The 66530-nt window shown below is 34.9% G+C and overlaps 1 non-coding gene and 77 pseudogenes across 1 annotated transcript; all 78 read right to left on the reverse strand.

The window, feature by feature from the left end:
• Positions 1 to 12439: 12439 nt before the first annotated feature.
• Positions 12440 to 12558, reverse strand: LOC149650327 (5S ribosomal RNA; annotated as a pseudogene).
• A 137-nt stretch (positions 12559 to 12695) lies between these two features.
• LOC149650328 (5S ribosomal RNA) lies at positions 12696 to 12814 on the reverse strand (annotated as a pseudogene).
• A 139-nt stretch (positions 12815 to 12953) lies between these two features.
• Positions 12954 to 13072, reverse strand: LOC149650329 (5S ribosomal RNA; annotated as a pseudogene).
• Positions 13073 to 13210: 138 nt separating this feature from the next.
• Positions 13211 to 13329, reverse strand: LOC149650330 (5S ribosomal RNA; annotated as a pseudogene).
• A 361-nt stretch (positions 13330 to 13690) lies between these two features.
• LOC149650331 (5S ribosomal RNA) lies at positions 13691 to 13809 on the reverse strand (annotated as a pseudogene).
• Positions 13810 to 14167: 358 nt separating this feature from the next.
• Positions 14168 to 14286, reverse strand: LOC149650332 (5S ribosomal RNA; annotated as a pseudogene).
• A 137-nt stretch (positions 14287 to 14423) lies between these two features.
• LOC149650333 (5S ribosomal RNA) lies at positions 14424 to 14542 on the reverse strand (annotated as a pseudogene).
• Positions 14543 to 14680: 138 nt separating this feature from the next.
• Positions 14681 to 14799, reverse strand: LOC149650334 (5S ribosomal RNA; annotated as a pseudogene).
• Positions 14800 to 15159: 360 nt separating this feature from the next.
• On the reverse strand, positions 15160 to 15278 carry LOC149650335 (5S ribosomal RNA; annotated as a pseudogene).
• A 137-nt stretch (positions 15279 to 15415) lies between these two features.
• LOC149650336 (5S ribosomal RNA) lies at positions 15416 to 15534 on the reverse strand (annotated as a pseudogene).
• A 137-nt stretch (positions 15535 to 15671) lies between these two features.
• On the reverse strand, positions 15672 to 15790 carry LOC149650337 (5S ribosomal RNA; annotated as a pseudogene).
• A 138-nt stretch (positions 15791 to 15928) lies between these two features.
• Positions 15929 to 16047, reverse strand: LOC149650338 (5S ribosomal RNA; annotated as a pseudogene).
• Positions 16048 to 16407: 360 nt separating this feature from the next.
• On the reverse strand, positions 16408 to 16526 carry LOC149650339 (5S ribosomal RNA; annotated as a pseudogene).
• A 359-nt stretch (positions 16527 to 16885) lies between these two features.
• Positions 16886 to 17004, reverse strand: LOC149650340 (5S ribosomal RNA; annotated as a pseudogene).
• A 137-nt stretch (positions 17005 to 17141) lies between these two features.
• On the reverse strand, positions 17142 to 17260 carry LOC149650341 (5S ribosomal RNA; annotated as a pseudogene).
• A 359-nt stretch (positions 17261 to 17619) lies between these two features.
• LOC149650342 (5S ribosomal RNA) lies at positions 17620 to 17738 on the reverse strand (annotated as a pseudogene).
• Positions 17739 to 17875: 137 nt separating this feature from the next.
• LOC149650343 (5S ribosomal RNA) lies at positions 17876 to 17994 on the reverse strand (annotated as a pseudogene).
• Positions 17995 to 18131: 137 nt separating this feature from the next.
• On the reverse strand, positions 18132 to 18250 carry LOC149650344 (5S ribosomal RNA; annotated as a pseudogene).
• Positions 18251 to 18388: 138 nt separating this feature from the next.
• LOC149650345 (5S ribosomal RNA) lies at positions 18389 to 18507 on the reverse strand (annotated as a pseudogene).
• A 361-nt stretch (positions 18508 to 18868) lies between these two features.
• On the reverse strand, positions 18869 to 18987 carry LOC149650346 (5S ribosomal RNA; annotated as a pseudogene).
• Positions 18988 to 19346: 359 nt separating this feature from the next.
• LOC149650347 (5S ribosomal RNA) lies at positions 19347 to 19465 on the reverse strand (annotated as a pseudogene).
• Positions 19466 to 19827: 362 nt separating this feature from the next.
• Positions 19828 to 19946, reverse strand: LOC149650348 (5S ribosomal RNA; annotated as a pseudogene).
• A 137-nt stretch (positions 19947 to 20083) lies between these two features.
• LOC149650349 (5S ribosomal RNA) lies at positions 20084 to 20202 on the reverse strand (annotated as a pseudogene).
• Positions 20203 to 20324: 122 nt separating this feature from the next.
• Positions 20325 to 20427, reverse strand: LOC149650350 (5S ribosomal RNA; annotated as a pseudogene).
• A 137-nt stretch (positions 20428 to 20564) lies between these two features.
• LOC149650351 (5S ribosomal RNA) lies at positions 20565 to 20683 on the reverse strand (annotated as a pseudogene).
• A 122-nt stretch (positions 20684 to 20805) lies between these two features.
• Positions 20806 to 20908, reverse strand: LOC149650352 (5S ribosomal RNA; annotated as a pseudogene).
• A 137-nt stretch (positions 20909 to 21045) lies between these two features.
• LOC149650353 (5S ribosomal RNA) lies at positions 21046 to 21164 on the reverse strand (annotated as a pseudogene).
• A 361-nt stretch (positions 21165 to 21525) lies between these two features.
• Positions 21526 to 21644, reverse strand: LOC149650354 (5S ribosomal RNA; annotated as a pseudogene).
• A 137-nt stretch (positions 21645 to 21781) lies between these two features.
• Positions 21782 to 21900, reverse strand: LOC149650355 (5S ribosomal RNA; annotated as a pseudogene).
• Positions 21901 to 22022: 122 nt separating this feature from the next.
• Positions 22023 to 22125, reverse strand: LOC149650356 (5S ribosomal RNA; annotated as a pseudogene).
• Positions 22126 to 22262: 137 nt separating this feature from the next.
• On the reverse strand, positions 22263 to 22381 carry LOC149650357 (5S ribosomal RNA; annotated as a pseudogene).
• A 122-nt stretch (positions 22382 to 22503) lies between these two features.
• LOC149650358 (5S ribosomal RNA) lies at positions 22504 to 22606 on the reverse strand (annotated as a pseudogene).
• Positions 22607 to 22743: 137 nt separating this feature from the next.
• LOC149650359 (5S ribosomal RNA) lies at positions 22744 to 22862 on the reverse strand (annotated as a pseudogene).
• A 361-nt stretch (positions 22863 to 23223) lies between these two features.
• Positions 23224 to 23342, reverse strand: LOC149650360 (5S ribosomal RNA; annotated as a pseudogene).
• Positions 23343 to 23479: 137 nt separating this feature from the next.
• Positions 23480 to 23598, reverse strand: LOC149650361 (5S ribosomal RNA; annotated as a pseudogene).
• A 122-nt stretch (positions 23599 to 23720) lies between these two features.
• LOC149650362 (5S ribosomal RNA) lies at positions 23721 to 23823 on the reverse strand (annotated as a pseudogene).
• Positions 23824 to 23960: 137 nt separating this feature from the next.
• Positions 23961 to 24079, reverse strand: LOC149650363 (5S ribosomal RNA; annotated as a pseudogene).
• Positions 24080 to 24201: 122 nt separating this feature from the next.
• LOC149650364 (5S ribosomal RNA) lies at positions 24202 to 24304 on the reverse strand (annotated as a pseudogene).
• Positions 24305 to 24441: 137 nt separating this feature from the next.
• On the reverse strand, positions 24442 to 24560 carry LOC149650365 (5S ribosomal RNA; annotated as a pseudogene).
• A 361-nt stretch (positions 24561 to 24921) lies between these two features.
• Positions 24922 to 25040, reverse strand: LOC149650366 (5S ribosomal RNA; annotated as a pseudogene).
• A 137-nt stretch (positions 25041 to 25177) lies between these two features.
• On the reverse strand, positions 25178 to 25296 carry LOC149650367 (5S ribosomal RNA; annotated as a pseudogene).
• A 122-nt stretch (positions 25297 to 25418) lies between these two features.
• LOC149650368 (5S ribosomal RNA) lies at positions 25419 to 25521 on the reverse strand (annotated as a pseudogene).
• A 137-nt stretch (positions 25522 to 25658) lies between these two features.
• LOC149650369 (5S ribosomal RNA) lies at positions 25659 to 25777 on the reverse strand (annotated as a pseudogene).
• Positions 25778 to 25899: 122 nt separating this feature from the next.
• LOC149650370 (5S ribosomal RNA) lies at positions 25900 to 26002 on the reverse strand (annotated as a pseudogene).
• Positions 26003 to 26139: 137 nt separating this feature from the next.
• LOC149650371 (5S ribosomal RNA) lies at positions 26140 to 26258 on the reverse strand (annotated as a pseudogene).
• A 361-nt stretch (positions 26259 to 26619) lies between these two features.
• Positions 26620 to 26738, reverse strand: LOC149650372 (5S ribosomal RNA; annotated as a pseudogene).
• Positions 26739 to 26876: 138 nt separating this feature from the next.
• Positions 26877 to 26995, reverse strand: LOC149650373 (5S ribosomal RNA; annotated as a pseudogene).
• A 136-nt stretch (positions 26996 to 27131) lies between these two features.
• LOC149650374 (5S ribosomal RNA) lies at positions 27132 to 27250 on the reverse strand (annotated as a pseudogene).
• A 360-nt stretch (positions 27251 to 27610) lies between these two features.
• LOC149650375 (5S ribosomal RNA) lies at positions 27611 to 27729 on the reverse strand (annotated as a pseudogene).
• A 137-nt stretch (positions 27730 to 27866) lies between these two features.
• LOC149650376 (5S ribosomal RNA) lies at positions 27867 to 27985 on the reverse strand (annotated as a pseudogene).
• A 137-nt stretch (positions 27986 to 28122) lies between these two features.
• LOC149650377 (5S ribosomal RNA) lies at positions 28123 to 28241 on the reverse strand (annotated as a pseudogene).
• Positions 28242 to 28601: 360 nt separating this feature from the next.
• On the reverse strand, positions 28602 to 28720 carry LOC149650378 (5S ribosomal RNA; annotated as a pseudogene).
• A 137-nt stretch (positions 28721 to 28857) lies between these two features.
• On the reverse strand, positions 28858 to 28976 carry LOC149650379 (5S ribosomal RNA; annotated as a pseudogene).
• A 137-nt stretch (positions 28977 to 29113) lies between these two features.
• On the reverse strand, positions 29114 to 29232 carry LOC149650380 (5S ribosomal RNA; annotated as a pseudogene).
• Positions 29233 to 29592: 360 nt separating this feature from the next.
• Positions 29593 to 29711, reverse strand: LOC149650381 (5S ribosomal RNA; annotated as a pseudogene).
• A 138-nt stretch (positions 29712 to 29849) lies between these two features.
• On the reverse strand, positions 29850 to 29968 carry LOC149650382 (5S ribosomal RNA; annotated as a pseudogene).
• A 136-nt stretch (positions 29969 to 30104) lies between these two features.
• On the reverse strand, positions 30105 to 30223 carry LOC149650383 (5S ribosomal RNA; annotated as a pseudogene).
• A 360-nt stretch (positions 30224 to 30583) lies between these two features.
• LOC149650384 (5S ribosomal RNA) lies at positions 30584 to 30702 on the reverse strand (annotated as a pseudogene).
• A 137-nt stretch (positions 30703 to 30839) lies between these two features.
• LOC149650385 (5S ribosomal RNA) lies at positions 30840 to 30958 on the reverse strand (annotated as a pseudogene).
• Positions 30959 to 31095: 137 nt separating this feature from the next.
• Positions 31096 to 31214, reverse strand: LOC149650386 (5S ribosomal RNA; annotated as a pseudogene).
• Positions 31215 to 31575: 361 nt separating this feature from the next.
• LOC149650387 (5S ribosomal RNA) lies at positions 31576 to 31694 on the reverse strand (annotated as a pseudogene).
• A 137-nt stretch (positions 31695 to 31831) lies between these two features.
• LOC149650388 (5S ribosomal RNA) lies at positions 31832 to 31950 on the reverse strand (annotated as a pseudogene).
• A 137-nt stretch (positions 31951 to 32087) lies between these two features.
• LOC149650389 (5S ribosomal RNA) lies at positions 32088 to 32206 on the reverse strand (annotated as a pseudogene).
• Positions 32207 to 32343: 137 nt separating this feature from the next.
• Positions 32344 to 32462, reverse strand: LOC149650390 (5S ribosomal RNA; annotated as a pseudogene).
• Positions 32463 to 32823: 361 nt separating this feature from the next.
• On the reverse strand, positions 32824 to 32942 carry LOC149650391 (5S ribosomal RNA; annotated as a pseudogene).
• A 138-nt stretch (positions 32943 to 33080) lies between these two features.
• LOC149650392 (5S ribosomal RNA) lies at positions 33081 to 33199 on the reverse strand (annotated as a pseudogene).
• Positions 33200 to 33336: 137 nt separating this feature from the next.
• On the reverse strand, positions 33337 to 33455 carry LOC149650393 (5S ribosomal RNA; annotated as a pseudogene).
• A 361-nt stretch (positions 33456 to 33816) lies between these two features.
• LOC149650394 (5S ribosomal RNA) lies at positions 33817 to 33935 on the reverse strand (annotated as a pseudogene).
• A 138-nt stretch (positions 33936 to 34073) lies between these two features.
• LOC149650395 (5S ribosomal RNA) lies at positions 34074 to 34192 on the reverse strand (annotated as a pseudogene).
• A 138-nt stretch (positions 34193 to 34330) lies between these two features.
• LOC149650396 (5S ribosomal RNA) lies at positions 34331 to 34449 on the reverse strand (annotated as a pseudogene).
• A 361-nt stretch (positions 34450 to 34810) lies between these two features.
• LOC149650397 (5S ribosomal RNA) lies at positions 34811 to 34929 on the reverse strand (annotated as a pseudogene).
• A 361-nt stretch (positions 34930 to 35290) lies between these two features.
• On the reverse strand, positions 35291 to 35409 carry LOC149650398 (5S ribosomal RNA; annotated as a pseudogene).
• Positions 35410 to 35546: 137 nt separating this feature from the next.
• Positions 35547 to 35665, reverse strand: LOC149650399 (5S ribosomal RNA; annotated as a pseudogene).
• Positions 35666 to 36027: 362 nt separating this feature from the next.
• On the reverse strand, positions 36028 to 36146 carry LOC149650400 (5S ribosomal RNA; annotated as a pseudogene).
• A 361-nt stretch (positions 36147 to 36507) lies between these two features.
• On the reverse strand, positions 36508 to 36626 carry LOC149650401 (5S ribosomal RNA; annotated as a pseudogene).
• A 362-nt stretch (positions 36627 to 36988) lies between these two features.
• LOC149650402 (5S ribosomal RNA) lies at positions 36989 to 37107 on the reverse strand (annotated as a pseudogene).
• A 361-nt stretch (positions 37108 to 37468) lies between these two features.
• LOC149650403 (5S ribosomal RNA) lies at positions 37469 to 37587 on the reverse strand (annotated as a pseudogene).
• A 27765-nt stretch (positions 37588 to 65352) lies between these two features.
• TRNAD-GUC (transfer RNA aspartic acid (anticodon GUC)) lies at positions 65353 to 65425 on the reverse strand. The gene has a single exon. It is a non-coding gene; the product is annotated as a tRNA-Asp (tRNA).
• Positions 65426 to 66530: the final 1105 nt, after the last annotated feature.

The raw sequence follows: 66530 nt of genomic DNA on the forward strand, positions 1-66530 counted from the left end.
GGAGGGGTTTGTTTGTTTACGATTAGCTTAATTACTCGACTACTGTTTGTCGTAGCCCTAATTCTTAGTATGGCTAGATGGGGGACAAATTGGTCTATAACATACTCAAAGGACATCCCCGTATCTACAGTAGAAACAGAGTTACGAGCCTGCAAAGTTTTTTTTCAAAAATCAAAAGTAACCTTCTAACAATAAGTGAGACAAAAAATAAGTTGACGACGATATTGAGGTAGCCTCAAGTTTAAAGTATCCTTGTATGGGGAGCAAAGAGTACTATAACATATCCAAAGGAGATCCCAGTATCTCTTGTAGAACAAGAGTTATGAGCCTCCAAAGTTTAGTGCAAAAATCATAAGTAACATAATAAAATAAGTGAGACGATACCAAAGTTGACGAACATTTTGCTTAATATCTCGGCCCCTGTTTGTCGTAGCTCAATGTTTTTAGTATGGTTAGATGGGGGACAATTTGGTCTATAACATATCCTAGGGACATCCCCGTATCTCTAGTAGGCACAGAGTTATGGGCCTGCAAAGTATAGTCTAATGCATTTCCTATGGACGGCATGTTTGTTTACGTTTAGCTTAAATACTCGGCCCCTGTTTGTCGTAGCTCAATGTTTTAGTATGGTTAGATGGGGGACAAATTGGACTATAACATACTCAAAGGACATCCCCGTATCTCCAGTACAAACAGAGTTACGAGCCTGCAAAGTAGAGTCTAATGCATTTTCTATGGAGGGGTTTGTTTGTTCACGTATTGCTTAACTACTTGACCCTGTTCTTTCGATTAAAAATAATAACATATCTTTAGTGTAGAGGTTATCGCATCCGCCTCACTCCCGGAAGGCCACAGGTTCGAAACCGCGAAGTTTTTTTTTTTGCTTGGAACATGCAAAGACCTTTATAATTATCCGAACATTTGTGTCAAGGTCACATTATTTACATCCCCGTATCTCTGGTAGAACCAGAGTTACGAGCCTCCAGAATTTAGTCTAATGTATTTCCTATGGAGGGGTTTGTTTGTTTACGATTAGCTTAATTACTCGACTACTGTTTGTCGTAGCCCTTATTCTTAGTATGGCTAGATGTTGGACAAATTGGTCTATAACATACTCAAAGGACATCCCCGTATCTCCAGTAGAAACAGAGTTACGAGCCTGCAAAGTATAGTCTAATGCATTTTCTATGGAGGGGTTTGTTTGTTCACGTATTGCATAATTACTTGACCCTGTTCCTTCGATTAAAAATAATAACATATCTTTAGTGTAGCGGTTATCGCATCCGCCTCACTCCCGGAAGGCCACAGGTTTGAAACCGCGAAGTTTTTTTTTTTGCTTGGAACATGCAAAGACCTTTATAATTATCCGAACATTTGTGTCAAGGTCACATTATTTACATCCCCGTATCTCTGGTAGAACCAGAGTTACAAGCCTCCAGAATTTAGTCTAATGTATTTCCTATGGAGGGGTTTGTTTGTTTACGATTAGCTTAATTACTCGACTACTGTTTGTCGTAGCCCTAATTCTTAGTATGGCTAGATGGGGGACAAATTGGTCTATAACATACTCAAAGGACATCCCCGTATCTCCAGTAGAAACAGAGTTACGAGCCTGCAAAGTTTATTTTCAAAAATCAAAAGTAACCTTCTAACAATAAGTGAGACAAAAAGTAAGTTGACGACGATATTGCGGTAGCCTCAAGTTTAAAGTATCCTTGTATGGGGAGCAAAGAGTACTATAACATATCCAAAGGAGATCCCAGTATCTCTTGTAGAACAAGAGTTATGAGCCTCCAAAGTTTAGTGCAAAAATCATAAGTAACATAATAAAATAAGTGAGACGATACCAAAGTTGACGAACATTTTGTTTAATATCTCGGCCCCTGTTTGTCGTAGCTCAATGTTTTTAGTATGGTTAGATGGGGGACAATTTGGTCTATAACATATCCTAGGGACATCCCCGTATCTCTAGTAGACACAGAGTTATGGGCCTGCAAAGTATAGTCTAATGCATTTCCTATGGACGGCATGTTTGTTTACGTTTAGCTTAAATACTCGGCCCCTGTTTGTCGTAGCTCAATGTTTTTAGTATGGTTAGATGGGGGACAAATTGGCCTATAACATACTCAAAGGACATCCCCGTATCTCCAGTAGAAACAGAGTTACGAGCCTGCAAAGTAGAGTCTAATGCATTTTCTATGGAGGGGTTTGTTTGTTCACGTATTGCTTAACTACTTGACCCTGTTCTTTCGATTAAAAATAATAACATATCTTTGGTGTAGAGGTTATCGCATCCGCCTCACTCCCGGAAGGCCACAGGCTCGAAACCGCGAAGTTTTTTTTTTTGCTTGGAACATGCAAAGACCTTTATAATTATCCGAACATTTGTGTCAAGGTCACATTATTTACATCCCCGTACCTCTGGTAGAACCAGAGTTACAAGCCTCCAGAATTTAGTCTAATGTATTTCCTATGGAGGGGTTTGTTTGTTTACGATTAGCTTAATTACTCGACTACTGTTTGTCGAAGCCCTAATTCTTAGTATGGCTAGATGGGGGACAAATTGGTCTATAACATACTCAAAGGACATCCCCGTATCTCCAGTAGAAACAGAGTTACGAGCCTGCAAAGTTTATTTTCAAAAATCAAAAGTAACCTTCTAACAATAAGTGAGACAAAAAGTAAGTTGACGACGATATTGCGGTAGCCTCAAGTTTAAAGTATCCTTGTATGGGGAGCAAAGAGTACTATAACATATCCAAAGGAGATCCCAGTATCTCTTGTAGAACAAGAGTTATGAGCCTCCAAAGTTTAGTGCAAAAATCATAAGTAACATAATAAAATAAGTGAGACGATACCAAAGTTGACGAACATTTTGTTTAATATCTCGGCCCCTGTTTGTCGTAGCTCAATGTTTTTAGTATGGTTAGATGGGGGACAATTTGGTCTATAACATATCCTAGGGACATCCCCGTATCTCTAGTAGACACAGAGTTATGGGCCTGCAAAGTATAGTCTAATGCATTTCCTATGGACGGCATGTTTGTTTACGTTTAGCTTAAATACTCGGCCCCTGTTTGTCGTAGCTCAATGTTTTTAGTATGGTTAGATGGGGGACAAATTGGCCTATAACATACTCAAAGGACATCCCCGTATCTCCAGTAGAAACAGAGTTACGAGCCTGCAAAGTAGAGTCTAATGCATTTTCTATGGAGGGGTTTGTTTGTTCACGTATTGCTTAACTACTTGACCCTGTTCTTTCGATTAAAAATAATAACATATCTTTGGTGTAGAGGTTATCGCATCCGCCTCACTCCCGGAAGGCCACAGGCTCGAAACCGCGAAGTTTTTTTTTTTGCTTGGAACATGCAAAGACCTTTATAATTATCCGAACATTTGTGTCAAGGTCACATTATTTACATCCCCGTACCTCTGGTAGAACCAGAGTTACAAGCCTCCAGAATTTAGTCTAATGTATTTCCTATGGAGGGGTTTGTTTGTTTACGATTAGCTTAATTACTCGACTACTGTTTGTCGAAGCCCTAATTCTTAGTATGGCTAGATGGGGGACAAATTGGTCTATAACATACTCAAAGGACATCCCCGTATCTCCAGTAGAAACAGAGTTACGAGCCTGCAAAGTTTATTTTCAAAAATCAAAAGTAACCTTCTAACAATAAGTGAGACAAAAAGTAAGTTGACGACGATATTGCGGTAGCCTCAAGTTTAAAGTATCCTTGTATGGGGAGCAAAGAGTACTATAACATATCCAAAGGAGATCCCAGTATCTCTTGTAGAACAAGAGTTATGAGCCTCCAAAGTTTAGTGCAAAAATCATAAGTACCATAATAAAAATAAGTGAGACGATACCAAAGTTGACGAACATTTTGCTTAATATCTCGGCCCCTGTTTGTCGTAGCTCAATGTTTTTAGTATGGTTAGATGGGGGACAAATTGGACTATAACATACTCAAAGGACATCCCCGTATCTCCAGGAGAAACTGAGTTACGAGCCTGCAAAGTAGAGTCTAATGCATTTTCTATGGAGGGGTTTGTTTGTTTACGATTAGCTTAATTACTCGACTACTGTTTGTCGTAGCCCTTATTCTTAGTATGGCTAGATGTTGGACAAATTGGTCTATAACATACTCAAAGGACATCCCCGTATCTCCAGTAGAAACAGAGTTACGAGCCTGCAAAGTATAGTCTAATGCATTTTCTATGGAGGGGTTTGTTTGTTCACGTATTGCTTAATTACTTGACCCTGTTCCTTCGATTAAAAATAATAACATATCTTTAGTGTAGCGGTTATCGCATCCGCCTCACTCCCGGAAGGCCACAGGTTTGAAACCGCGAAGTTTTTTTTTTTTGCTTGGAACATGCAAAGACCTTTATAATTATCCGAACATTTGTGTCAAGGTCACATTATTTACATCCCCGTATCTCTGGTAGAACCAGAGTTACAAGCCTCCAGAATTTAGTCTAATGTATTTCCTATGGAGGAATTTGTTTGTTTACGATTAGCTTAATTACTCGACTACTGTTTGTCGTAGCCCTAATTCTTAGTATGGCTAGATGGGGGACAAATTGGTCTATAACATACTCAAAGGACATCCCCGTATCTCCAGTAGAAACAGAGTTACGAGCCTACAAAGTTTATTTTCAAAAATCAAAAGTAACCTTCTAACAATAAGTGAGACAAAAAGTAAATTGACGACGATATTGCGGTAGCCTCAAGTTTAAAGTATCCTCGTATGGGGAGCAAAGAGTACTATAACATATCCAAAGGAGATCCCAGTATCTCTTGTAGAACAAGAGTTATGAGCCTCCAAAGTTTAGTGCAAAAATCATAAGTAACATAATAAAATAAGTGAGACGATACCAAAGTTGACGAACATTTTGCTTAATATCTCGGCCCCTGTTTGTCGTAGCTCAATGTTTTTAGTATGGTTAGATGGGGGACAAATTGGAATAAAACATACTCAAAGGACATCCCCGTATTTCCAGTAGAAACAGAGTTACGAGCCTGCAAAGTATAGTCTAATGCATTTCCTATGGAGGGGTTGTTTGTTTACGTTTAGCTTAATTACTCGGCCCCTGTTTCTCGTAGCCCAAAGTTTTTAGTATGGTTAGATGGGAAACAAATTGGACTATAACATATCCTAAGGACATCCCCGTATCTCAAGTAGACACAGAGTAATGGGCCTGCAAATTATAGTCTAATGCATTTCCTATGGAGGGGTTTGTTTGTTTACGATTAGCTTAATTACTCGACTACTGTTTGTCGTAGCCCTAATTCTTAGTATGGCTAGAAGGGGGACAAATTGGTCTATAACATACTCAAAGGACATCCCCGTATCTCCAGTAGAAACAGAGTTACGAGCCTGCAAAGTTTTTTTTCAAAAATCAAAAGTAACCTTCTAACAATAAGTGAGACAAAAAATAAGTTGACGACGATATTGAGGTAGCCTCAAGTTTAAAGTATCCTTGTATGGGGAGCAAAGAGTACTATAACATATACAAAGGAGATCCCAGTATCTCTTGTAGAACAAGAGTTATGAGCCTCCAAAGTTTAGTGCAAAAATCATAAGTAACATAATAAAATAAGTGAGACGATACCAAAGTTGACGAACATTTTGCTTAATATCTCGGCCCCTGTTTGTCGTAGCTCAATGTTTTTAGTATGGTTAGATGGGGGACAATTTGGTCTATAACATATCCTAGGGACATCCCCGTATCTCTAGTAGGCACAGAGTTATGGGCCTGCAAAGTATAGTCTAATGCATTTCCTATGGACGGCATGTTTGTTTACGTTTAGCTTAAATACTCGGCCCCTGTTTGTCGTAGCTCAATGTTTTTAGTATGGTTAGATGGAGGACAAATTGGAATAAAACATACTCAAAGGACATCCCCGTATCTCCAGTAAAAACAGAGTTACGAGCCTGCAAAGTATAGTCTAATGCATTTTCTATGGAGGGGTTTGTTTGTTCACGTATTGCTTAACTACTTGACCCTGTTCTTTCGATTAAAAATAATAACATATCTTTAGTGTAGAGGTTATCGCATCCGCCTCACTCCCGGAAGGCCACAGGTTCGAAACCGCGAAGTTTTTTTTTTTGCTTGGAACATGCAAAGACCTTTATAATTATCCGAACATTTGTGTCAAGGTCACATTATTTACATCCCCGTATCTCTGGTAGAACCAGAGTTACGAGCCTCCAGAATTTAGTCTAATGTATTTCCTATGGAGGGGTTTGTTTGTTTACGATTAGCTTAATTACTCGACTACTGTTTGTCGTAGCCCTTATTCTTAGTATGGCTAGATGTTGGACAAATTGGTCTATAACATACTCAAAGGACATCCCCGTATCTCCAGTAGAAACAGAGTTACGAGCCTGCAAAGTATAGTCTAATGCATTTTCTATGGAGGGGTTTGTTTGTTCACGTATTGCTTAATTACTTGACCCTGTTCCTTCGATTAAAAATAATAACATATCTTTAGTGTAGCGGTTATCGCATCCGCCTCACTCCCGGAAGGCCACAGGTTTGAAACCGCGAAGTTTTTTTTTTTTGCTTGGAACATGCAAAGACCTTTATAATTATCCGAACATTTGTGTCAAGGTCACATTATTTACATCCCCGTATCTCTGGTAGAACCAGAGTTACAAGCCTCCAGAATTTAGTCTAATGTATTTCCTATGGAGGGGTTTGTTTGTTTACGATTAGCTTAATTACTCGACTACTGTTTGTCGTAGCCCTAATTCTTAGTATGGCTAGATGGGGGACAAATTGGTCTATAACATACTCAAAGGACATCCCCGTATCTCCAGTAAAAACAGAGTTACGAGCCTGCAAAGTTTATTTTCAAAAATCAAAAGTAACCTTCTAACAATAAGTGAGACAAAAAGTAAGTTGACGACGTTATTGCGGTAGCCTCAAGTTTAAAGTATCCTTGTATGGGGAGCAAAGAGTACTATAACATATCCAAAGGAGATCCTAGTATCTCTTGTAGGACAAGAGTTATGAGCCTCCAAAGTTTAGTGCAAAAATCATAAGTAACATAATAAAAATAAGTGAGACGATACCAAAGTTGACGAACATTTTGCTTAATATCTCGGCCCCTGTTTGTCGTAGCTCAATGTTTTTAGTATGGTTAGATGGGGGACAAATTGGACTATAGCATACTCAAAGGACATCCCCGTATCTCCAGTACAAACAGAGTTACGAGCCTGCAAAGTAGAGTCTAATGCATTTTCTATGGAGGGGTTTGTTTGTTCACGTATTGCTTAACTACTTGACCCTGTTCTTTCGATTAAAAATAATAACATATCTTTAGTGTAGAGGTTATCGCATCCGCCTCACTCCCGGAAGGCCACAGGTTCGAAACCGCGAAGTTTTTTTTTTGCTTGGAACATGCAAAGACCTTCATAATTATCCGAACATTTGTGTCAAGGTCACATTATTTACATCCCCGTATCTCTGGTAGAACCAGAGTTACGAGCCTCCAGAATTTAGTCTAATGTATTTCCTATGGAGGGGTTTGTTTGTTTACGATTAGCTTAATTACTCGACTACTGTTTGTCGTAGCCCTTATTCTTAGTATGGCTAGATGTTGGACAAATTGGTCTATAACATACTCAAAGGACATCCCCGTATCTCCAGTAGAAACAGAGTTACGAGCCTGCAAAGTATAGTCTAATGCATTTTCTATGGAGGGGTTTGTTTGTTCACGTATTGCTTAATTACTTGACCCTGTTCCTTCGATTAAAAATAATAACATATCTTTAGTGTAGCGGTTATCGCATCCGCCTCACTCCCGGAAGGCCACAGGTTTGAAACCGCGAAGTTTTTTTTTTTTGCTTGGAACATGCAAAGACCTTTATAATTATCCGAACATTTGTGTCAAGGTCACATTATTTACATCCCCGTATCTCTGGTAGAACCAGAGTTACAAGCCTCCAGAATTTAGTCTAATGTATTTCCTATGGAGGGGTTTGTTTGTTTACGATTAGCTTAATTACTCGACTACTGTTTGTCGTAGCCCTAATTCTTAGTATGGCTAGATGGGGGACAAATTGGTCTATAACATACTCAAAGGACATCCCCGTATCTCCAGTAGAAACAGAGTTACGAGCCTGCAAAGTTTATTTTCAAAAATCAAAAGTAACCTTCTAACAATAAGTGAGACAAAAAGTAAGTTGACGACGATATTGCGGTAGCCTCAAGTTTAAAGTATCCTTGTATGGGGAGCAAAGAGTACTATAACATATCCAAAGGAGATCCCAGTATCTCTTGTAGAACAAGAGTTATGAGCCTCCAAAGTTTAGTGCAAAAATCATAAGTAACATAATAAAAATAAGTGAGACGATACCAAAGTTGACGAACATTTTGCTTAATATCTTGGCCCCTGTTTGTCGTAGCTCAATGTTTTTAGTATGGTTAGATGGGGGACAAATTGGAATAAAACATACTCAAAGGACATCCCCGTATTTCCAGTAGAAACAGAGTTACGAGCCTGCAAAGTATAGTCTAATGCATTTCCTATGGAGGGGTTGTTTGTTTACGTTTAGCTTAATTACTCGGCCCCTGTTTCTCGTAGCCCAAAGTTTTTAGTATGGTTAGATGGGAAACAAATTGGACTATAACATATCCTAAGGACATCCCCGTATCTCAAGTAGACACAGAGTAATGGGCCTGCAAAGTATAGTCTAATGCATTTCCTATGGAGGGGTTTGTTTGTTTACGATTAGCTTAATTACTCGACTACTGTTTGTCGTAGCCCTAATTCTTAGTATGGCTAGAAGGGGGACAAATTGGTCTATAACATACTCAAAGGACATCCCCGTATCTCCAGTAGAAACAGAGTTACGAGCCTGCAAAGTTTTTTTTCAAAAATCAAAAGTAACCTTCTAACAATAAGTGAGACAAAAAATAAGTTGACGACGATATTGAGGTAGCCTCAAGTTTAAAGTATCCTTGTATGGGGAGCAAAGAGTACTATAACATATCCAAAGGAGATCCCAGTATCTCTTGTAGAACAAGAGTTATGAGCCTCCAAAGTTTAGTGCAAAAATCATAAGTAACATAATAAAATAAGTGAGACGATACCAAAGTTGACGAACATTTTGTTTAATATCTCGGCCCCTGTTTGTCGTAGCTCAATGTTTTTAGTATGGTTAGATGGGGGACAATTTGGTCTATAACATATCCTAGGGACATCCCCGTATCTCTAGTAGACACAGAGTTATGGGCCTGCAAAGTATAGTCTAATGCATTTCCTATGGACGGCATGTTTGTTTACGTTTAGCTTAAATACTCGGCCCCTGTTTGTCGTAGCTCAATGTTTTTAGTATGGTTAGATGGGGGACAAATTGGCCTATAACATACTCAAAGGACATCCCCGTATCTCCAGTAGAAACAGAGTTACGAGCCTGCAAAGTAGAGTCTAATGCATTTTCTATGGAGGGGTTTGTTTGTTCACGTATTGCTTAACTACTTGACCCTGTTCTTTCGATTAAAAATAATAACATATCTTTGGTGTAGAGGTTATCGCATCCGCCTCACTCCCGGAAGGCCACAGGCTCGAAACCGCGAAGTTTTTTTTTTGCTTGGAACATGCAAAGACCTTTATAATTATCCGAACATTTGTGTCAAGGTCACATTATTTACATCCCCGTACCTCTGGTAGAACCAGAGTTACAAGCCTCCAGAATTTAGTCTAATGTATTTCCTATGGAGGGGTTTGTTTGTTTACGATTAGCTTAATTACTCGACTACTGTTTGTCGAAGCCCTAATTCTTAGTATGGCTAGATGGGGGACAAATTGGTCTATAACATACTCAAAGGACATCCCCGTATCTCCAGTAGAAACAGAGTTACGAGCCTGCAAAGTTTATTTTCAAAAATCAAAAGTAACCTTCTAACAATAAGTGAGACAAAAAGTAAGTTGACGACGATATTGCGGTAGCCTCAAGTTTAAAGTATCCTTGTATGGGGAGCAAAGAGTACTATAACATATCCAAAGGAGATCCCAGTATCTCTTGTAGAACAAGAGTTATGAGCCTCCAAAGTTTAGTGCAAAAATCATAAGTACCATAATAAAAATAAGTGAGACGATACCAAAGTTGACGAACATTTTGCTTAATATCTCGGCCCCTGTTTGTCGTAGCTCAATGTTTTTAGTATGGTTAGATGGGGGACAAATTGGACTATAACATACTCAAAGGACATCCCCGTATCTCCAGGAGAAACTGAGTTACGAGCCTGCAAAGTAGAGTCTAATGCATTTTCTATGGAGGGGTTTGTTTGTTTACGATTAGCTTAATTACTCGACTACTGTTTGTCGTAGCCCTTATTCTTAGTATGGCTAGATGTTGGACAAATTGGTCTATAACATACTCAAAGGACATCCCCGTATCTCCAGTAGAAACAGAGTTACGAGCCTGCAAAGTATAGTCTAATGCATTTTCTATGGAGGGGTTTGTTTGTTCACGTATTGCTTAATTACTTGACCCTGTTCCTTCGATTAAAAATAATAACATATCTTTAGTGTAGCGGTTATCGCATCCGCCTCACTCCCGGAAGGCCACAGGTTTGAAACCGCGAAGTTTTTTTTTTTTGCTTGGAACATGCAAAGACCTTTATAATTATCCGAACATTTGTGTCAAGGTCACATTATTTACATCCCCGTATCTCTGGTAGAACCAGAGTTACAAGCCTCCAGAATTTAGTCTAATGTATTTCCTATGGAGGAATTTGTTTGTTTACGATTAGCTTAATTACTCGACTACTGTTTGTCGTAGCCCTAATTCTTAGTATGGCTAGATGGGGGACAAATTGGTCTATAACATACTCAAAGGACATCCCCGTATCTCCAGTAGAAACAGAGTTACGAGCCTACAAAGTTTATTTTCAAAAATCAAAAGTAACCTTCTAACAATAAGTGAGACAAAAAGTAAATTGACGACGATATTGCGGTAGCCTCAAGTTTAAAGTATCCTCGTATGGGGAGCAAAGAGTACTATAACATATCCAAAGGAGATCCAGTATCTCTTGTAGAACAAGAGTTATGAGCCTCCAAAGTTTAGTGCAAAAATCATAAGTAACATAATAAAAATAAGTGAGACGATACCAAAGTTGACGAACATTTTGCTTAATATCTCGGCCCCTGTTTGTCGTAGCTCAATGTTTTTAGTATGGTTAGATGGGGGACAAATTGGAATAAAACATACTCAAAGGACATCCCCGTATTTCCAGTAGAAACAGAGTTACGAGCCTGCAAAGTATAGTCTAATGCATTTCCTATGGAGGGGTTGTTTGTTTACGTTTAGCTTAATTACTCGGCCCCTGTTTCTCGTAGCCCAAAGTTTTTAGTATGGTTAGATGGGAAACAAATTGGACTATAACATATCCTAAGGACATCCCCGTATCTCAAGTAGACACAGAGTAATGGGCCTGCAAATTATAGTCTAATGCATTTCCTATGGAGGGGTTTGTTTGTTTACGATTAGCTTAATTACTCGACTACTGTTTGTCGTAGCCCTAATTCTTAGTATGGCTAGAAGGGGGACAAATTGGTCTATAACATACTCAAAGGACATCCCCGTATCTCCAGTAGAAACAGAGTTACGAGCCTGCAAAGTTTTTTTTCAAAAATCAAAAGTAACCTTCTAACAATAAGTGAGACAAAAAATAAATTGACGACGATATTGAGGTAGCCTCAAGTTTAAAGTATCCTTGTATGGGGAGCAAAGAGTACTATAACATATACAAAGGAGATCCCAGTATCTCTTGTAGAACAAGAGTTATGAGCCTCCAAAGTTTAGTGCAAAAATCATAAGTAACATAATAAAATAAGTGAGACGATACCAAAGTTGACGAACATTTTGCTTAATATCTCGGCCCCTGTTTGTCGTAGCTCAATGTTTTTAGTATGGTTAGATGGGGGACAATTTGGTCTATAACATATCCTAGGGACATCCCCGTATCTCTAGTAGGCACAGAGTTATGGGCCTGCAAAGTATAGTCTAATGCATTTCCTATGGACGGCATGTTTGTTTACGTTTAGCTTAAATACTCGGCCCCTGTTTGTCGTAGCTCAATGTTTTTAGTATGGTTAGATGGGGGACAAATTGGAATAAAACATACTCAAAGGACATCCCCGTATCTCCAGTAAAAACAGAGTTACGAGCCTGCAAAGTATAGTCTAAGGCATTTTCTATGGAGGGGTTTGTTTGTTCACGTATTGCTTAACTTCGGTGATCGGACGTGAACCGGTGTATTCAGCGTGATATGGCCGTTGCCGAGAGTGCTAGTTAATAATTCGAATTTAAATTAAGTGAGACAAATTAACCTTCATCATTTAAAAACAATAACAAAAAGAAAACCTGTTTGCTTTTTACATATCTATTAAAATTTAAAAGAGGAAAAAAAAGTGAAAAACCAACGGCACGCAGTGTTCCTAAGTGGTCTCCCTCCCAAGTAATGACTGCACTCGACGCTGCTTAACTTCGGTTATCGGACGAGAACCGGTGTATTCAGCGTGATATGGCCGTTGCCGAGAGTGCTAGATAATAATTCGAATTTAAATTAAGTGAGACAAATTAACCTTCATCTTTTTCAAACAATAACAAAAAGAAAATATGTTTGCTTTTTTCATATCTATTGGAATTTAAAAGAGAAAAAAAAAGTGAAAAAGCTAACGGCACGCAGTGTTCCTAAGTGGTCGCCCTCCCAAGTACTGACTGCGCTCGACGCTGCTTAACTTCGGTTATCGGACGAGAACCGGTGTATTCAGCGTGATATGGCCGTTTCCGAAAGAGTGCTAGTTAATAATTCGAATTTAAATTAAGTGAGACAAATTAACCTTCATCATTTTAAAACAATAACAAAAAGAAAACATGTTTGCTTTTTTCATATCTATTAAAATTTAAAAGAGGAAAAAAAAGTGAAAAAGCCAACGGCACGCAGTGTTCCTAAGTGGTCTCCCTCCCAAGTAGTGACTGCGCTCGACGCTGCTTAACTTCGGTTATCGGACGAGAACCGGTGTATTCAGCGTGATATGGCCGTTGCCGAGAGTGCTAGATAATAATTCGAATTTAAATTAAGTGAGACAAATTAACCTTCATCTTTTTCAAACAATAACAAAAAAGAAAATATATTTGCTTTTTTCATATCTATTAAAATTTAAAAGAGGAAAAAAAAGTGAAAAAGCCAACGGCACGCAGTGTTCCTAAGTGGTCTCCCTCCCAAGTAATGACTGCGCTCGACGCTGCTTAACTTCGGTTATCGGACGAGAACCGGTGTATTCAGCGTGATATGGCCGTTGCCGAGAGAGCTAGTTAATAATTTGAATTTAATTAGCCTTCATCTTTATAAAACAATAACAAAAAGAAGATATGTTTGCTTTTTTCATATCTGGTGGAATTTAAAAGAGGAAACAAAAGTTAAAAATCAAACGGCACGCAGTATTCCCAAGCACTGTATGCGCTCGACGCTGCTTTACTTCGGTGATCGGACGTGAACCGGTGTTTTCAGCGTGATATGGCCTTTGCCGAGAGTGCTAGTTAATAATTCGAATTTAAATTAAGTGAGACAAATTAACCTTCATCATTTTAAAACAATAACAAAAAGAAAACGTGTTTGCTTTTTTCATGTCTATTTAAATTTAAAAGAGGAAAAAAAGTGAAAAAGCCAACGGCACGCAGTGTTCCTAAGTGGTCTCCCTCCCAAGTAATGACTGCGCTCGACGCTGCTTAACTTCGGTTATCGGACGAGAATCGGTGTATTCAGCGTGATATGGCCGTTGCCAAGAGCGCTAGTTAATAAATGAATTTAATTAACTTTCATCTTTATAAAACAATAACAAAAAGAAGATATGTTTGCTTTTTTCATATCTGGTGGAATTTGAAAGAGGAAACAAAAGTGAAAAAGCAAACGGCACGCTGTATTCCCAAGTACTGACTGCGCTCGACGCTGCTAACGTCGGCGATCGGACGAGAACCGGTGTTCTCAGCGTGATATGGCCGTTGCCGAGAGTGCTAGATAATAATTCGAATTTAAATTAAGTGAGACAAATTAACCTTCATCTTTTTCAAACAATAACAAAAAGAAAATATGTTTGCTTTTTTCATATCTATTGGAATTTAAAAGAGAAAAAAAAGTGAAAAGATAACGGCACGCAGTGTTCCTAAGTGGTCGCCCTCCCAAGTACTGACTGCGCTCGACGCTGCTTAACTTCGGTTATCGGACGAGAACCGGTGTATTCAGCGTGATATGGCCGTTGCCGAGAGTGCTAGTTAACAATTCGAATTTAAATTAAGTGAGACAAATTAACCTTCATCATTTTAAAACAATAACAAAAAGAAAACATGTTTGCTTTTTTCATATCTATTAAAATTTAAAAGAGGAAAAAAAAGTGAAAAAGCCAACGGCACGCAGTGTTCCTAAGTGGTCTCCCTCCCAAGTAATGACTGCGCTCGACGCTGCTTAACTTCGGTTATCGGACGAGAACCGGTGTATTCAGCGTGATATGGCCGTTGCCGAGAGTGCTAGATAATAATTCGAATTTAAATTAAGTGAGACAAATTTACCTTCATCTTTTTCAAACAATAACAAAAAAGAAAATATGTTTGCTTTTTTCATATCTATTGGAATTTAAAAGAGGAAAAAAAAGTGAAAAAGTTAACGGCACGCAGTGTTCCTAAGTGGTCGCCCTCCCAAGTACTGACTGCGCTCGACGCTGCTTAACTTCGGTTATCGGACGAGAACCGGTGTATTCAGCGTTATATGGCCGTTGCCGAGAGAGCTAGTTAATAATTTGAATTTAATTAACCTTCATCTTTATAAAACAATAACAAAAAGAAGATATGTTTGCTTTTTTCATATCTGGTGGAATTTAAAAGAGGAACAAAAGTGAAAAAGCAAACGGCACGCAGTATTCCCAAGTACTGTATGCGCTCGACGCTGCTTTACTTCGGTGATCGGACGTGAACCGGTGTTTTCAGCGTGATATGGCCGTTGCCGAGAGTGCTAGTTAATAATTCGAATTTAAATTAAGTGAGACAAATTAACCTTCATCATTTTAAAACAATAACAAAAAGAAAACGTGTTTGCTTTTTTCATATCTATTTAAATTTAAAAGAGGAAAAAAAGTGAAAAAGCCAACGGCACGCAGTGTTCCTAAGTGGTCGCCCTCCCAAGTACTGACTGCGCTCGACGCTGCTTAACTTCGGTTATCGGACGAGAACCGGTGTATTCAGCGTGATATGGCCGTTGCCGAGAGTGCTAGTTAATAATTCGAATTTAAATTAAGTGAGACAAATTAACCTTCATCATTTTAAAACAATAACAAAAAGAAAACATGTTTGCTTTTTTCATATCTATTAAAATTTAAAAGAGGAAAAAAAAGTGAAAAAGCCAACGGCACGCAGTGTTCCTAAGTGGTCTCCCTCCCAAGTAGTGACTGCGCTCGGCGCTGCTTAACTTCGGTTATCTGACGAGAATCGGTGTATTCAGCGTGATATGGCCGTTGCCGAGAGTGATAGTTAACAATTCGAATTTAAATTAAGTGAGACAAATTAACCTTCATCATTTTAAAACAATAACAAAAAGAAAACATGTTTGCTTTTTTCATATCTATTAAAATTTAAAAGAGGAAAAAAAAGTGAAAAAGCCAACGGCACGCAGTGTTCCTAAGTGGTCTCCCTCCCAAGTAATGACTGCGCTCGACGCTGCTTAACTTCGGTTATCGGACGAGAACCGGTGTATTCAGCGTGATATGGCCGTTGCCGAGAGTGCTAGATAATAATTCGAATTTAAATTAAGTGAGACAAATTTACCTTCATCTTTTTCAAACAATAACAAAAAAGAAAATATGTTTGCTTTTTTCATATGTATTGGAATTTAAAAGAGGAAAAAAAAGTGAAAAAGTTAACGGCACGCAGTGTTCCTAAGTGGTCGCCCTCCCAAGTACTGACTGCGCTCGACGCTGCTTAACTTCGGTTATCGGACGAGAACCGGTGTATTCAGCGTGATATGGCCGTTGCCGAGAGAGCTAGTTAATAATTTGAATTTAATTAACCTTCATCTTTATAAAACAATAACAAAAAGAAGATATGTTTGCTTTTTTCATATCTGGTGGAATTTAAAAGAGGAACAAAAGTGAAAAAGCAAACGGCACGCAGTATTCCCAAGTACTGTATGCGCTCGACGCTGCTTTACTTCGGTGATCGGACGTGAACCGGTGTTTTCAGCGTGATATGGCCGTTGCCGAGAGTGCTAGATAATAATTCGAATTTAAATTAAGTGAGACAAATTAACCTTCATCATTTTAAAACAATAACAAAAAGAAAACGTGTTTGCTTTTTTCATATCTATTTAAATTTAAAAGAGGAAAAAAAGTGAAAAAGCCAACGGCACGCAGTGTTCCTAAGTGGTCTCCCTCCCAAGTAACGACTGCGCTCGACGCTGCTTAACTTCGGTTATCGGACGAGAATCGGTGTATTCAGCGTGATATGGCCGTTGCCGAGAGTGCTAGTTAATAATAGAATTTAATTAACTTTCATCTTTATAAAACAATAACAAAAAGAAGATATGTTTGCTTTTTTCATATCTGGTGGAATTTGAAAGAGGAAACAAAAGTGAAAAAGCAAACGGCACGCAGTATTCCCAAGTACTGACTGCGCTCGACGCTGCTAACCTCGGCGATCGGACGAGAACCGGTGTTCTCAGCGTGATATGGCCGTTGCCGAGAGTGCTAGATAATAATTCGAATTTAAATTAAGTGAGACAAATTAACCTTCATCTTTTTCAAACAATAACAAAAAGAAAATATGTTTGCTTTTTTCATATCTATTGGAATTTAAAAGAGAAAAAAAAGTGAAAAAGCTAACGGCATGCAGTGTTCCTAAGTGGTCGCCCTCCCAAGTACTGACTGCGCTCGACGCTGCTTAACTTCGGTTATCGGACGAGAACCGGTGTATTCAGCGTGATATGGCCGTTGCCGAGAGTGCTAGTTAATAATTCGAATTTAAATTAAGTGAGACAAATTAACCTTCATCATTTTAAAACAATAACAAAAAGAAAACATGTTTGCTTTTTTCATATCTATTAAAATTTAAAAGAGGAAAAAAAAGTGAAAAAGCCAACGGCACGCAGTGTTCCTAAGTGGTCTCCCTCCCAAGTAGTGACTGCGCTCGACGCTGCTTAACTTCGGTTATCGGACGAGAATCGGTGTATTCAGCGTGATATGGCCGTTGCCGAGAGTGATAGTTAATAATAGAATTTAATTAACTTTCATCTTTATAAAACAATAACAAAAAGAAGATATGTTTGCTTTTTTCATATCTGGTGGAATTTGAAAGAGGAAACAAAAGTGAAAAAGCAAACGGCACGCAGTATTCCCAAGTACTGACTGCGCTCGACGCTGCTAACGTCGGCGATCGGACGAGAACCGGTGTTCTCAGCGTGATATGGCCGTTGCCGAGAGTGCTAGATAATAATTCGAATTTAAATTAAGTGAGACAAATTAACCTTCATCTTTTTCAAACAATAACAAAAAGAAAATATGTTTGCTTTTTTCATATCTATTGGAATTTAAAAGAGAAAAAAAAGTGAAAAAGCTAACGGCACGCAGTGTTCCTAAGTGGTCGCCCTCCCAAGTACTGACTGCGCTCGACGCTGCTTAACTTCGGTTATCGGACGAGAACCGGTGTATTCAGCGTGATATGGCCGTTGCCGAGAGTGCTAGTTAATAATTCGAATTTAAATTAAGTGAGACAAATTAACCTTCATCATTTTAAAACAATAACAAAAAGAAAACATGTTTGCTTTTTTCATATCTATTAAAATTTAAAAGAGGAAAAAAAAGTGAAAAAGCCAACGGCACGCAGTGTTCCTAAGTGGTCTCCCTCCCAAGTAGTGACTGCGCTCGACGCTGCTTAACTTCGGTTATCGGACGAGAATCGGTTTATTCAGCGTGATATGGCCGTTGCCGAGAGTGATAGTTAACAATTCGAATTTAAATTAAGTGAGACAAATTAACCTTCATCATTTTAAAACAATAACAAAAAGAAAACATGTTTGCTTTTTTCATATCTATTAAAATTTAAAAGAGGAAAAAAAAGTGAAAAAGCCAACGGCACGCAGTGTTCCTAAGTGGTCTCCCTCCCAAGTAATGACTGCGCTCGACGCTGCTTAACTTCGGTTATCGGACGAGAACCGGTGTATTCAGCGTGATATGGCCGTTGCCGAGAGTGCTAGATAATAATTCGAATTTAAATTAAGTGAGACAAATTTACCTTCATCTTTTTCAAACAATAACAAAAAAGAAAATATGTTTGCTTTTTTCATATCTATTGGAATTTAAAAGAGGAAAAAAAAGTGAAAAAGTTAACGGCACGCAGTGTTCCTAAGTGGTCGCCCTCCCAAGTACTGACTGCGCTCGACGCTGCTTAACTTCGGTTATCGGACGAGAACCGGTGTATTCAGCGTGATATGGCCGTTGCCGAGAGAGCTAGTTAATAATTTGAATTTAATTAACCTTCATCTTTATAAAACAATAACAAAAAGAAGATATGTTTGCTTTTTTCATATCTGGTGGAATTTAAAAGAGGAACAAAAGTGAAAAAGCAAACGGCACGCAGTATTCCCAAGTACTGTATGCGCTCGACGCTGCTTTACTTCGGTGATCGGACGTGAACCGGTGTTTTCAGCGTGATGTGGCCGTTGCCGAGAGTGCTAGTTAATAATTCGAATTTAAATTAAGTGAGACAAATTAACCTTCATCATTTTAAAACAATAACAAAAAGAAAACATGTTTGCTTTTTTCATATCTATTAAAATTTAAAAGAGGAAAAAAAAGTGAAAAAGCCAACGGCACGCAGTGTTCCTAAGTGGTCTCCCTCCCAAGTAGTGACTGCGCTCGACGCTGCTTAACTTCGGTTATCGGACGAGAATCGGTATATTCAGCGTGATATGGCCGTTGCCGAGAGTGATAGTTAATAATAGAATTTAATTAACTTTCATCTTTATAAAACAATAACAAAAAGAAGATATGTTTGCTTTTTTCATATCTGGTGGAATTTGAAAGAGGAAACAAAAGTGAAAAAGCAAACGGCACGCAGTATTCCCAAGTACTGACTGCGCTCGACGCTGCTAACGTCGGCGATCGGACGAGAACCGGTGTTCTCAGCGTGATATGGCCGTTGCCGAGAGTGCTAGATAATAATTCGAATTTAAATTAAGTGAGACAAATTAACCTTCATCTTTTTCAAACAATAACAAAAAGAAAATATGTTTGCTTTTTTCATATCTATTGGAATTTAAAAGAGAAAAAAAAGTGAAAAAGCTAACGGCACGCAGTGTTCCTAAGTGGTCGCCCTCCCAAGTACTGACTGCGCTCGACGCTGCTTAACTTCGGTTATCGGACGAGAACCGGTGTATTCAGCGTGATATGGCCGTTGCCGAGAGTGCTAGTTAATAATTTGAACTTAATTAACTTTCATCTTTATAAAACAATAACTAAAAGAAGATTTGTTTGCTTTTTTCATATCTGGTGGAATTTGAAAGAGGAAACAAAAGTGAAAAAAGCAAACGGCACGCAGTATTCCCAAGTACTGACTGCGCTCGACGCTGCTAACGTCGGCGATCGGACGAGATCCGGTGTTCTCAGCGTGATATGGCCGTTGCCGAGAGTGCTAGATAATAATTCGAATTTAAATTAAGTGAGACAAATTAACCTTCATCTTTTTCAAACAATAACAAAAAGAAAATATGTTTGCTTTTTTCATATCTATTGGAATTTAAAAGAGGAAAAAAAAGTGAAAAAGCTAACGGCAATTAGTGTTCGTAAGTGGTCGCCCTCCCAAGTACTGACTGCGCTCGACGCTGCTTAACTTCGGTTATCGGACGAGAACCGGTGTATTCAGCGTGATATGGCCGTTACCGAGAGTGCTAGTTAATAATTCGAATTTAAATTAAGTGAGACAAATTAACCTTCATCATTTTAAAACAATAACAAAAAGAAAACATGTTTGCTTTTTTCATATCTATTAAAATTTAAAAGAGGAAAAATAAGTGAAAAAGCCAACGGCACGCAGTGTTCCTAAGTGGTCTCCCTCCCAAGTAGTGACTGCGCTCGACGCTGCTTAACTTCGGTTATCGAACGAGAAACGGTGTATTCAGCGTGATATGGCCGTTGCCGAGAGTGCTAGTTAATAATTTGAATTTAATTAACTTTCATCACAATAAAACAATAACAAAAAAGAAGATATGTTTGCTTTTTTCATATCTGGTGGAATTTGAAAGAGGAAACAAAAGTGAAAAGCCAACGGCACGCAGTATTCCCAAGTACTGTATGCGCTCGACGCTGCTTAACTTCGGTGATCGGACGTGAACAGGTGTTTTCAGCGTGATATGGCCGTTGCCGAGAATGCTAGTTAATAATTCGGATTTAAATTAAGTGAGACAAATTAACTTTCATCATTTTAAAACAATAACAAAAAGAAAACCTGTTTGCTTTTTACATATCTATTAAAATTTAAAAGAGGAAAAAAAAGTGAAAAAGCCAACGGCACGCAGTGTTCCTAAGTGGTCTCCCTCCCAAGTAATGACTGCGCTCGACGCTGCTTAACTTCGGTTATCGGACGAGAACCGGTGTATTCAGCGTAATATGGCCGTTGCCGAGAATGCTAATTAATAATTTGAATTTACTTAACTTTCTTCTTTGTAAAACAATAACAAAAAGAAGATAAGTTTGCTTTTTTCATATCTGGTGGAATTTGAAAGAGGAAACAAAAGTAAAAACGCCAACGGCACGCAGTATTCCCAAGTACTGTATGCGCTCGACGCTGCTTAACTTCGGTGATCGGACGTGAACCGGTGTTTTCAGCGTGATATGGCCGTTGCCGATAGTGCTAGTTAATAATTCGAACTTAAATTAAGTGAGACAAATTAACCTTCATCATTTTAAAACAATAACAAAAAGAAAACCTGTTTGCTTTTTACATATCTATTAAAATTTAAAAGAGGAAAAAAAAGTGAAAAAGCCATCGGCACGCAGTGTTCCTAAGTGGTCTCCCTCCCAAGTAATGACCGCGCTCGACGCTGCTTAACTTCGGTTATCGGACGAGAATCGGTGTATTCAGCGTGATATGGCCGTTGCCGAGAGTGCTAGTTAATAATTTGAATTTAATTAACTTTCATCTTTATAAAACAATAACAAAAAGAAGATATGTTTGCTTTTTTCATATCTGGTGGAAATTGAAAGAGGAAACAAAAGTGAAAAAGCAAACGGCACGCAGTATTCCCAAGTACTGACTGCGCTCGACGCTGCTAACGTCGGCGATCGGACGAGAACCGGTGTTCTCAGCGTGATATGGCCGTTGCCGAGAGTGCTATTTAATAATTCGGATTTAAATTAAGTGAGACAAATTAACCTTCATCATTTTAAAACAATAACAAAAAGAAAACCTGTTTGCTTTTTACATATCTATTAAAATTTAAAAGAGGAAAAAAAAGTGAAAAAGCCAACGGCACGCAGTGTTCCTAAGTGGTCTCCCTCCCAAGTAATGACTGCGCTCGACGCTGCTTAACTTCGGTTATCGGACGAGAACCGGTGTATTCAGCGTGATATGGCCGTTACCGAGAGTGCTAGTTAATAATTCGAATTTAAATTAAGTGAGACAAATTAACCTTCATCATTTTAAAACAATAACAAAAAGAAAACATGTTTGCTTTTTTCATATCTATTAAAATTTAAAAGAGGAAAAATAAGTGAAAAAGCCAACGGCACGCAGTGTTCCTAAGTGGTCTCCCTCCCAAGTAGTGACTGCGCTCGACGCTGCTTAACTTCGGTTATCGAACGAGAAACGGTGTATTCAGCGTGATATGGCCGTTGCCGAGAGTGCTAGTTAATAATTTGAATTTAATTAACTTTCATCACAATAAAACAATAACAAAAAAGAAGATATGTTTGCTTTTTTCATATCTGGTGGAATTTGAAAGAGGAAACAAAAGTGAAAAGCCAACGGCACGCAGTATTCCCAAGTACTGTATGCGCTCGACGCTGCTTAACTTCGGTGATCGGACGTGAACAGGTGTTTTCAGCGTGATATGGCCGTTGCCGAGAATGCTAGTTAATAATTCGGATTTAAATTAAGTGAGACAAATTAACCTTCATCATTTTAAAACAATAACAAAAAGAAAACCTGTTTGCTTTTTACATATCTATTAAAATTTAAAAGAGGAAAAAAAAGTGAAAAAGCCAACGGCACGCAGTGTTCCTAAGTGGTCTCCCTCCCAAGTAATGACTGCGCTCGACGCTGCTTAACTTCGGTTATCGGACGAGAACCGGTGTATTCAGCGTAATATGGCCGTTGCCGAGAATGCTAATTAATAATTTGAATTTAATTAACTTTCTTCTTTGTAAAACAATAACAAAAAGAAGATAAGTTTGCTTTTTTCATATCTGGTGGAATTTGAAAGAGGAAACAAAAGTAAAAACGCCAACGGCACGCAGTATTCCCAAGTACTGTATGCGCTCGACGCTGCTTAACTTCGGTGATCGGACGTGAACCGGTGTTTTCAGCGTGATATGGCCGTTGCCGATAGTGCTAGTTAATAATTCGAACTTAAATTAAGTGAGACAAATTAACCTTCATCATTTTAAAACAATAACAAAAAGAAAACCTGTTTGCTTTTTACATATCTATTAAAATTTAAAAGAGGAAAAAAAAGTGAAAAAGCCATCGGCACGCAGTGTTCCTAAGTGGTCTCCCTCCCAAGTAATGACCGTGCTCGACGCTGCTTAACTTCGGTTATCGGACGAGAATCGGTGTATTCAGCGTGATATGGCCGTTGCCGAGAGTGCTAGTTAATAATTTGAATTTAATTAACTTTCATCTTTATAAAACAATAACAAAAAGAAGATATGTTTGCTTTTTTCATATCTGGTGGAAATTGAAAGAGGAAACAAAAGTGAAAAAGCAAACGGCACGCAGTATTCCCAAGTACTGACTGCGCTCGACGCTGCTAACGTCGGCGATCGGACGAGAACCGGTGTTCTCAGCGTGATATGGCCGTTGCCGAGAGTGCTATTTAATAATTCGGATTTAAATTAAGTGAGACAAATTAACCTTCATCATTTTAAAACAATAACAAAAAGAAAACCTGTTTGCTTTTTACATATCTATTAAAATTTAAAAGAGGAAAAAAAAGTGAAAAAGCCAACGGCACGCAGTGTTCCTAAGTGGTCTCCCTCCCAAGTAATGACTGCGCTCGACGCTGCTTAACTTCGGTTATCGGACGAGAACCGGTGTATTCAGCGTGATATGGCCGTTACCGAGAGTGCTAGTTAATAATTCGAATTTAAATTAAGTGAGACAAATTAACCTTCATCATTTTAAAACAATAACAAAAAGAAAACATGTTTGCTTTTTTCATATCTATTAAAATTTAAAAGAGGAAAAATAAGTGAAAAAGCCAACGGCACGCAGTGTTCCTAAGTGGTCTCCCTCCCAAGTAGTGACTGCGCTCGACGCTGCTTAACTTCGGTTATCGAACGAGAAACGGTGTTTTCAGCGTGATATGGCCGTTGCCGAGAGTGCTAGTTAATAATTTGAATTTAATTAACTTTCATCACAATAAAACAATAACAAAAAAGAAGATATGTTTGCTTTTTTCATATCTGGTGGAATTTGAAAGAGGAAACAAAAGTGAAAAGCCAACGGCACGCAGTATTCCCAAGTACTGTATGCGCTCGACGCTGCTTAACTTCGGTGATCGGACGTGAACAGGTGTTTTCAGCGTGATATGGCCGTTGCCGAGAATGCTAGTTAATAATTCGGATTTAAATTAAGTGAGACAAATTAACCTTCATCATTTTAAAACAATAACAAAAAGAAAACCTGTTTGCTTTTTACATATCTATTAAAATTTAAAAGAGGAAAAAAAAGTGAAAAAGCCAACGGCACGCAGTGTTCCTAAGTGGTCTCCCTCCCAAGTAATGACTGCGCTCGACGCTGCTTAACTTCGGTTATCGGACGAGAACCGGTGTATTCAGCGTAATATGGCCGTTGCCGAGAATGCTAATTAATAAATTGAATTTAATTAACTTTCTTCTTTGTAAAACAATAACAAAAAGAAGATAAGTTTGCTTTTTTCATATCTGGTGGAATTTGAAAGAGGAAACAAAAGTAAAAACGCCAACGGCACGCAGTATTCCCAAGTACTGTATGCGCTCGACGCTGCTTAACTTCGGTGATCGGACGTGAACCGGTGTTTTCAGCGTGATATGGCCGTTGCCGATAGTGCTAGTTAATAATTCGAACTTAAATTAAGTGAGACAAATTAACCTTCATCATTTTAAAACAATAACAAAAAGAAAACCTGTTTGCTTTTTACATATCTATTAAAATTGAAAAGAGGAAAAAAAAGTGAAAAAGCCATCGGCACGCAGTGTTCCTAAGTGGTCTCCCTCCCAAGTAATGACCGCGCTCGACGCTGCTTAACTTCGGTTATCGGACGAGAATCGGTGTATTCAGCGTGATATGGCCGTTGCCGAGAGTGCTAGTTAATAATTTGAATTTAATTAACTTTCATCTTTATAAAACAATAACAAAAAGAAGATATGTTTGCTTTTTTCATATCTGGTGGAAATTGAAAGAGGAAACAAAAGTGAAAAAGCAAACGGCACGCAGTATTCCCAAGTACTGACTGCGCTCGACGCTGCTAACGTCGGCGATCGGACGAGAACCGGTGTTCTCAGCGTGATATGGCCGTTGCCGAGAGTGCTATTTAATAATTCGGATTTAAATTAAGTGAGACAAATTAACCTTCATCATTTTAAAACAATAACAAAAAGAAAACCTGTTTGCTTTTTACATATCTATTAAAATTTAAAAGAGGAAAAAAAAGTGAAAAAGCCAACGGCACGCAGTGTTCCTAAGTGGTCTCCCTCCCAAGTAATGACTGCGCTCGACGCTGCTTAACTTCGGTTATCGGACGAGAACCGGTGTATTCAGCGTGATATGGCCGTTACCGAGAGTGCTAGTTAATAATTCGAATTTAAATTAAGTGAGACAAATTAACCTTCATCATTTTAAAACAATAACAAAAAGAAAACATGTTTGCTTTTTTCATATCTATTAAAATTTAAAAGAGGAAAAATAAGTGAAAAAGCCAACGGCACGCAGTGTTCCTAAGTGGTCTCCCTCCCAAGTAGTGACTGCGCTCGACGCTGCTTAACTTCGGTTATCGAACGAGAAACGGTGTATTCAGCGTGATATGGCCGTTGCCGAGAGTGCTAGTTAATAATTTGAATTTAATTAACTTTCATCACAATAAAACAATAACAAAAAAGAAGATATGTTTGCTTTTTTCATATCTGGTGGAATTTGAAAGAGGAAACAAAAGTGAAAAGCCAACGGCACGCAGTATTCCCAAGTACTGTATGCGCTCGACGCTGCTTAACTTCGGTGATCGGACGTGAACAGGTGTTTTCAGCGTGATATGGCCGTTGCCGAGAATGCTAGTTAATAATTCGGATTTAAATTAAGTGAGACAAATTAACCTTCATCATTTTAAAACAATAACAAAAAGAAAACCTGTTTGCTTTTTACATATCTATTAAAATTTAAAAGAGGAAAAAAAAGTGAAAAAGCCAACGGCACGCAGTGTTCCTAAGTGGTCTCCCTCCCAAGTAATGACTGCGCTCGACGCTGCTTAACTTCGGTTATCGGACGAGAACCGGTGTATTCAGCGTAATATGGCCGTTGCCGAGAATGCTAATTAATAATTTGAATTTAATTAACTTTCTTCTTTGTAAAACAATAACAAAAAGAAGATAAGTTTGCTTTTTTCATATCTGGTGGAATTTGAAAGAGGAAACAAAAGTGAAAACGCCAACGGCACGCAGTATTCCCAAGTACTGTATGCGCTCGACGCTGCTTAACATCGGTGATCGGACGTGAACCGGTGTTTTCAGCGTGATATGGCCGTTGCCGAGAGTGCTAGTTAATAATTCGAACTTAAATTAAGTGAGACAAATTAACCTTCATCATTTTAAAACAATAACAAAAAGAAAACCTGTTTGCATTTTACATATCTATTAAAATTTAAAAGAGGAAAAAAAAGTGAAAAAGCCATCGGCACGCAGTGTTCCTAAGTGGTCTCCCTCCCAAGTAATGACCGCGCTCGACGCTGCTTAACTTCGGTTATCGGACGAGAATCGGGGTATTCAGCGTGATATGGCCGTTGCCGAGAGTGCTAGTTAATAATTTGAATTTAATTAACTTTCATCTTTATAAAACAATAACAAAAAGAAGATATGTTTGCTTTTTTCATATCTGGTGGAATTTGAAAGAGGAAACAAAAGTGAAAAAGCAAACGGCACGCAGTATTCCCAAGTACTGACTGCGCTCGACGCTGCTAACGTCGGCGATCGGACGAGAACCGGTGTTCTCAGCGTGATATGGCCGTTGCCGAGAGTGCTATTTAATAATTCGGATTTAAATTAAGTGAGACAAATTAACATTCATCATTTTAAAACAATAACAAAAAGAAAACCTGTTTGCTTTTTATATATCTATTAAAATTTAAAAGAGGAAAAAAAAGTGAAAAAGCCAACGGCACGCAGTGTTCCTAAGTGGTCTCCCTCCCAAGTAATGACTGCGCTCGACGCTGCTTAACTTCGGTTATCGGACGAGAACCGGTGTATTCAGCGTGATATGGCCGTTGCCGAGAGTGCTAGATAATAATTCGAATTTAAATTAAGTGAGACAAATTAACCTTCATCTTTTTAAAACAATAACAAAAAAGAAAATATGTTTGCTTTTTTCATATCTATTGGAATTTAAAAGAGGAAAAAAAAGTGAAAAAGTTAACGGCACGCAGTGTTCCTAAGTGGTCGCCCTCCCAAGTACTGACTGCGCTCGACGCTGCTTAACTTCGGTTATCGGACGAGAACCGGTGTATTCAGCGTGATATGGCCGTTGCCGAGAGTGCTAGTTAATAATTCGAATTTAAATTAAGTGAGACAAATTAACCTTCATCATTGTAAAACAATAACAAAAAGAAAACATGTTTGCTTTTTTCATATCTATTAAAATTTAAAAGAGGAAAAAAAGTGAAAAAGCCAACGGCACGCAGTGTTCCTAAGTGGTCTCCCTCCCAAGTAATGACTGCGCTCGACGCTGCTTAACTTCGGATATCGGACGAGAATCGGTGTATTCAGCGTGATATGGCCGTTGCCGAGAGTGCTAGTTAATAATTGAATTTAATTAACTTTCATCTTTATAAAACAATAACAAAAAGAAGATATGTTTGCTTTTTTCATATCTGGTGGAATTTGAAAGAGGAAACAAAAGTGAAAAAGCAAACGGCACGCAGTATTCCCAAGTACTGACTGCGCTCGACGCTGCTAACGTCGGCGATCGGACGAGAACCGGTGTTCTCAGCGTGATATGGCCGTTGCCGAGAGTGCTAGATAATAATTCGAATTTAAATTAAGTGAGACAAATTAACCTTCATCTTTTTCAAACAATAACAAAAAGAAAATATGTTTGCTTTTTTCATATCTATTGGAATTTAAAAGAGAAAAAAAAAGTGAAAAAGCTAACGGCATGCAGTGTTCCTAAGTGGTCGCCCTCCCAAGTACTGACTGCGCTCGACGCTGCTTAACTTCGGTTATCGGACGAGAACCGGTGTATTCAGCGTGATATGGCCGTTGCCGAGAGTGCTAGTTAATAATTCGAATTTAAATTAAGTGAGACAAATTAACCTTCATCATTTTAAAACAATAACAAAAAGAAAACATGTTTGCTTTTTTCATATCTATTAAAATTTAAAAGAGGAAAAAAAAGTGAAAAAGCCAACGGCACGCAGTGTTCCTAAGTGGTCTCCCTCCCAAGTAGTGACTGCGCTCGACGCTGCTTAACTTCGGTGATCGGACGTGAACCGGTGTTTTCAGCGTGATATGGCCGTTGCCGAGAGTGCTAGTTAATAATTCGAACTTAAATTAAGTGAGACAAATTAACCTTCATCATTTTAAAACAATAACAAAAAGAAAACCTGTTTGCTTTTTACATATCTATTAAAATTTAAAAGAGGAAAAAAAAGTGAAAAAGCCATCGGCACGCAGTGTTCCTAAGTGGTCTCCCTCCCAAGTAATGACCGCGCTCGACGCTGCTTAACTTCGGTTATCGGACGAGAATCGGTGTATTCAGCGTGATATGGCCGTTGCCGAGAGTGCTAGTTAATAATTTGAATTTAATTAACTTTCATCTTTATAAAACAATAACAAAAAGAAGATATGTTTGCTTTTTTCATATCTGGTGGAATTTGAAAGAGGAAACAAAAGTGAAAAAGCAAACGGCACGCAGTATTCCCAAGTACTGACTGCGCTCGACGCTGCTAACGTCGGCGATCGGACGAGAACCGGTGTTCCCAGCGTGATATGGCCGTTGCCGAGAGTGCTATTTAATAATTCGGATTTAAATTAAGTGAGACAAATTAACCTTCATCATTTTAAAACAATAACAAAAAGAAAACCTGTTTGCTTTTTACATATCTATTAAAATTTAAAAGAGGAAAAAAAGTGAAAAAGCCAACGGCACGCAGTGTTCCTAAGTGGTCTCCCTCCCAAGTAATGACTGCGCTCGACGCTGCTTAACTTCGGTTATCGGACGAGAACCGGTGTATTCAGCGTGATATGGCCGTTGCCGAGAGTGCTAGATAATAATTCGAATTTAAATTAAGTGAGACAAATTAACCTTCATCATTTTAAAACAATAACAAAAAGAAAACATGTTTGCTTTTTTCATATCTATTAAAATTTAAAAGAGGAAAAAAAAGTGAAAAAGCCAACGGCACGCAGTGTTCCTAAGTGGTCTCCCTCCCAAGTAGTGACTGCGCTCGACGCTGCTTAACTTCGGTGATCGGACGTGAACCGGTGTTTTCAGCGTGATATGGCCGTTGCCGAGAGTGCTAGTTAATAATTCGAACTTAAATTAAGTGAGACAAATTAACCTTCATCATTTTAAAACAATAACAAAAAGAAAACCTGTTTGCTTTTTACATATCTATTAAAATTTAAAAGAGGAAAAAAAAGTGAAAAAGCCATCGGCACGCAGTGTTCCTAAGTGGTCTCCCTCCGAAGTAATGACCGCACTCGACGCTGCTTAACTTCGGTTATCGGACGAGAATCGGTGTATTCAGCGTGATATGGCCGTTGCCGAGAGTGCTAGTTAATAATTTGAATTTAATTAACTTTCATCTTTATAAAACAATAACAAAAAGAAGATATGTTTGCTTTTTTCATATCTGGTGGAATTTGAAAGAGGAAACAAAAGTGAAAAAGCAAACGGCACGCAGTATTCCCAAGTACTGACTGCGCTCGACGCTGCTAACGTCGGCGATCGGACGAGAACCGGTGTTCCCAGCGTGATATGGCCGTTGCCGAGAGTGCTATTTAATAATTCGGATTTAAATTAAGTGAGACAAATTAACCTTCATCATTTTAAAACAATAACAAAAAGAAAACCTGTTTGCTTTTTACATATCTATTAAAATTTAAAAGAGGAAAAAAAGTGAAAAAGCCAACGGCACGCAGTGTTCCTAAGTGGTCTCCCTCCCAAGTAATGACTGCGCTCGACGCTGCTTAACTTCGGTTATCGGACGAGAACCGGTGTATTCAGCGTGATATGGCCGTTGCCGAGAGTGCTAGATAATAATTCGAATTTAAATTAAGTGAGACAAATTAACCTTCATCTTTTTCAAACAATAACAAAAAAGAAAATATATTTGCTTTTTTCATATCTATTAAAATTTAAAAGAGGAAAAAAAAGTGAAAAAGCCAACGGTACGCAGTGTTCCTAAGTGGTCTCCCTCCCAAGTAATGACTGCGCTCGACGCTGCTTAACTTCGGTTATCGGACGAGAACCGGTGTATTCAGCGTGATATGGCCGTTGCCGAGAGTGCTAGATAATAATTCGAATTTAAATTAAGTGAGACAAATTAACCTTCATCTTTTTAAAACAATAACAAAAAGAAAACATGTTTGCTTTTTTCATATCTATTAAAATTTAAAAGAGGAAAAAAAGTGAAAAAGCCAACGGCACGCAGTGTTCCTAAGTGGTCTCCCTCCCAAGTAATGACTGCGCTCGACGCTGCTTAACTTCGGTTATCGGACGAGAATCGGTGTATTCAGCGTGATATGGCCGTTGCCGAGAGTGCTAGTTAATAATTGAATTTAATTAACTTTCATCTTTATAAAACAATAACAAAAAGAAGATATGTTTGCTTTTTTCATATCTGGTGGAATTTGAAAGAGGAAACAAAAGTGAAAAAGCAAACGGCACGCAGTATTCCCAAGTACTGACTGCGCTCGACGCTGCTAACGTCGGCGATCGGACGAGAACCGGTGTTCTCAGCGTGATATGGCCGTTGCCGAGAGTGCTAGATAATAATTCGAATTTAAATTAAGTGAGACAAATTAACCTTCATCTTTTTCAAACAATAACAAAAAGAAAATATGTTTGCTTTTTTCATATCTATTGGAATTTAAAAGAGAAAAAAAAAGTGAAAAAGCTAACGGCATGCAGTGTTCCTAAGTGGTCGCCCTCCCAAGTACTGACTGCGCTCGACGCTGCTTAACTTCGGTTATCGGACGAGAACCGGTGTATTCAGCGTGATATGGCCGTTGCCGAGAGTGCTAGTTAATAATTCGAATTTAAATTAAGTGAGACAAATTAACCTTCATCATTTTAAAACAATAACAAAAAGAAAACATGTTTGCTTTTTTCATATCTATTAAAATTTAAAAGAGGAAAAAAAAGTGAAAAAGCCAACGGCACGCAGTGTTCCTAAGTGGTCTCCCTCCCAAGTAGTGACTGCGCTCGACGCTGCTTAACTTCGGTGATCGGACGTGAACCGGTGTTTTCAGCGTGATATGGCCGTTGCCGAGAGTGCTAGTTAATAATTCGAACTTAAATTAAGTGAGACAAATTAACCTTCATCATTTTAAAACAATAATAAAAAGAAAACCTGTTTGCTTTTTACATATCTATTAAAATTTAAAAGAGGAAAAAAAAGTGAAAAAGCCATCGGCACGCAGTGTTCCTAAGTGGTCTCCCTCCCAAGTAATGACCGCGCTCGACGCTGCTTAACTTCGGTTATCGGACGAGAATCGGTGTATTCAGCGTGATATGGCCGTTGCCGAGAGTGCTAGTTAATAATTTGAATTTAATTAACTTTCATCTTTATAAAACAATAACAAAAAGAAGATATGTTTGCTTTTTTCATATCTGGTGGAATTTGAAAGAGGAAACAAAAGTGAAAAAGCAAACGGCACGCAGTATTCCCAAGTACTGACTGCGCTCGACGCTGCTAACGTCGGCGATCGGACGAGAACCGGTGTTCTCAGCGTGATATGGCCGTTGCCGAGAGTGCTATTTAATAATTCGGATTTAAATTAAGTGAGACAAATTAACCTTCATCATTTTAAAACAATAACAAAAAGAAAACCTGTTTGCTTTTTACATATCTATTAAAATTTATAAGAGGAAAAAAAAGTGAAAAAGCCAACGGCACGCAGTGTTCCTCAGTGGTCTCCCTCCCAAGTAATGACTGCGCTCGACGCTGCTTAACTTCGGTTATCGGACGAGAACCGGTGTATTCAGCGTGATATGGCCGTTGCCGAGAGTGCTAGATAATAATTCGAATTTAAATTAAGTGAGACAAATTAACCTTCATCTTTTTCAAACAATAACAAAAAGAAAATATATTTGCTTTTTTCATATCTATTAAAATTTAAAAGAGGAAAAAAAAGTGAAAAAGCCAACGGCACGCAGTGTTCCTAAGTGGTCTCCCTCCCAAGTAATGACTGCGCTCGACGCTGCTTAACTTCGGTTATCGGACGAGAACCGGTGTATTCAGCGTGATATGGCAGTTGCCGAGAGTGCTAGATAATAATTCGAATTTAAATTAAGTGAGACAAATTAACCTTCATCTTTTTAAAACAATAACAAAAAGAAAACATGTTTGCTTTTTTCATATCTATTAAAATTTAAAAGAGGAAAAAAAAGTGAAAAAGCCAACGGCACGCAGTTTTCCTAAGTGGTCTCCCTCCCAAGTAGTGACTGCGCTCGACGCTGCTTAACTTCGGTGATCGGACGTGAACCGGTGTTTTCAGCGTGATATGGCCGTTGCCGAGAGTGCTAGTTAATAATTCGAACTTAAATTAAGTGAGACAAATTAACCTTCATCATTTTAAAACAATAACAAAAAGAAAACCTGTTTGCTTTTTACATATCTATTAAAATTTAAAAGAGGAAAAAAAAGTGAAAAAGCCATCGGCACGCAGTGTTCCTAAGTGGTCTCCCTCCCAAGTAATGACCGCGCTCGACGCTGCTTAACTTCGGTTATCGGACGAGAATCGGTGTATTCAGCGTGATATGGCCGTTGCCGAGAGTGCTAGTTAATAATTTGAATTTAATTAACTTTCATCTTTATAAAACAATAACAAAAAGAAGATATGTTTGCTTTTTTCATATCTGGTGGAATTTGAAAGAGGAAACAAAAGTGAAAAAGCAAACGGCACGCAGTATTCCCAAGTACTGACTGCGCTCGACGCTGCTAACGTCGGCGATCGGACGAGAACCGGTGTTCTCAGCGTGATATGGCCGTTGCCGAGAGTGCTATTTAATAATTCGGATTTAAATTAAGTGAGACAAATTAACCTTCATCATTTTAAAACAATAACAAAAAGAAAACCTGTTTGCTTTTTACATATCTATTAAAATTTAAAAGAGGAAAAAAAAGTGAAAAAGCCAACGGCACGCAGTGTTCCTAAGTGGTCTCCCTCCCAAGTAATGACTGCGCTCGACGCTGCTTAACTTCGGTTATCGGACGAGAACCGGTGTATTCAGCGTGATATGGCCGTTGCCGAGAGTGCTAGATAATAATTCGAATTTAAATTAAGTGAGACAAATTAACCTTCATCTTTTTCAAACAATAACAAAAAAGAAAATATATTTGCTTTTTTCATATCTATTAAAATTTAAAAGAGGAAAAAAAAGTGAAAAAGCCAACGGCACGCAGTGTTCCTAAGTGGTCTCCCTCCCAAGTAATGACTGCGCTCGACGCTGCTTAACTTCGGTGATCGGACGTGAACCGGTGTTTTCAGCGTGATATGGCCGTTGCCGAGAGTGCTAGTTAATAATTCGAACTTAAATTAAGTGAGACAAATTAATCTTCATCATTTTAAAACAATAACAAAAAGAAAACCTGTTTGCTTTTTACATATCTATTAAAATTTAAAAGAGGAAAAAAAAGTGAAAAAGCCATCGGCACGCAGTGTTCCTAAGTGGTCTCCCTCCCAAGTAATGACCGCGCTCGACGCTGCTTAACTTCGGTTATCGGACGAGAATCGGTGTATTCAGCGTGATATGGCCGTTGCCGAGAGTGCTAGTTAATAATTTGAATTTAATTAACTTTCATCTTTATAAAACAATAACAAAAAGAAGATATGTTTGCTTTTTTCATATCTGGTGGAATTTGAAAGAGGAAACAAAAGTGAAAAAGCAAACGGCACGCAGTATTCCCAAGTACTGACTGCGCTCGACGCTGCTAACGTCGGCGATCGGACGAGAACCGGTGTTCTCAGCGTGATATGGCCGTTGCCGAGAGTGCTATTTAATAATTCGGATTTAAATTAAGTGAGACAAATTAACCTTCATCATTTTAAAACAATAACAAAAAGAAAACCTGTTTGCTTTTTACATATCTATTAAAATTTAAAAGAGGAAAAAAAAGTGAAAAAGCCAACGGCACGCAGTGTTCCTAAGTGGTCTCCCTCCCAAGTAATGACTGCGCTCGACGCTGCTTAACTTCGGTTATCGGACGAGAACCGGTGTATTCAGCGTGATATGGCCGTTGCCGAGAGTGCTAGATAATAATTCGAATTTAAATTAAGTGAGACAAATTAACCTTCATCTTTTTCAAACAATAACAAAAAAGAAAATATATTTGCTTTTTTCATATCTATTAAAATTTAAAAGAGGAAAAAAAAGTGAAAAAGCCAACGGCACGCAGTGTTCCTAAGTGGTCTCCCTCCCAAGTAATGACTGCGCTCGACGCTGCTTAACTTCGGTTATCGGACGAGAACCGGTGTATTCAGCGTGATATGGCCGTTGCCGAGAGTGCTAGATAATAATTCGAATTTAAATTAAGTGAGACAAATTAACCTCCATCTTTTTAAAACAATAACAAAAAAGAAAATATGTTTGCTTTTTTCATATCTATTGGAATTTAAAAGAGGAAAAAAAAGTGAAAAAGTTAACGGCACGCAGTGTTCCTAAGTGGTCGCCCTCCCAAGTACTGACTGCGCTCGACGCTGCTTAACTTCGGTTATCGGACGAGAACCGGTGTATTCAGCGTGATATGGCCGTTGCCGAGAGAGCTAGTTAATAATTTGAATTTAATTAACCTTCATCTTTAGAAAACAATAACAAAAAGAAGATATGTTTGCTTTTTTCATATCTGGTGGAATTTAAAAGAGGAAACAAAAGTGAAAAAGCAAACGGCACGCAGTATTCCCAAGTACTGTATGCGCTCGACGCTGCTTTACTTCGGTGATCGGACGTGAACCGGTGTTTTCAGCGTGATATGGCCGTTGCCGAGAGTGCTAGTTAATAATTCGAATTTAAATTAAGTGAGACAAATTAACCTTCATCATTTTAAAACAATAACAAAAAGAAAACGTGTTTCCTTTTTTCATATCTATTAAAATTTAAAAGAGGAAAAAAAGTGAAAAAGCCAACGGCACGCAGTGTTCCTAAGTGGTCTCCCTCCCAAGTAATGACTGCGCTCGACGCTGCTTAACTTCGGTTATCGGACGAGAATCGGTGTATTCAGCGTGATATGGCCGTTGCCGAGAGTGCTAGTTAATAATTGAATTTAATTAACTTTCATCTTTATAAAACAATAACAAAAAGAAGATATGTTTGCTTTTTTCATATCTGGTGGAATTTGAAAGAGGAAACAAAAGTGAAAAAGCAAACGGCACGCAGTATTCCCAAGTACTGACTGCGTTCGACGCTGCTAACGTCGGCGATCGGACGAGAACCGGTGTTCTCAGCGTGATATGGCCGTTGCCGAGAGTGCTAGATAATAATTCGAATTTAAATTAAGTGAGACAAATTAACCTTCATCTTTTTCAAACAATAACAAAAAGAAAATATGTTTGCTTTTTTCATATCTATTGGAATTTAAAAGAGAAAAAAAAAAGTGGAAAAGCTAACGGCACGCAGTGTTCCTAAGTGGTCGCCCTCCCAAGTACTGACTGCGCTCGACGCTGCTTAACTTCGGTTATCGGACGAGAACCGGTGTATTCAGCGTGATATGCCCGTTGCCGAGAGTGCTAGTTAATAATTCGAATTTAAATTAAGTGAGACAAATTAACCTTCATCATTTTAAAACAATAACAAAAAGAAAACATGTTTGCTTTTTTCATATCTATTAAAATTTAAAAGAGGAAAAAAAAGTGAAAAAGCCAACGGCACGCAGTGTTCCTAAGTGGTCTCCCTCCCAAGTGGTGACTGCGCTCGACGCTGCTTAACTTCGGTTATCTGACGAGAACCGGTGTATTCAGCGTGATATGGCCGTTGCCGAGAGTGCTAGTTAATAATTTGAATTTAATTAACTTTCTTCTCTATAAAACAATAACTAAAAGAAGATTTGTTTGCTTTTTTCATATCTGGTGGAATTTGAAAGAGGAAACAAAAGTGAAAAAAGCAAACGGCACGCAGTATTCCCAAGTACTGACTGCGCTCGACGCTGCTAACGTCGGCGATCGGACGAGATCCGGTGTTCTCAGCGTGATATGGCCGTTGCCGAGAGTGCTAGATAATAATTCGAATTTAAATTAAGTGAGACAAATTAACCTTCATCTTTTTCAAACAATAACAAAAAGAAAATATGTTTGCTTTTTTCATATCTATTGGAATTTAAAAGAGGAAAAAAAAGTGAAAAAGCTAACGGCAAGCAGTGTTCCTAAGTGGTCGCCCTCCCAAGTACTGACTGCGCTCGACGCTGCTTAACTTCGGTTATCGGACGAGAACCGGTGTATTTAGCGTGATATGGCCGTTGCCGAGAGTGCAAGTTAATAATTTGAATTTAATTAACCTTCATCTTTATAAAACAATGACAAAAAGAAGATATGTTTGCTTTTTTCATATCTGGTGGAATTTAAAAGAGGAAACAAAAGTGAAAAAACAAACGGCACGCAGTATTCCCAAGTACTGTATGCGCTCGACGCTGCTTAACTTCGGTGATCGGACGGGATCCGGTGTTTTCAGCGTGATATGGCCGTTGCCGAGAGTGCTAGTTAATAATTCGAATTTAAATTAAGTGAGACAAATTAACCTTCATCATTTTAAAACAATAACAAAAAGAAAACCTGTTGCTTTTTATATATCTATTAAAATTTAAAAGAGGAAAAAAAAGTGAAAAAGCCAACGGCACGCAGTGTTCCTAAGTGGTCTCCCTCCCAAGTAATGACTGCGCTCGACGCTGCTTAACTTCGGTTATCGGACGAGAATCGGTGTATTCAGCGTGATATGGCCGTTGCCGAGAGTGCTAGTTAATAATTTGAATTTAATTAACTTTCATCTTTATAAAACAATAACTAAAAGAAGATTTGTTTGCTTTTTTCATATCTGGTGGAATTTGAAAGAGGAAACTAAAGTGAAAAAAGCAAACGGCACGCAGTATTCCCAAGTACTGACTGCGCTCGACGCTGCTAACGTCGGCGATCGGACGAGAACCGGTGTTCTCAGCGTGATATGGCCGTTGCCGAGAGTGCTAGATAATAATTCGAATTTAAATTAAGTGAGACAAATTAACCTTCATCTTTTTCAAACAATAACAAAAAGAAAATATGTTTGCTTTTTTCATATCTATTGGAATTTAAAAGAGGAAAAAAAAGTGAAAAAGCTAATGGCAAGCAGTGTTCCTAAGTGGTCGCCCTCCCAAGTACTGACTGCGCTCGACGCTGCTTAACTTCGGTTATCGGACGAGAACCGGTGTATTTAGCGTGATATGGCCGTTGCCGAGAGTGCAAGTTAATAATTTGAATTTAATTAACCTTCATCTTTATAAAACAATGACAAAAAGAAGATATGTTTGCTTTTTTCATATCTGGTGGAATTTAAAAGAGGAAACAAAAGTGAAAAAACAAACGGCACGCAGTATTCCCAAGTACTGTATGCGCTCGACGCTGCTTAACTTCGGTGATCGGACGGGATCCGGTGTTTTCAGCGTGATATGGCCGTTGCCGAGAGTGCTAGTTAATAATTCGAATTTAAATTAAGTGAGACAAATTAACCTTCATCATTTTAAAACAATAACAAAAAGAAAACCTGTTGCTTTTTATATATCTATTAAAATTTAAAAGAGGAAAAAAAAGTGAAAAAGCCAACGGCACGCAGTGTTCCTAAGTGGTCTCCCTCCCAAGTAATGACTGCGCTCGACGCTGCTTAACTTCGGTTATCGGACGAGAATCGGTGTATTCAGCGTGATATGGCCGTTGCCGAGAGTGCTAGTTAATAATTTGAATTTAATTAACTTTCATCTTTATAAAACAATAACTAAAAGAAGATTTGTTTGCTTTTTTCATATCTGGTGGAATTTGAAAGAGGAAACTAAAGTGAAAAAAGCAAACGGCACGCAGTATTCCCAAGTACTGACTGCGCTCGACGCTGCTAACGTCGGCGATCGGACGAGAACCGGTGTTCTCAGCGTGATATGGCCGTTGCCGAGAGTGCTAGAAATCACTTTTAATGAGTGTTTTATAGGGAATTAAGCTGAATTCGGTCAAAAATTTCTCCAGAAAAAAATGCATTCAAAAAAGTACCGAAAAAATCGCATGTTTTTCTTCTTCAAGATACAAAATCCGTGACAACGATTTCTTATTGAAAAATTTAATTTTAACAGTTTTTTGATTGAATATCGTTACATTTGCTTGAATTAAAGCAAAAAGTATAAAAATAATGGTTTCAGTGAACATATTTGAAAATAGTGAAGAAATACTCAAAGTAAGCTTCTTTGGCCGTGAAACGTCGATTTTGAAAATGTTATTAAAAATCGAGGTAAATTTTTAATTATTGTTCAATCGAGATGAAATCACTTTCAATGAGTGTTTTATAGGGAATTAAGCTGAATTCGGTCAAACATTTCTCCAGAAAAAAATGCATTCAAAAGTGTACCGAAAAAATCGCATGTTTTTTTTTCAAGATACAAAATCCGTGACGATTTCTTATTTAAAATTGAATTTTAACAGTTTGTTGAATGAATATCGTTACATTTGCTTGAATTAACGGAAAAATTACAAAAATAATGGTTTCAGTGGTTATATTTGAAAACAGTGAACAAATACTCAAAATGTTTTCCTTAGGCCGAGTTACGTCGATTTTGAAAATGTTATTAAAAATCGAGGTAAATTTTTAATTATTGGTCAATCGAGATGAAATCACTTTCAATGAGTGTTTTATAGGGAATTAAGCTGAATTCGGTCAAAAATTTCTCCAGAAAAAAATGCATTCAAAAAAGTACCGAAAAAAATCGCATGTTTTTCTTCTTCAAGATACAAAATCCGTGACAACGATTTCTTATTGAAAAATTGAATTTTAACAGTTTTTTGAATGAATATCGTTACATTTGCTTGAATTAAAGCAAAAAGTATAAAAATAATGGTTTCAGTGAACATATTTGAAAATAGTGAAGAAATACTCAAAATATGCTTCTTTGGCCGTGAAACGTCGATTTTGAAAATGTTATTAAAAATCGAGGTAAATTTTTATTTATTGTTCAATCGAGATGCAATCACTTTTAATGAGTGTTTTATAGGGAATTAAGCTGAATTCGGTCAAAAATTTCTCCAGAAAAAAATGCATTCAAAAAAGTACCGAAAAAATCGCATGTTTTTCTTCTTCAAGATACAAAATCCGTGACAACGATTTCTTATTGAAAAATTTAATTTTAACAGTTTTTTGAATGAATATCGTTACATTTGCTTGAATTAAAGCAAAAAGTATAAAAATAATGGTTTCAGTGAACATATTTGAAAATAGTGAAGAAATACTCAAAGTAAGCTTCTTTGGCCGTGAAACGTCGATTTTGAAAATGTTATTAAAAATCGAGGTAAATTTTTAATTATTGTTCAATCGAGATGAAATCACTTTTAATGAGTGTTTTATAGGGAATTAAGCTGAATTCGGTCAAAAATTTCTCCAGAAAAAAATGCATTCAAAAAAGTACCGAAAAAATCGCATGTTTTTCTTCTTCAAGATACAAAATCCGTGACAACGATTTCTTATTGAAAAATTTAATTTTAACAGTTTTTTGATTGAATATCGTTACATTTGCTTGAATTAAAGCAAAAAGTATAAAAATAATGGTTTCAGTGAACATATTTGAAAATAGTGAAGAAATACTCAAAGTAAGCTTCTTTGGCCGTGAAACGTCGATTTTGAAAATGTTATTAAAAATCGAGGTAAATTTTTAATTATTGTTCAATCGAGATGAAATCACTTTCAATGAGTGTTTTATAGGGAATTAAGCTGAATTCGGTCAAACATTTCTCCAGAAAAAAATGCATTCAAAAGTGTACCGAAAAAATCGCATGTTTTTTTTTCAAGATACAAAATCCGTGACGATTTCTTATTTAAAATTGAATTTTAACAGTTTGTTGAATGAATATCGTTACATTTGCTTGAATTAACGCAAAAATTACAAAAATAATGGTTTCAGTGGTTATATTTGAAAACAGTGAACAAATACTCAAAATGTTTTCCTTAGGCCGAGTTACGTCGATTTTGAAAATGTTATTAAAAATCGAGGTAAATTTTTAATTATTGGTCAATCGAGATGAAATCACTTTCAATGAGTGTTTTATAGGGAATTAAGCTGAATTCGGTCAAAAATTTCTCCAGAAAAAAATGCATTCAAAAAAGTACCGAAAAAAATCGCATGTTTTTCTTCTTCAAGATACAAAATCCGTGACAACGATTTCTTATTGAAAAATTGAATTTTAACAGTTTTTTGAATGAATATCGTTACATTTGCTTGAATTAAAGCAAAAAGTATAAAAATAATGGTTTCAGTGAACATATTTGAAAATAGTGAAGAAATACTCAAAATATGCTTCTTTGGCCGTGAAACGTCGATTTTGAAAATGTTATTAAAAATCGAGGTAAATTTTTATTTATTGTTCAATCGAGATGCAATCACTTTTAATGAGTGTTTTATAGGGAATTAAGCTGAATTCGGTCAAAAATTTCTCCAGAAAAAAATGCATTCAAAAAAGTACCGAAAAAATCGCATGTTTTTCTTCTTCAAGATACAAAATCCGTGACAACGATTTCTTATTGAAAAATTTAATTTTAACAGTTTTTTGATTGAATATCGTTACATTTGCTTGAATTAAAGCAAAAAGTATAAAAATAATGGTTTCAGTGAACATATTTGAAAATAGTGAAGAAATACTCAAAGTAAGCTTCTTTGGCCGTGAAACGTCGATTTTGAAAATGTTATTAAAAATCGAGGTAAATTTTTAATTATTGTTCAATCGAGATGAAATCACTTTCAATGAGTGTTTTATAGGGAATTAAGCTGAATTCGGTCAAACATTTCTCCAGAAAAAAATGCATTCAAAAGTGTACCGAAAAAATCGCATGTTTTTTTTTCAAGATACAAAATCCGTGACGATTTCTTATTTAAAATTGAATTTTAACAGTTTGTTGAATGAATATCGTTACATTTGCTTGAATTAACGCAAAAATTACAAAAATAATGGTTTCAGTGGTTATATTTGAAAACAGTGAACAAATACTCAAAATGTTTTCCTTAGGCCGAGTTACGTCGATTTTGAAAATGTTATTAAAAATCGAGGTAAATTTTTAATTATTGGTCAATCGAGATGAAATCACTTTCAATGAGTGTTTTATAGGGAATTAAGCTGAATTCGGTCAAAAATTTCTCCAGAAAAAAATGCATTCAAAAAAGTACCGAAAAAAATCGCATGTTTTTCTTCTTCAAGATACAAAATCCGTGACAACGATTTCTTATTGAAAAATTGAATTTTAACAGTTTTTTGAATGAATATCGTTACATTTGCTTGAATTAAAGCAAAAAGTATAAAAATAATGGTTTCAGTGAACATATTTGAAAATAGTGAAGAAATACTCAAAATATGCTTCTTTGGCCGTGAAACGTCGATTTTGAAAATGTTATTAAAAATCGAGGTAAATTTTTATTTATTGTTCAATCGAGATGCAATCACTTTTAATGAGTGTTTTATAGGGAATTAAGCTGAATTCGGTCAAAAATTTCTCCAGAAAAAAATGCATTCAAAAAAGTACCGAAAAAATCGCATGTTTTTCTTCTTCAAGATACAAAATCCGTGACAACGATTTCTTATTGAAAAATTTAATTTTAACAGTTTTTTGAATGAATATCGTTACATTTGCTTGAATTAAAGCAAAAAGTATAAAAATAATGGTTTCAGTGAACATATTTGAAAATAGTGAAGAAATACTCAAAGTAAGCTTCTTTGGCCGTGAAACGTCGATTTTGAAAATGTTATTAAAAATCGAGGTAAATTTTTAATTATTGTTCAATCGAGATGAAATCACTTTCAATGAGTGTTTTATAGGGAATTAAGCTGAATTCGGTCAAACATTTCTCCAGAAAAAAATGCATTCAAAAGTGTACCGAAAAAATCGCATGTTTTTTTTTCAAAATACAAAATCCGTGACGATTTCTTATTTAAAATTGAATTTTAACAGTTTGTTGAATGAATATCGTTACATTTGCTTGAATTAACGCAAAAATTACAAAAATAATGGTTTCAGTGGTTATATTTGAAAACAGTGAACAAATACTCAAAATGTTTTCCTTAGGCCGAGTTACGTCGATTTTGAAAATGTTATTAAAAATCGAGGTACATATTTATTTATTTTTCAATCCAGATGAAATCACTTTCAATGAGTGTTTTATAGGGAATTAAGCTGAATTCGGTCAAAAATTTCTCCAGAAAAAAATTCATTCAAAAAAGTACCGAAAAAATCGCAGGTTTTTCTTCTTCAAGACACAAAATCCGTGAATACGATTTCTTACTGAAAATTGAATTTTAACAGTTTTTTGAATGAATATCGTTACATTGCTTGAATTAAAGCAAAAAGTATAAAAATAATGGTTTCAGTGAACATATTTGAAAATAGTGAAGAAATACTCAAAGTATGCTTCTTTGGCCTTGAAACGTCGATTTTGAAAATGTTATTAAAAATCGAGGTAAATTTTTAATTATTGTTCAATCAAGATGAAATCACTTTCAAAGAGTGTTTTATAGGGAATTAAGCTGAATTCGGTCAAAAATTTCTCCCAAAAAAAATGCATTCAAAAGTGTACCGAAAAAATCGCATGTTTTTTTTCTTCAAGATACAATATCCGTGACAACGATTTCTTATTGAAAATTGAATTTTAACAGTTTTTTGAATGAATATCGTTACATTGCTTGAATTAAAGCAAAAAGTATAAAAATAATGGTTTCAGTGGTTATATTTGAAAATAGTGAAGAAATACTCAAAGTATGCTTCTTTGGCCGTGAAACGTCGATTTTGAAAATGTTATTAAAAATCGAGGTAAATTTTTAATTATTGTTCAATCGAGATGAAATCACTTTCAATGAGTGTTTTATAGGGAATTAAGCTGAATTCGGTCAAAAATTTCTCCTGAAAAAAATGCATTCAAAAAAGTACCGAAAAAATCGCATGTTTTTCTTCCTCAAGATACAAAATCCGTGACAACGATTTCTTATTGAAAAATTTAATTTTAACAGTTTTTTGATTGAATATCGTTACATTTGCTTGAATTAAAGCAAAAAGTATAAAAATAATGGTTTCAGTGAACATATTTGAAAATAGTGAAGAAATACTCAAAGTAAGCTTCTTTGGCCGTGAAACGTCGATTTTGAAAATGTTATTAAAAATCGAGGTAAATTTTTAATTATTGTTCAATCGAGATGAAATCACTTTCAATGAGTGTTTTATAGGGAATTAAGCTGAATTCGGTCAAACATTTCTCCAGAAAAAAATGCATTCAAAAGTGTACCGAAAAAATCGCATGTTTTTTTTTTCAAGATACAAAATCCGTGACGATTTCTTATTTAAAATTGAATTTTAACAGTTTGTTGAATGAATATCGTTACATTTGCTTGAATTAACGCAAAAATTACAAAAATAATGGTTTCAGTGGTTATATTTGAAAACAGTGAACAAATACTCAAAATGTTTTCCTTAGGCCGAGTTACGTCGATTTTGAAAATGTTATTAAAAATCGAGGTAAATTTTTAATTATTGGTCAATCGAGATGAAATCACTTTCAATGAGTGTTTTATAGGGAATTAAGCTGAATTCGGTCAAAAATTTCTCCAGAAAAAAATGCATTCAAAAAAGTACCGAAAAAAATCGCAAGTTTTTCTTCTTCAAGATACAAAATCCGTGACAACGATTTCTTATTGAAAAATTGAATTTTAACAGTTTTTTGAATGAATATCGTTACATTTGCTTGAATTAAAGCAAAAAGTATAAAAATAATGGTTTCAGTGAACATATTTGAAAATAGTGAAGAAATACTCAAAATATGCTTCTTTGGCCGTGAAACGTCGATTTTGAAAATGTTATTAAAAATCGAGGTAAATTTTTATTTATTGTTCAATCGAGATGCAATCACTTTTAATGAGTGTTTTATAGGGAATTAAGCTGAATTCGGTCAAAAATTTCTCCAGATAAAAATGCATTCAAAAAAGTACCGAAAAAATCGCATGTTTTTCTTCTTCAAGATACAAAATCCGTGACAACGATTTCTTATTGAAAAATTTAATTTTAACAGTTTTTTGATTGAATATCGTTACATTTGCTTGAATTAAAGCAAAAAGTATAAAAATAATGGTTTCAGTGAACATATTTGAAAATAGTGAAGAAATACTCAAAGTAAGCTTCTTTGGCCGTGAAACGTCGATTTTGAAAATGTTATTAAAAATCGAGGTAAATTTTTAATTATTGTTCAATCGAGATGAAATCACTTTCAATGAGTGTTTTATAGGGAATTAAGCTGAATTCGGTCAAATATTTCTCCAGAAAAAAATGCATTCAAAAGTGTACCGAAAAAATCGCATGTTTTTTTTTTCAAAATACAAAATCCGTGACGATTTCTTATTTAAAATTGAATTTTAACAGTTTGTTGAATGAATATCGTTACATTTGCTTGAATTAACGCAAAAATTACAAAAATAATGGTTTCAGTGGTTATATTTGAAAACAGTGAACAAATACTCAAAATGTTTTCCTTAGGCCGAGTTACGTCGATTTTGAAAATGTTATTAAAAATCGAGGTACATATTTATTTATTTTTCAATCCAGATGAAATCACTTTCAATGAGTGTTTTATAGGGAATTAAGCTGAATTCGGTCAAAAATTTCTCCAGAAAAAAATTCATTCAAAAAAGTACCGAAAAAATCGCAGGTTTTTCTTCTTCAAGACACAAAATCCGTGAATACGATTTCTTACTGAAAATTGAATTTTAACAGTTTTTTGAATGAATATCGTTACATTGCTTGAATTAAAGCAAAAAGTATAAAAATAATGGTTTCAGTGAACATATTTGAAAATAGTGAAGAAATACTCAAAGTATGCTTCTTTGGCCGTGAAACGTCGATTTTGAAAATGTTATTAAAAATCGAGGTAAATTTTTAATTATTGTTCAATCAAGATGAAATCACTTTCAAAGAGTGTTTTATAGGGAATTAAGCTGAATTCGGTCAAAAATTTCTCCCAAAAAAAATGCATTCAAAAGTGTACCGAAAAAATCGCATGTTTTTTTTCTTCAAGATACAATATCCGTGACAACGATTTCTTATTGAAAATTGAATTTTAACAGTTTTTTGAATGAATATCGTTACATTGCTTGAATTAAAGCAAAAAGTATAAAAATAATGGTTTCAGTGGTTATATTTGAAAACAGTGAACAAATACTCAAAGTGTTTTTCTTAGGCCGAGTTACGTCGATTTTGAAAATGTTATTAAAAATCGAGGTACATTTTTATTTATTGTTCAATCGAGATGAAATCACTTTCAATGAGTGTTTTATAGGGAATTAAGCTGAATTCGGTCAAAAATTTCTCCAGAAAAAAATTCATTCAAAAAAGTACCGAAAAAATCGCATGTTTTTCTTCTTCAAGATACAAAATCCGTGACAACGATTTCTTATTGAAAATTGAATTTTAACAGTTTTTTGAATGAATATCGTTACATTGCTTGAATTAAAGCAAAAAGTATAAAAATAATGGTTTCAGTGGTTATATTTGAAAATAGTGAAGAAATACTCAAAGTATGCTTCTTTGGCCGTGAAACGTCGATTTTGAAAATGTTATTAAAAATCGAGGTAAATTTTTAATTATTGTTCAATCGAGATGAAATCACTTTCAATGAGTGTTTTATAGGGAATTAAGCTGAATTCGGTCAAAAATTTCTCCTGAAAAAAATGCATTCAAAAAAGTACCGAAAAAATCGCATGTTTTTCTTCCTCAAGATACAAAATCCGTGACAACGATTTCTTATTGAAAAATTTAATTTTAACAGTTTTTTGATTGAATATCGTTACATTTGCTTGAATTAAAGCAAAAAGTATAAAAATAATGGTTTCAGTGAACATATTTGAAAATAGTGAAGAAATACTCAAAGTAAGCTTCTTTGGCCGTGAAACGTCGATTTTGAAAATGTTATTAAAAATCGAGGTAAATTTTTAATTATTGTTCAATCGAGATGAAATCACTTTCAATGAGTGTTTTATAGGGAATTAAGCTGAATTCGGTCAAACATTTCTCCAGAAAAAAATGCATTCAAAAGTGTACCGAAAAAATCGCATGTTTTTTTTTTCAAGATACAAAATCCGTGACGATTTCTTATTTAAAATTGAATTTTAACAGTTTGTTGAATGAATATCGTTACATTTGCTTGAATTAACGCAAAAATTACAAAAATAATGGTTTCAGTGGTTATATTTGAAAACAGTGAACAAATACTCAAAATGTTTTCCTTAGGCCGAGTTACGTCGATTTTGAAAATGTTATTAAAAATCGAGGTAAATTTTTAATTATTGGTCAATCGAGATGAAATCACTTTCAATGAGTGTTTTATAGGGAATTAAGCTGAATTCGGTCAAAAATTTCTCCAGAAAAAAATGCATTCAAAAAAGTACCGAAAAAAATCGCAAGTTTTTCTTCTTCAAGATACAAAATCCGTGACAACGATTTCTTATTGAAAAATTGAATTTTAACAGTTTTTTGAATGAATATCGTTACATTTGCTTGAATTAAAGCAAAAAGTATAAAAATAATGGTTTCAGTGAACATATTTGAAAATAGTGAAGAAATACTCAAAATATGCTTCTTTGGCCGTGAAACGTCGATTTTGAAAATGTTATTAAAAATCGAGGTAAATTTTTATTTATTGTTCAATCGAGATGCAATCACTTTTAATGAGTGTTTTATAGGGAATTAAGCTGAATTCGGTCAAAAATTTCTCCAGAAAAAAATGCATTCAAAAAAGTACCGAAAAAATCGCATGTTTTTCTTCTTCAAGATACAAAATCCGTGACAACGATTTCTTATTGAAAAATTTAATTTTAACAGTTTTTTGATTGAATATCGTTACATTTGCTTGAATTAAAGCAAAAAGTATAAAAATAATGGTTTCAGTGAACATATTTGAAAATAGTGAAGAAATACTCAAAGTAAGCTTCTTTGGCCGTGAAACGTCGATTTTGAAAATGTTATTAAAAATCGAGGTAAATTTTTAATTATTGTTCAATCGAGATGAAATCACTTTCAATGAGTGTTTTATAGGGAATTAAGCTGAATTCGGTCAAATATTTCTCCAGAAAAAAATGCATTCAAAAGTGTACCGAAAAAATCGCATGTTTTTTTTTTCAAAATACAAAATCCGTGACGATTTCTTATTTAAAATTGAATTTTAACAGTTTGTTGAATGAATATCGTTACATTTGCTTGAATTAACGCAAAAATTACAAAAATAATGGTTTCAGTGGTTATATTTGAAAACAGTGAACAAATACTCAAAATGTTTTCCTTAGGCCGAGTTACGTCGATTTTGAAAATGTTATTAAAAATCGAGGTACATATTTATTTATTTTTCAATCCAGATGAAATCACTTTCAATGAGTGTTTTATAGGGAATTAAGCTGAATTCGGTCAAAAATTTCTCCAGAAAAAAATTCATTCAAAAAAGTACCGAAAAAATCGCAGGTTTTTCTTCTTCAAGACACAAAATCCGTGAATACGATTTCTTACTGAAAATTGAATTTTAACAGTTTTTTGAATGAATATCGTTACATTGCTTGAATTAAAGCAAAAAGTATAAAAATAATGGTTTCAGTGAACATATTTGAAAATAGTGAAGAAATACTCAAAGTATGCTTCTTTGGCCGTGAAACGTCGATTTTGAAAATGTTATTAAAAATCGAGGTAAATTTTTAATTATTGTTCAATCAAGATGAAATCACTTTCAAAGAGTGTTTTATAGGGAATTAAGCTGAATTCGGTCAAAAATTTCTCCCAAAAAAAATGCATTCAAAAGTGTACCGAAAAAATCGCATGTTTTTTTTCTTCAAGATACAATATCCGTGACAACGATTTCTTATTGAAAATTGAATTTTAACAGTTTTTTGAATGAATATCGTTACATTGCTTGAATTAAAGCAAAAAGTATAAAAATAATGGTTTCAGTGGTTATATTTGAAAACAGTGAACAAATACTCAAAGTGTTTTTCTTAGGCCGAGTTACGTCGATTTTGAAAATGTTATTAAAAATCGAGGTACATTTTTATTTATTGTTCAATCGAGATGAAATCACTTTCAATGAGTGTTTTATAGGGAATTAAGCTGAATTCGGTCAAAAATTTCTCCAGAAAAAAATTCATTCAAAAAAGTACCGAAAAAATCGCATGTTTTTCTTCTTCAAGATACAAAATCCGTGACAACGATTTCTTATTGAAAAATTGAATTTTAACAGTTTTTTGAATGAATATCGTTACATTTGCTTGAATTAAAGCAAAAAGTATAAAAATAATGGTTTCAGTGAATATATTTGTAAATAGTGAACAAATACTCAAAATGTTTTTCTTAGGCCGAGTTACGTCGATTGTAAAAATGTTATTAAAAATCGAGGTACATTTTTATTTATTGTTCAATCGAGATGAAATCACTTTTATTGAGTGTTTTATAGGGAATTAAGCTGAATTCGGTCAAAAATTTCTCCAGAAAAAAATGCATTCAAAAAAGTACCGAAAAAATCGCATGTTTTTCTTCTTCAAGGTACAAAGTCCGTGACAACGATTTCTTATTGAAAAATTTAATTTTAACAGTTTTTTGATTGAATATCGTTACATTTGCTTGAATTAAAGCAAAAAGTATAAAAATAATGCTTTCAGTGAACATATTTGAAAATAGTGAAGAAATACTCAAAGTATGCTTCTTTGGCCGTGAAACGTCGATTTTGAAAATGTTATTAAAATTCGAGGTAAATTTTTAATTATTGTTCAATCGAGATGAAATCACTTTCAATGAGTGTTTTATAGGGAATTAAGCTGAATTCGGTCAAAAATTTCTCCAGAAAAAAATTCATTCAAAAAAGTACCGAAAAAATCGCAGGTTTTTCTTCTTCAAGACACAAAATCCGTGACAACGATTTCTTATTGAAAAATTGAATTTTAACAGTTTTTTGAATGAATATCGTTACATTTGCTTGAATTAAAGCAAAAAGTATAAAAATAATGGTTTCAGTGGCTATTTTTGAAAATAGTGAAGAAATACTCAAAATATGCTTCTTTGGCCGTGAAACGTCGATTTTGAAAATGTTATTAAAAATCGAGGTACATTTTTATTTATTGTTCAATCGAGATGAAATCACTTTTAATGAGTGTTTTATAGGGAATTAAGCTGAATTCGGTCAAAAATTTCTCCAGAAAAAAATGCATTCAAAAAAGTACCGAAAAAATCGCAGGTTTTTCTTCTTCAAGACACAAAATCCGTGACAACGATTTCTTATTGAAAAATTGAATTTTAACAGTTTTTTGAATGAATATCGTTACATTTGCTTGAATTAAAGCAAAAAGTATAAAAATAATGGTTTCAGTGAACATATTTGAAAATAGTGAAGAAATACTCAAAGTATGCTTCTTTGGCCGTGAAACGTCGATTTTGAAAATGTTATTAAAAATCGAGGTAAATTTTTAATTATTGTTCAATCAAGATGAAATCACTTTCAAAGAGTGTTTTATAGGGAATTAAGCTGAATTCGGTCAAACATTTCTCCAAAAAAAAAATGCATTCAAAAGTGTACCGAAAAAATCGCATGTTTTTTTTCTTCAAGATACAATATCCGTGACAACGATTTCTTATTGAAAATTGAATTTTAACAGTTTTTTGAATGAATATCGTTACATTGCTTGAATTAAAGCAAAAAGTATAAAAATAATGGTTTCAGTGGTTATATTTGAAAATAGTGAAGAAATACTCAAAATATGCTTCTTTGGCCGTGAAACGTCGATTTTGAAAATGTTATTAAAAATCGAGGTACATTTTTATTTATTGTTCAATCGAGATGAAATCACTTTTAATGAGTGTTTTATAGGGAATTAAGCTGAATTCGGTCAAAAATTTCTCCTGAAAAAAATGCATTCAAAAAAGTACCGAAAAAATCGCATGTTTTTCTTCTTCAAGATACAAAATCCGTGACAACGATTTCTTATTGAAAAATTTAATTTTAACAGTTTTTTGATTGAATATCGTTACATTTGCTTGAATTAAAGCAAAAAGTATAAAAATAATGGTTTCAGTGAACATATTTGAAAATAGTGAAGAAATACTCAAAGTATGCTTCTTTGGCCGTGAAACGTCGATTTTGAAAATGTTATTAAAAATCGAGGTAAATTTTTAATTATTGTTCAATCGAGATGAAATCACTTTCAATGAGTGTTTTATAGGGAATTAAGCTGAATTCGGTCAAAAATTTCTCCAGAAAAAAATTCATTCAAAAAAGTACCGAAAAAATCGCAGGTTTTTCTTCTTCAAGACACAAAATCCGTGACAACGATTTCTTATTGAAAATTGAATTTTAACAGTTTTTTGAATGAATATCGTTACATTTGCTTGAATTAAAGCAAAAAGTATAAAAATAATGGTTTCAGTGGCTATTTTTGAAAATAGTGAAGAAATACTCAAAATATGCTTCTTTGGCCGTGAAACGTCGATTTTGAAAATGTTATTAAAAATCGAGGTACATTTTTATTTATTGTTCAATCGAGATGAAATCACTTTTAATGAGTGTTTTATAGGGAATTAAGCTGAATTCGGTCAAAAATTTCTCCAGAAAAAAATGCATTCAAAAAAGTACCGAAAAAATCGCATGTTTTTCTTCTTCAAGATACAAAATCCGTGACAACGATTTCTTATTGAAAAATTTAATTTTAACAGTTTTTTTGATTGAATATCGTTACATTTGCTTGAATTAAAGCAAAAAGTATAAAAATAATGGTTTCAGTGGCTATTTTTGAAAATAGTGAAGAAATACTCAAAGTAAGCTTCTTTGGCCGTGAAACGTCGATTTTGAAAATGTTATTAAAAATCGAGGTAAATTTTTAATTATTGTTCAATCGAGATGAAATCACTTTCAATGAGTGTTTTATAGGGAATTAAGCTGAATTCGGTCAAACATTTCTCCAGAAAAAAATGCATTCAAAAGTGTACCGAAAAAATCGCATGTTTTTTTTCTTCAAGACACAAAATCCGTGACAACGATTTCTTATTTAAAATTGACTTTTAACAGTTTGTTGAATGAATATCGTTACATTTGCTTGAATTAACGCAAAAATTACAAAAATAATGGTTTCAGTGGTTATATTTGAAAACAGTGAACAAATACTCAAAATGTTTTCCTTAGGCCGAGTTACGTCGATTTTGAAAATGTTATTAAAAATCGAGGTACATTTTTATTTATTGTTCAATCGAGATGAAATCACTTTCAATGAGTGTTTTATAGGGAATTAAGCTGAATTCGGTCAAAAATTTCTCCAGAAAAAAATTCATTCAAAAAAGTACCGAAAAAATCGCAGGTTTTTCTTCTTCAAGACACAAAATCCGTGAATACGATTTCTTACTGAAAATTGAATTTTAACAGTTTTTTGAATGAATATCGTTACATTGCTTGAATTAAAGCAAAAAGTATAAAAATAATGGTTTCAGTGAACATATTTGAAAATAGTGAAGAAATACTCAAAGTATGCTTCTTTGGCCGTGAAACGTCGATTTTGAAAATGTTATTAAAAATCGAGGTAAATTTTTAATTATTGTTCAATCAAGATGAAATCACTTTCAAAGAGTGTTTTATAGGGAATTAAGCTGAATTCGGTCAAACATTTCTCCAAAAAAAAAATGCATTCAAAAGTGTACCGAAAAAATCGCATGTTTTTTTTCTTCAAGATACAATATCCGTGACAACGATTTCTTATTGAAAATTGAATTTTAACAGTTTTTTGAATGAATATCGTTACATTGCTTGAATTAAAGCAAAAAGTATAAAAATAATGGTTTCAGTGGTTATATTTGAAAATAGTGAAGAAATACTCAAAATATGCTTCTTTGGCCGTGAAACGTCGATTTTGAAAATGTTATTAAAAATCGAGGTACATTTTTATTTATTGTTCAATCGAGATGAAATCACTTTTAATGAGTGTTTTATAGGGAATTAAGCTGAATTCGGTCAAAAATTTCTCCTGAAAAAAATGCATTCAAAAAAGTACCGAAAAAATCGCATGTTTTTCTTCTTCAAGATACAAAATCCGTGACAACGATTTCTTATTGAAAAATTTAATTTTAACAGTTTTTTGATTGAATATCGTTACATTTGCTTGAATTAAAGCAAAAAGTATAAAAATAATGGTTTCAGTGAACATATTTGAAAATAGTGAAGAAATACTCAAAGTATGCTTCTTTGGCCGTGAAACGTCGATTTTGAAAATGTTATTAAAAATCGAGGTAAATTTTTAATTATTGTTCAATCGAGATGAAATCACTTTCAATGAGTGTTTTATAGGGAATTAAGCTGAATTCGGTCAAAAATTTCTCCAGAAAAAAATTCATTCAAAAAAGTACCGAAAAAATCGCAGGTTTTTCTTCTTCAAGACACAAAATCCGTGAATACGATTTCTTATTGAAAATTGAATTTTAACAGTTTTTTGAATGAATATCGTTACATTGCTTGAATTAAAGCAAAAAGTATAAAAATAATGGTTTCAATGAATATATTTGAAAATAGTGAAGAAATACTCAAAGTATGCTTCTTTGGCCGTGAAACGTCGATTTTGAAAATGTTATTAAAAATCGAGGTACATTTTTATTTATTGTTCAATCGAGATGAAATCACTTTCAATGAGTGTTTTATAGGGAATTAAGCTGAATTCGGTCAAACATTTCTCCCGAAAAAAATGCATTCAAAAGTGTACCGAAAAAATCGCATGTTTTTTTTCTTCAAGATACAAAATCCGTGACAACGATTTCTTATTTAAAATTGAATTTTAAGAGTTTGTTGAATGAATATCGTTACATTTGCTTGAATTAACGCAAAAATCACAAAAATAATGGTTTCAGTGGTTATATTTGAAAACAGTGAACAAATACTCAAAATGTTTTTCTTAGGCCGAGTTACGTCGATTTTGAAAATGTTATTAAAAATCGAGGTACATTTTTATTTATTGTTCAATCGAGATGAAATCACTTTCAATGAGTGTTTTATAGGGAATTAAGCTGAATTCGGTCAAAAATTTCTCCAGAAAAAAATGCATTCAAAAAAGTACCGAAAAAATCGCATGTTTTTCTTCTTCAAGATACAAAATCCGTGACAACGATTTCTTATTGAAAAATTGAATTTTAACAGTTTTTTGAATGAATATCGTTACATTTGCTTGAATTAAAGCAAAAAGTATAAAAATAATGGTTTCAGTGGCTATTTTTGAAAATAGTGAAGAAATACTCAAAATATGCTTCTTTGGCCGTGAAACGTCGATTTTGAAAATGTTATTAAAAATCGAGGTACATTTTTATTTATTGTTCAATCGAGATGAAATCACTTTTAATGAGTGTTTTATAGGGAATTAAGCTGAATTCGGTCAAAAATTTCTCCAGAAAAAAATGCATTCAAAAAAGTACCGAAAAAATCGCATGTTTTTCTTCTTCAAGATACAAAATCCGTGACAACGATTTCTTATTGAAAAATTTAATTTTAACAGTTTTTTTGATTGAATATCGTTACATTTGCTTGAATTAAAGCAAAAAGTATAAAAATAATGGTTTCAGTGGCTATTTTTGAAAATAGTGAAGAAATACTCAAAGTAAGCTTCTTTGGCCGTGAAACGTCGATTTTGAAAATGTTATTAAAAATCGAGGTAAATTTTTAATTATTGTTCAATCGAGATGAAATCACTTTCAATGAGTGTTTTATAGGGAATTAAGCTGAATTCGGTCAAACATTTCTCCAGAAAAAAATGCATTCAAAAGTGTACCGAAAAAATCGCATGTTTTTTTTCTTCAAGACACAAAATCCGTGACAACGATTTCTTATTTAAAATTGACTTTTAACAGTTTGTTGAATGAATATCGTTACATTTGCTTGAATTAACGCAAAAATTACAAAAATAATGGTTTCAGTGGTTATATTTGAAAACAGTGAACAAATACTCAAAATGTTTTCCTTAGGCCGAGTTACGTCGATTTTGAAAATGTTATTAAAAATCGAGGTACATTTTTATTTATTGTTCAATCGAGATGAAATCACTTTCAATGAGTGTTTTATAGGGAATTAAGCTGAATTCGGTCAAAAATTTCTCCAGAAAAAAATTCATTCAAAAAAGTACCGAAAAAATCGCAGGTTTTTCTTCTTCAAGACACAAAATCCGTGAATACGATTTCTTACTGAAAATTGAATTTTAACAGTTTTTTGAATGAATATCGTTACATTGCTTGAATTAAAGCAAAAAGTATAAAAATAATGGTTTCAGTGAACATATTTGAAAATAGTGAAGAAATACTCAAAGTATGCTTCTTTGGCCGTGAAACGTCGATTTTGAAAATGTTATTAAAAATCGAGGTAAATTTTTAATTATTGTTCAATCAAGATGAAATCACTTTCAAAGAGTGTTTTATAGGGAATTAAGCTGAATTCGGTCAAACATTTCTCCAAAAAAAAAATGCATTCAAAAGTGTACCGAAAAAATCGCATGTTTTTTTTCTTCAAGATACAATATCCGTGACAACGATTTCTTATTGAAAATTGAATTTTAACAGTTTTTTGAATGAATATCGTTACATTGCTTGAATTAAAGCAAAAAGTATAAAAATAATGGTTTCAGTGGTTATATTTGAAAATAGTGAAGAAATACTCAAAATATGCTTCTTTGGCCGTGAAACGTCGATTTTGAAAATGTTATTAAAAATCGAGGTACATTTTTATTTATTGTTCAATCGAGATGAAATCACTTTTAATGAGTGTTTTATAGGGAATTAAGCTGAATTCGGTCAAAAATTTCTCCTGAAAAAAATGCATTCAAAAAAGTACCGAAAAAATCGCATGTTTTTCTTCTTCAAGATACAAAATCCGTGACAACGATTTCTTATTGAAAAATTTAATTTTAACAGTTTTTTGATTGAATATCGTTACATTTGCTTGAATTAAAGCAAAAAGTATAAAAATAATGGTTTCAGTGAACATATTTGAAAATAGTGAAGAAATACTCAAAGTATGCTTCTTTGGCCGTGAAACGTCGATTTTGAAAATGTTATTAAAAATCGAGGTAAATTTTTAATTATTGTTCAATCGAGATGAAATCACTTTCAATGAGTGTTTTATAGGGAATTAAGCTGAATTCGGTCAAAAATTTCTCCAGAAAAAAATTCATTCAAAAAAGTACCGAAAAAATCGCAGGTTTTTCTTCTTCAAGACACAAAATCCGTGAATACGATTTCTTATTGAAAATTGAATTTTAACAGTTTTTTGAATGAATATCGTTACATTGCTTGAATTAAAGCAAAAAGTATAAAAATAATGGTTTCAATGAATATATTTGAAAATAGTGAAGAAATACTCAAAGTATGCTTCTTTGGCCGTGAAACGTCGATTTTGAAAATGTTATTAAAAATCGAGGTACATTTTTATTTATTGTTCAATCGAGATGAAATCACTTTCAATGAGTGTTTTATAGGGAATTAAGCTGAATTCGGTCAAACATTTCTCCCGAAAAAAATGCATTCAAAAGTGTACCGAAAAAATCGCATGTTTTTTTTCTTCAAGATACAAAATCCGTGACAACGATTTCTTATTTAAAATTGAATTTTAAGAGTTTGTTGAATGAATATCGTTACATTTGCTTGAATTAACGCAAAAATCACAAAAATAATGGTTTCAGTGGTTATATTTGAAAACAGTGAACAAATACTCAAAATGTTTTTCTTAGGCCGAGTTACGTCGATTTTGAAAATGTTATTAAAAATCGAGGTACATTTTTATTTATTGTTCAATCGAGATGAAATCACTTTCAATGAGTGTTTTATAGGGAATTAAGCTGAATTCGGTCAAAAATTTCTCCAGAAAAAAATGCATTCAAAAAAGTACCGAAAAAATCGCATGTTTTTCTTCTTCAAGATACAAAATCCGTGACAACGATTTCTTATTGAAAAATTGAATTTTAACAGTTTTTTGAATGAATATCGTTACATTTGCTTGAATTAAAGCAAAAAGTATAAAAATAATGGTTTCAGTGAATATATTTGTAAATAGTGAACAAATACTCAAAATGTTTTTCTTAGGCCGAGTTACGTCGATTGTGAAAATGTTATTAAAAATCGAGGTACATTTTTATTTATTGTTCAATCGAGATGAAATCACTTTTATTGAGTGTTTTATAGGGAATTAAGCTGAATTCGGTCAAAAATTTCTCCAGAAAAAAATGCATTCAAAAAAGTACCGAAAAAATCGCATGTTTTTTTTCTTCAAGATACAAAATCCGTGACAACGATTTCTTATTGAAAAATTTAATTTTAACAGTTTTTTGATTGAATATCGTTACATTTGCTTGAATTAAAGCAAAAAGTATAAAAATAATGCTTTCAGTGAACATATTTGAAAATAGTGAAGAAATACTCAAAGTATGCTTCTTTGGCCGTGAAACGTCGATTTTGAAAATGTTATTAAAAATCGAGGTAAATTTTTAATTATTGTTCAATCGAGATGAAATCACTTTCAATGAGTGTTTTATAGGGAATTAAGCTGAATTCGGTCAAACATTTCTCCCGAAAAAAATGCATTCAAAAGTGTACCGAAAAAATCGCATGTTTTTTTCCTTCAAGATACAAAATCCGTGACAACGATTTCTTATTTAAAATTGAATTTTAAGAGTTTGTTGAATGAATATCGTTACAGTTGCTTGAATTAACGCAAAAATTACAAAAATAATGGTTTCAGTGGTTATATTTGAAAACAGTGAACAAATACTCAAAATGTTTTTCTTAGGCCGAGTTACGTCGATTTTGAAAATGTTATTAAAAATCGAGGTACATTTTTATTTATTGTTCGATCGAAATGAAATCACTTTTAATGAGTGTTTTATTGGGAATTAAGCTGAATTCGGTCAAAAATTTCTCCTGAAAAAAATGCATTCAAAAAAGTACCGAAAAAATCGCATGTTTTTCTTCTTCAAGATACAAAATCCGTGACAACGATTTCTTATTGAAAAATTTAATTTTAACAGTTTTTTGATTGAATATCGTTACATTTGCTCGAATTAAAGCAAAAAGTATAAAAATAATGGTTTCAGTGAACATATTTGAAAATAGTGAAGAAATACTCAAAGTAAGCTTCTTTGGCCGTGAAACGTCGATTTTGAAAATGTTATTAAAAATCGAGGTAAATTTTTAATTATTGTTCAATCGAGATGAAATCACTTTCAATGAGTGTTTTATAGGGAATTAAGCTGAATTCGGTCAAACATTTCTCCCGAAAAAAATGCATTCAAAAGTGTACCGAAAAAATCGCATGTTTTTTTTCTTCAAGATACAAAATCCGTGACAACGATTTCTTATTTAAAATTGAATTTTAACAGTTTGTTGAATGAATATCGTTACATTTGCTTGAATTAACGCAAAAATCACAAAAATAATGGTTTCAGTGGTTATATTTGAAAACAGTGAACAAATACTCAAAATGTTTTTCTTAGGCCGAGTTACGTCGATTTTGAAAATGTTATTAAAAATCGAGGTACATTTTTATTTATTGTTCAATCGAGATGAAATCACTTTCAATGAGTGTTTTATAGGGAATTAAGCTGAATTCGGTCAAAAATTTCTCCAGAAAAAAATGCATTCAAAAAAGTACCGAAAAAATCGCATGTTTTTCTTCTTCAAGATACAAAATCCGTGACAACGATTTCTTATTGAAAAATTGAATTTTAACAGTTTTTTGAATGAATATCGTTACATTTGCTTGAATTAAAGCAAAAAGTATAAAAATAATGGTTTCAGTGAATATATTTGTAAATAGTGAACAAATACTCAAAATGTTTTTCTTAGGCCGAGTTACGTCGATTGTGAAAATGTTATTAAAAATCGAGGTACACTTTTATTTATTGTTCAATCGAGATGAAATCACTTTTATTGAGTGTTTTATAGGGAATTAAGCTGAATTCGGTCAAAAATTTCTCCAGAAAAAAATGCATTCAAAAAAGTACCGAAAAAATCGCATGTTTTTTTTCTTCAAGATACAAAATCCGTGACAACGATTTCTTATTTAAAATTGAATTTTAACAGTTTGTTGAATGAATATCGTTACATTTGCTTGAATTAAAGCAAAAAGTATAAAAATAATGGTTTCAGTGGTTATTTTTGAAAATAGTGAAGAAATACTCAAAATATGCTTCTTTGGCCGTGAAACGTCGATTTTTGAAAATGTTATTAAAAATCGAGGTACATTTTTATTTATTGTTCAATCGAGATGAAATCACTTTTAATGAGTGTTTTATAGGGAATTAAGCTGAATTCGGTCAAAAATTTCTCCAGAAAAAAATTCATTCAAAAAAGTACCGAAAAAGTCGCAGGTTTTTCTTCTTCAAGACACAAAATCCGTGAATACGATTTCTTACTGAAAATTGAATTTTAACAGCTTTTTGAATGAATATCGTTACATTGCTTGAATTAAAGCAAAAAGTATAAAAATAATGGTTTCAGTGAACATATTTGAAAATAGTGAAGAAATACTCAAAGTATGCTTCTTTGGCCGTGAAACGTCGATTTTGAAAATGTTATTAAAAATCGAGGTAAATTTTTAATTATTGTTCAATCAAGATGAAATAACTTTCAAAGAGTGTTTTATAGGGAATTAAGCTGAATTCGGTCAAAAATTTCTCCTGAAAAAATGCATTCAAAAAAGTACCGAAAAAATCGCATGTTTTTCTTCTTCAAGATACAAAATCCGTGACAACGATTTCTTATTGAAAAATTTAATTTTAACAGTTTTTTGATTGAATATCGTTACATTTGCTTGAATTAAAGCAAAAAGTATAAAAATAATGCTTTCAGTGAACATATTTGAAAATAGTGAAGAAATACTCAAAGTATGCTTCTTTGGCCGTGAAACGTCGATTTTGAAAATGTTATTAAAAATCGAGGTAAATTTTTAATTATTGTTCAATCGAGATGAAATCACTTTCAATGAGTGTTTTATAGGGAATTAAGCTGAATTCGGTCAAACATTTCTCCCAAAAAAAATGCATTCAAAAGTGTACCGAAAAAATCGCATGTTTTTTTCCTTCAAGATACAAAATCCGTGACAACGATTTCTTATTTAAAATTGAATTTTAACAGTTTGTTGAATGAATATCGTTACATTTGCTTGAATTAACGCAAAAATCACAAAAATAATGGTTTCAGTGGTTATATTTGAAAACAGTGAACAAATACTCAAAATGTTTTTCTTAGGCCGAGTTACGTCGATTTTGAAAATGTTATTAAAAATCGAGGTACATTTTTATTTATTGTTCAATCGAGATGAAATCACTTTCAATGAGTGTTTTATAGGGAATTAAGCTGAATTCGGTCAAAAATTTCTCCAGAAAAAAATGCATTCAAAAAAGTACCGAAAAAATCGCATGTTTTTCTTCTTCAAGATACAAAATCCGTGACAACGATTTCTTATTGAAAAATTGAATTTTAACAGTTTTTTGAATGAATATCGTTACATTTGCTTGAATTAAAGCAAAAAGTATAAAAATAATGGTTTCAGTGAATATATTTGTAAATAGTGAACAAATACTCAAAATGTTTTTCTTAGGCCGAGTTACGTCGATTGTGAAAATGTTATTAAAAATCGAGGTACACTTTTATTTATTGTTCAATCGAGATGAAATCACTTTTATTGAGTGTTTTATAGGGAATTAAGCTGAATTCGGTCAAAAATTTCTCCAGAAAAAAATGCATTCAAAAAAGTACCGAAAAAATCGCATGTTTTTTTTCTTCAAGATACAAAATCCGTGACAACGATTTCTTATTTAAAATTGAATTTTAACAGTTTGTTGAATGAATATCGTTACATTTGCTTGAATTAAAGCAAAAAGTATAAAAATAATGGTTTCAGTGGTTATTTTTGAAAATAGTGAAGAAATACTCAAAATATGCTTCTTTGGCCGTGAAACGTCGATTTTTGAAAATGTTATTAAAAATCGAGGTACATTTTTATTTATTGTTCAATCGAGATGAAATCACTTTTAATGAGTGTTTTATAGGGAATTAAGCTGAATTCGGTCAAAAATTTCTCCTGAAAAAAATTCATTCAAAAAAGTACCGAAAAAGTCGCAGGTTTTTCTTCTTCAAGACACAAAATCCGTGAATACGATTTCTTACTGAAAATTGAATTTTAACAGCTTTTTGAATGAATATCGTTACATTGCTTGAATTAAAGCAAAAAGTATAAAAATAATGGTTTCAGTGAACATATTTGAAAATAGTGAAGAAATACTCAAAGTATGCTTCTTTGGCCGTGAAACGTCGATTTTGAAAATGTTATTAAAAATCGAGGTAAATTTTTAATTATTGTTCAATCAAGATGAAATAACTTTCAAAGAGTGTTTTATAGGGAATTAAGCTGAATTCGGTCAAAAATTTCTCCTGAAAAAATGCATTCAAAAAAGTACCGAAAAAATCGCATGTTTTTCTTCTTCAAGATACAAAATCCGTGACAACGATTTCTTATTGAAAAATTTAATTTTAACAGTTTTTTGATTGAATATCGTTACATTTGCTTGAATTAAAGCAAAAAGTATAAAAATAATGCTTTCAGTGAACATATTTGAAAATAGTGAAGAAATACTCAAAGTATGCTTCTTTGGCCGTGAAACGTCGATTTTGAAAATGTTATTAAAAATCGAGGTAAATTTTTAATTATTGTTCAATCGAGATGAAATCACTTTCAATGAGTGTTTTATAGGGAATTAAGCTGAATTCGGTCAAACATTTCTCCCAAAAAAAATGCATTCAAAAGTGTACCGAAAAAATCGCATGTTTTTTTCCTTCAAGATACAAAATCCGTGACAACGATTTCTTATTTAAAATTGAATTTTAAGAGTTTGTTGAATGAATATCGTTACATTTGCTTGAATTAACGCAAAAATTACAAAAATAATGGTTTCAGTGGTTATATTTGAAAACAGTGAACAAATACTCAAAATGTTTTTCTTAGGCCGAGTTACGTCGATTTTGAAAATGTTATTAAAAATCGAGGTACATTTTTATTTATTGTTCGATCGAGATGAAATCACTTTTAATGAGTGTTTTATTGGGAATTAAGCTGAATTCGGTCAAAAATTTCTCCTGAAAAAAATGCATTCAAAAAAGTACCGAAAAAATCGCATGTTTTTCTTCTTCAAGATACAAAATCCGTGACAACGATTTCTTATTGAAAAATTTAATTTTAACAGTTTTTTGATTGAATATCGTTACATTTGCTTGAATTAAAGCAAAAAGTATAAAAATAATGGTTTCAGTGAACATATTTGAAAATAGTGAAGAAATACTCAAAGTAAGCTTCTTTGGCCGTGAAACGTCGATTTTGAAAATGTTATTAAAAATCGAGGTAAATTTTTAATTATTGTTCAATCGAGATGAAATCACTTTCAATGAGTGTTTTATAGGGAATTAAGCTGAATTCGGTCAAACATTTCTCCCGAAAAAAATGCATTCAAAAGTGTACCGAAAAAATCGCATGTTTTTTTTCTTCAAGATACAAAATCCGTGACAACGATTTCTTATTTAAAATTGAATTTTAACAGTTTGTTGAATGAATATCGTTACATTTGCTTGAATTAACGCAAAAATCACAAAAATAATGGTTTCAGTGGTTATATTTGAAAACAGTGAACAAATACTCAAAATGTTTTTCTTAGGCCGAGTTACGTCGATTTTGAAAATGTTATTAAAAATCGAGGTACATTTTTATTTATTGTTCAATCGAGATGAAATCACTTTCAATGAGTGTTTTATAGGGAATTAAGCTGAATTCGGTCAAAAATTTCTCCAGAAAAAAATGCATTCAAAAAAGTACCGAAAAAATCGCATGTTTTTCTTCTTCAAGATACAAAATCCGTGACAACGATTTCTTATTGAAAAATTGAATTTTAACAGTTTTTTGAATGAATATCGTTACATTTGCTTGAATTAAAGCAAAAAGTATAAAAATAATGGTTTCAGTGGTTATTTTTGAAAATAGTGAAGAAATACTCAAAATATGCTTCTTTGGCCGTGAAACGTCGATTTTTGAAAATGTTATTAAAAATCGAGGTACATTTTTATTTATTGTTCAATCGAGATGAAATCACTTTTAATGAGTGTTTTATAGGGAATTAAGCTGAATTCGGTCAAAAATTTCTCCAGAAAAAAATTCATTCAAAAAAGTACCGAAAAAATCGCAGGTTTCTCTTCTTCAAGACACAAAATCCGTGAATACGATTTCTTACTGAAAATTGAATTTTAACAGCTTTTTGAATGAATATCGTTACATTGCTTGAATTAAAGCAAAAAGTATAAAAATAATGGTTTCAGTGAACATATTTGAAAATAGTGAAGAAATACTCAAAGTATGCTTCTTTGGCCGTGAAACGTCGATTTTGAATATGTTATTAAAAATCGAGGTAAATTTTTAATTATTGTTCAATCAAGATGAAATCACTTTCAAAGAGTGTTTTATAGGGAATTAAGCTGAATTCGGTCAAAAATGTCTCCTGAAAAAAATGCATTCAAAAAAGTACCGAAAAAATCGCATGTTTTTCTTCTTCAAGATACAAAATCCGTGACAACGATTTCTTATTGAAAAATTTAATTTTAACAGTTTTTTGATTGAATATCGTTACATTTGCTTGAATTAAAGCAAAAAGTATAAAAATAATGCTTTCAGTGAACATATTTGAAAATAGTGAAGAAATACTCAAAGTATGCTTCTTTGGCCGTGAAACGTCGATTTTGAAAATGTTATTAAAAATCGAGGTAAATTTTTAATTATTGTTCAATCGAGATGAAATCACTTTCAATGAGTGTTTTATAGGGTATTAAGCTGAATTCGGTCAAAGATTTCTCAAGAAAAAAATGCATTCAAAAAAGTACCGAAAAAATCGTTACATCTGAGACATCACAACACCGCTCCCGGATGGGCTCGAACCACCAACCTTTCGGTTAACAGCCGAACGCGCTAACCATTGAGCCACGAAAGATCAGAAAATAAATGGTTATCACGTATTATGGAAAAAGTTTGACTTTTCACGCTTCATCTGAGACCTCACAACACCTCTCCCGGGTGGGCTCGAACCACCAACCTTTCGATTAACAGCTGAACGCGCTAACCATTGCGCCACGGAAGCTCAGAAATTAAATGGTTGTCACGTATTGTGGAAATGTTTTGACTTTTACGCTACATCTGAGACCCCACATCACCTCTTCCGGGTGGGCTCGAACCACCAACCTTTCGGTTAACAGCCGAATGCGCTAACCATTCACCACGGACGCCCAAAAATTAAATGGTCGTCAGGTATTGTGGAAAAACTCTGACATTTTACGTTACATCTGAGAACCTACAACACCTCTCCCAGGTGGGCTCGAACCAACATTCTTTCGGTTAACAGCCGAACGCGCTAACCATTGCGCCAAGGAATCCCAAAAATTAAATGGTTGTCACGTATTGTGGAAAAGTTTTGACTTTTAACGCTACATCTGAGACCCCACAACACCTCTTCCGGGTGGGCTCGAACCACCAACCTTTCGATTAAGAGCTGGACGCGCTAATTACTGCGCCACGGAAGCCCAAAAATTAAATGTTCGTCAGGTATTGTGGAAAAACTCTGACATTTTACGTAACATCTGAGACGTCACAACACCGCTCCCGGATGGGCTCGAACCACCAACCCTTCGGTTAACAGCCGAACGCGCTAGCCATTGCGCCACGGACGCCCAAAAATTAAATGGTTGTCAGGTATTGTTGAAAAGTTACGACTTTTCACGCTACATCTGAGACCCCACAAATCCTCTCTCGTTTGGGCTCGAACCACCAACCTTTTGGTTAACAGCTGAACGCACTAACCATTGCGCCACGGAAGCCCAAAAATTAAATGGTCGTCAGGTATTGTAGAAAAACTTTGGCTATTTACGTTACATTTGAGATCCAAAAACACCGCTCCCGGGTGGGCTCGAACCACCAACCTATTGGTTAACAGCCGAACGCGCTAACCATTGAGCCACGAAAGCTCAGAAAATAAATGGTTGTCACGTATTGTGGAAAAGTTTTGACTTTTTACGCTACATATGAGACCCAACAACACCTCTCCCGGGTGGGCTCGAACCACCAGCCTTTCGATTAAACGCTGAACGCGCTAACCATTGCGCCACGCAAGCCCAAAAATTAAATGTTCGTCAGGTATTGTGGAAAAACTCTGACATTTTACGTTACATCTGAGACGTCACAACACTTCTCCCAGATAGGCTCGAACCACCAACCAATTGGTTAACAGCCGAACGTGCTAACCATTGAGCCACAGAAGCTCAGAAATTAAATGGTTGTTAGGTTTTGTGGATAAGTTATGACTTTTTACGTTACATCTGAGACCCTACAACACCTCTCCCAGGTGGGCTCGAACCACCAACCTTTCGATTGACAGCCGAACGCGCTAAACATTGAGCCACGGAAGCTCAGAAATTAAATGGTTGTCACGTATTGTGGAAAAGTTTTGACTTTTTACGCTACATCTGAGACCCCACAACACCTCTTCCGGGCGGGCTCGAACCACCAACCCTTCGATTAACAGCTGAACGCGCTAACCATTGCGCCACGGAAGCCCAAAAGTTAAATGTTCGTCAGGTGTTGTGGAAAAACTGTGACATTTTACGTTACATCTGAGACGTCACAACACCGCTCCCGGGAGGTCTCGAACCACCAACCTTTCGGTTAACAGCTGAACGCGCTGACCATTGCGCCACTGAAGCCCAAAAATTAAATTTTCGTCAGGTATTGAGGTAAAACCTTGACTTTTTACTTCTCATCTGAGACCTCACAACACCGCTCCCGGATGGGCTCAAACCACCAACCTTTCGGTTAACAGCCGAACGCGCTAACCATTCGCCACGGACGCCCAAAAATTAAATGGTCGTCAGGTATTGTGGAAAAACTTTGGCTATTTACGTTACATTTGAGATCCAAAAACACCGCTCCCGGGTGGGCTCGAACCACCAACCTATTGGTTAACAGCCGAACGCGCTAACCATTGAGCCACGGAAGATCAGAAATTAAATGGTTGTCACGTATTGTGGAAAAGTTTTGACTTTTAACGCTACATCTGAGACCCCACAACACCTCTTCCGGGTGGGCTCAAACCACCAACCTTTCGATTAAGAGCTGGACGCGCTAATTACTGCGCCACGGAAGCCCAAAAATTAAATGTTCGTCAGGTATTGTGGAAAAACTCTCACATTTTACGTTACATCTGAGACGTCACAACACCGCTCCCTGGAGGGCTCGAACCACCAACCTTTCGGTTAACAGCTGAACGCGCTGACCATTGCGCCACTGAAGCCCAAAAATTAAATTTTCGTCAGGTATTGAGGTAAAACTATGACTTTTTACTTCACATCCGAGACCTCACAACACCGCTCCCGGATGGGATCGAACCACCAACCTTTCGATTGACAGCCGAACGCGCTAACCATTGAGCCACGGAAGCTCAGAAATTAAATGGTTGTCACGTATTGTGGAAACGTTTTGACTTTTTACGCTACATCTGAGACCCCACAACACCTCTTCCGGGTGGGTTCGAACCACCATTCTTTCGATTAACAGCTGAACGCGCTAACCATTGCGCCACGGAAGCCCAAAAATTAAATGTTCGTCAGGTATTTTGGAAAAACTCTGACATTTTACGTTGCATCTGAGACATCACAACACCGCTCCCGGATGGGCTAGAACCTCCAACCTATAGGTTAACAGCCGAACGCGCTAACCATTGAGCCACGGAAGCTCAGAATATAAATGGTTGTCAGGTATTGATGAAAAGTTACGACTTTTCAAGCTACATCTGAGACCCCACAAAACCTCTCTCGTTTGGGCTCGAACCACCAACCTTTCGGTTAACAGCTGAACGCGCTGACCATTGCGCCACTGAAGCCCAAAAATTAAATGTTCGTCAGGTATTGTGGAAAAACTCCGACATTTTACGTTACATCTGAGACGTCACAACACTTCTCCCGGATGGGCTCGAACCACCAACCTATTGGTTAATAGCCGAACGCGCTAACCATTGCGCCACTGAAGCCCAAAAATTAAATTTTCGTCAGGTATTGAGGTAAAACTTTGACTTTTTACTTCACATCTGAGGCCTCACAACACCGCTCACGGATGGGCTCGAACCACCAACCTTTCGGTTAACAGCCGAACGCGCTAGACATTGCGCCACGGACGCCCAAAAAAAATGGTCGTCAGGTATTGTGGAAAAACTTTGGCCATTTACGTTACATTTGAGATCCAAAAACACCGCTCCCGGGTGGGCTCGAACCACCAAGCTATTGGTTAACAGCCGAACGCGCTGACCATTGAGCCACGAAAGATCAGAAATTAAATGGTTGTCACGTATTGTGGAAAAGTTTTGACTTTTAACGCTACATCTGAGACCCCACAACACCTCTTCCGGGTGGGCTCGAACCACCAACCTTTCGATTAAGTGCTCGACGCGCTAATTATTGCGCCACGGAAGGCCAAAAATTAAATGTTCGTCAGGTATTGTGGAAAAACTCTGACATTTTACGTAACATCTGAGACGTCACAACACCGCT

This window comes from Phalangium opilio, unplaced genomic scaffold, assembly GCF_054372755.1.
Source record: "Phalangium opilio isolate 3A_F unplaced genomic scaffold, DU_Popi_V2 ptg000087l_1, whole genome shotgun sequence".
Classification (NCBI taxonomy): Eukaryota; Metazoa; Arthropoda; class Arachnida; order Opiliones; family Phalangiidae; genus Phalangium; species Phalangium opilio.